Source organism: Capsicum annuum, chromosome 3 (assembly GCF_002878395.1).
Source record: "Capsicum annuum cultivar UCD-10X-F1 chromosome 3, UCD10Xv1.1, whole genome shotgun sequence".
NCBI lineage: Eukaryota > Viridiplantae > Streptophyta > Magnoliopsida > Solanales > Solanaceae > Capsicum > Capsicum annuum.
Window position 1 is genome coordinate 60,098,785 of NC_061113.1, and position 72,089 is coordinate 60,170,873.

A 72,089-nucleotide genomic window follows, 5' to 3' on the forward strand; every position below is an offset into this window, starting at 1 on the left:
AAGCATAAATATATTTCTAAGATAATCTGTAATCTGAAAAACTGAGATCTGTATAAATGAATAACCAAAAATTTGTATGTGTTGGTCAAACAAACCTAAGCTAAGATATACTAAAAATTGGATGAAATTTTGGGAGGTATTATGTAACTAACATGTCCCAATCTAAGTGAATTGGGGTCCAACCTGTAACCCCGTTTGAAAGGGTGTTAGTAATGTGCCACAGGTACTAATACTGACTGTGTGGATCAACTAATCTGATGTCTCAAAGGACCAGGTTGTCAAGCCTAAACTGATGGGTGACCCCTGAGAGAAAGTCAAGCCTAGGTGACCCCTTATATCTTACGTTGGCTGTGTAGTTTTGGAATATAGGGACCGTTAATAAGCAATGATTTTAACACTCATTAGCACTATTCATTCATGCACATTACCCTATTTTGAATGAATAAAATGATACATAATTCTAATTAAATGCACTAATATCCCCTATTTGCAGGCATAGAGTTGATGAAATCAAAAGATGTGGAAAGGATCTTAAAATGATCAAAAGAAAGAAAGAAAATGCAGATGAAGACTTGGAGCAAAGGGCCTCAGGTACCATGGTCATAGTCTGCTGACCGTGAATGCGGCAGTCAAGCAAAAGTTAGTAAATTACGATTGCATAGCCACGATCGCGGTCAAACTGGTACGATCGCGGTTCAGCGGGATTATGCCCAGGGGCAGATTTGTATAATTACAGAGACGAATTCCAAACCATATATAGGAAAAAACCCTTTCATCTTGGAACATTGCTTACCTCATAAGATATTTTGAATTGAAAGCTTGAAACCCTAGTTGGGCAAGTGTGTAACTAATTTTGGAGGCATGATTTCTTAGCATTTTTATGAAGAATGAATTCTTTGGATAATCCTTATGGTATATCTCTCTTTACTTTCTTCATAAATAGCTAAGTAATTTAGTCGTGGGATTATGTTGAACTAGAGTGTAATTTATGGGTGGATATTGTTATGTTTGCGTAATTGTTAGTTGTCTAGTAAGGATTTCACCATTACTTGAGCTTATGAGTTGGAATTTGATGGGTGAAAGCCCCAAATCTCCAAATGGGTTTGATGGGTGAAAAACCCAAACTCTAGAAAACCTTCATCATCCTCAAAAGAGGGATGAAGGTAAATATAAGGTAACCCATAATATCCTTGAAAGAGGGTTATAAGGGAACAAAGCAATGGTGAACAATTAAGCCTATGGTTTTCTCCCTTTTACAATCTTAGAAATAAGTGTATTAGGAATGTAAATCATGTTAAGATCATCATCCTAGAAATAGGGATGCTTGATTGAGGTTTTGGATGATTACGAATTTCATACTTGTTAGGTGCTCAAAAGAGCCAATGGGTGAAATCATTGTGGTTTTATCAAAAGATTAACCACAATGACTTTTGACCTAGCCTATCCTTTAGTTAACAACTAAATTTCATGCTAAACCATCATTAACCCACAAAATTTTACCTTTAGGTAGACATAATCCCAAGATTTCCCCTAACATTGTTGCTTAAAATGAAAGTGTCATCTCTTGATCATTTGCTAAAGATTGTACAACAAGTTTCCAAATAAATCCACCCATTTTATTTTACATGGCATTTTTGTTAGCATTTTGGGTAACCTCATAGTAATTTGAGCACCCATAGGGTTTGAAGTCTATAATTCGCTCCTTGAGATTCGACCCCAATTCAAATTGGGTTACTTGACAATGACCACCTCACCCCTCAATTATGGAAGTGAGTTGAGCATTATCAAAATGGCATCATTTCTGGGGAGTGAAATATAGATTTCGCTTGTGTGGTGTTATTCTTACTTGGAAATACTCAGAGTAGCGTACTTTATTCTAGTTGTTGTTTTTGGATATTTTATAGGTAATCCTAGCATGAACAGAATTATGAGTAAAGGCACTCTTTACGCAGAGTCATTTGATGTTCCCCTTTATGGGGAGAGCCAACTAAATAAAAGGGGTCATACGAGTAAAACCGTATCCCACCTTACGATGGGAATGGGACATTGCATATGACTAGTATCATCCTTCATATGTTACAAGTAAAGGGTCTATATGGGGGTCAAGCTCATGAGGACCATTCAATATTTCTCATATCACTCAAGAGTCTATTCGACTCTGTCTCTTTCCATTCTCACTAATGGGCGAAGCATTGTTGTGGTTCTGTACACTCCTTACAGCTTCACTCACTTCATGGAACAAGCTCAAAAAGGTGTTTTTAGATCAATATTCCCCTTCATCCAAGGTGTGTCACCCGAGAGATAAAATCATAAACTTTAGACAAAGGAACGGGGAGCTGCTTCATGAAGCATGGGAGAGATTTCATAGAAAGTTGGCCAAATACCCAAACCATGAGATTCTAGGGAAGGCACTTCTCCAAATATTCTACCAGGCACTAGATCATTTGAACCAAACGGTGGTAAATAATGCGTCGGAAGGTTCTCTCTTAAACTTCCTCATCCATGCGGCTACAAAATTATTGAGAGAGGTAACTAAACACAATCGGGAACATCATACCCAAGACATCAATATTTATAATAGCTCTTCATCCAAGCCCATGGTTAGTAGAGAACAAAGAAAGCAGGATGAGGTTCAAGAGCAAATGATGGCAAAGATCTTGATCCAACTTGAGCTCCTAACAAAGTATGTCATGGGTGCACCCATGAAAATAGCAAACCCCGTAACACCAAGATCCTATTATGAAGATAAAGAAGCTAGGAGAATGAAAGAAGAAATTTGGTACCTAGCTAACCACTCGGGAGGTTCTCATCTGGCCTATCATAGGAACATGAGTATTGCCATATTTTGCCTCACCACAATCGAGATTCTAATAAAGAGTCAAGCTCCATTGATGCCGACAGAGGTAGAATGGGGGATATCCTTGCAAGAATTTTGAACAGAGTTGAAGAAACGGACAAAATGGTCCTTGAATTAAAAGAGGACTTTATTTCACACTCTAAAACTATGGTCTCCCATTCGGCTTCTATCAAAGAATTGGAGATCCAAATGGGACAAATCTTCACACGACTGAATGTTATACCGAGGGAAAATCCCACTAGTGACAAAATTACTAACCCCCAAACAAAGATTAAATCTTCGTAATACATGCTGGGAGTAAAAAAGAAAAGGAAGAGCACTTGACAGAGGACTTGGGAGGAAAAATACCCAACACTTAGTCGAAAGAGAGGTTGTACCAAAGTCTAATTGACAAAGAGAAGAAAGAGGTGAAAAGCATTGTTGAAAGGTTAATTGATAAAGAGGAGTTTGATAAGTGGGGACCTGTGGACCTTTCTTGACAAATTGATGCATGCCAACGTCGTGCCACGACGATAACTAAGCCATTGTGTGGGAGGCAACCCACAAATACCACAAGGATGGCTCGTATTCTTTTTATTATATTTTTATAGTATTGATGTTAGTTTTTGCATTTGAATAACTCATTCATGTGTGACACTATGGAATGCTTTGCATAAGCTTAGAAAGAGAGAAGTGTACAAACTTGAGTTAAAACCGATCAAAGGATAAATAGGCACTAAGTAAGTAGAAAATCTAGACATGGGAAAATAGGGGAGCAAAAATTCCCTCAGTTAACGTGACTGCGGTCCCCAAGCGCGATCGCGGTTACTTGTCTGTCCGCTATCGCGGTCAGTCAGTCGCGATCTAGTTGATTCACTGACTACCTCCCTAATTTTCTCACACTCTCGCTCAAGTTTTTACATGCAGGAATGGCCTGATCTCAAGGTAAATGGTGATGGTGCAGAGTCTGAAAATGATAGCAGTCTTTGATGGAGTTTCAAAGAGCATCCTTATCTCTTTGTTATCCTTGATTATTTACGCATTTAGGACACTGCTACCTTTTTCGTTGGGGGTGTTTTCTTATTCATTCGATTTGGGCTTATATTATTGATATTTCTGCATACTCTTTTTCTCTTTTAGATGATCCTTATTTTTATTCGGGTTGTAATATTCGAACACTCTTACGGTGCCCACACTTGCATGAATTAAGTACCTTGTTCTTAAGTTGTTACTTTATTTTAATTCTAATGGGCGAATCATGATTGGGTTTTAACCATGGATGTAAGGAAAGTCTGAGTACCTGTGGCATCAAGGCTATAAGATGCAGGGGAAGTCTGAGTACAAGTAGGATTAAAAATTTAGGATCCCACTTATTCCCATTGGTGAAGCCTAAGTAACCATATGGGTGGTTCGCTCGTACTAAATCTCATAATGTGAGACTACAGCTTGGGTTGTTTCCATGATTAGCAAATTATTCATGGTATGGATACTAAAGCAAACAACCCTCTCCGTCCAAAAATTTTCCAAAATTCAAAGGCATGGACATGAGCAACCTTGTGAAAATCTTTCTCTCTTTTTAGGACTCCAGAAATTGACTTCAAGAAATTAGTAAGCACTCCATTTTTTTCTCTAGAGGGTAGAAGAATTGAATCCCCTTCACAACATTTGCATGCCATGTGTATGAGCTTGATTATCTACATCTCATGTGCACTTGTATCATCTAGAACTTGCCCCATTAGTCTTTCAAAAATAAATTTTGATTATGCTTGGTTGGTAAAATAATCATAGGCCATCCTATGATTTTGGAAGCCCTCTTTAGCCAAATAAGCCTACCAATACATAGGAGTTACCCCTAGTCACTCTCTTTGAGCCTTTGGACTTTTCTTTGGAAAACACTTTATAAGTCGTGACCCTTCTAATCATCCTTCCTTGAACCCTATCCTTCTTGAACTTAAGAATATAAATTAAGGTTAAAAGCCTAAGTTGGGGGGTGGTGGAAAGAGAAAGAAAGTGTAATTGAGCCACAAAGTCATAAGAAAGTGCCTACGAGCTTAAACAAGTAAGCTTTTTGTTTTGAAGAAAGAGAAGGTCCACCAAAAGAAAGAAATACATAACAGTTAAATGCTCACATCAAAAGTAAAAAAAAGGTGAAAAAAATATGGGTAAAGTAAAAAGGGAAAACGCAGGCTAATTTGTAAAAGAAAGAAGTGGCCCAATAGCAATGCATGAAAAGATTTTGTGTAGAAGTTCAACGAGGGTTTAGGCTTATCATCCTAAGATAATATCCTACCCTGCCCTAAAACTCGTTTTACAAGCTCAAAAAGTCCATTGTGATTCCCAACCAAGTGTGGTCATATAGTAGTAATAGAAAATAGGGGAAAGCCTATGGAATGGTACTTGTTAACACAAAGAATCTGTTGAGAGAGTAAGTGTTTGCACTTAAAATTCCTCTGTGCATGATTGGTAACTAGGTGTGTGAATTTCTTTCTTTTTGTGAGAAGGTATGTGAACTAGTGGAGGTGGATAATTTTGGCATCTTCCGCACAATAAGACAAACGGAGGTAAAATATAATTGTAGTAAATACATGAGCCATTTCTAGAGTGTTAGTAGGTGCTACTTGGTTTCTCCTCAAAGTCCATTGCATTTTTTGTTATTCTAGTTTATGATGAGGGATGTTATGGAAATCCTCTGGTCCATGTGTGAAAAGCTTTTTATGGTAGCAATTAAGTTGGAATCTTCTTGATCATTGGGAGCTAAATTGGGGCATATATGGAGAATGTATCATGGTAAAGGGTGGTGGCGCTTGAGGACAAGCAAGGTCTTAAGTTGGGGGTGTTGATGAGCAATGATGTTATCACTCATTCTCACTAATCATTCGGGCACATTACCCTGTTCTGAATGAATAAAATGAGACATAATTGTAATTAAATGCACTAATATCCCCTATTTACAAGCATAGAGTTGATGAAATCAAAAGATGTGGAAAGGAGCTTAAAATGATCAAAAAAAGCTGAAAATGCAGATGAAGACTTGGAGCAAAGGGCCTCAGATACCTCGATCGCGGTCTGCTGACCGTGATCGCAGCAATCAAGCAAAAGTCAGTAAATTGTGGTCGCATAGCTGCGATTGTAGTTCAGCGGGATTATGCCCAGGGCAGATTTGTAAAATTACAGAGACGAATTCCAAACCATATATAGGCAAAAGCCCTTTATTCTTGGAATATTTCTTACCTCATAAGATATTTTGAATTGAAAGCTTGAAACCCTAATTGGGCAAGTGTGTAACAAATTTTGGAGGCTTGATTTCTTAGTATTTTTATGAAGAATGAATGCTTTGAATAATCCTTATAGTATATCTCTCTTTACTTTCTTCATGAGTAGCTAAGTAATTTAGTCTTGCGATTATGTTGAACTAGAGTGTAATTTGTGGGTGGGTATTGTTGTGTTTGCATAATTGTCAGTTGTCGAGTAAGGATTTCACCATTGCTTGAGCTTATGAGTTAGAATTTAATAAGTAAAAGTCCCAAATCTCCAAATGGGTTTGATGGGTGTAAACCCCAAACTCTAGAAACCCTTTATCATCCTCAAAAGAGGGATGAAGGTGAATATGAGGTAACCCATAACATCCTTGAAAGAGGGCTATAGGGGGACAAGGCAACGGTAGAAAATTAAGCCCGTGGTTTTCTCCCTTTTGCAATCTTAGAAATAAGTGTATTAGGAGTGTAAATCATGTCAAGAGCATCATCCTAGAAATAGGGATGCTTAATTGAGGTTTTGGGTGATTACGAATTTCACACTTGTTAAGTGCTCGAAAGAGCCAATGGGTGAAATCGTTGTGGTTTAATCGAAAGATTAACCACAATGACCTTCGACCTAGACTATCCTTTAGTTAACAACTAAATTTCATGCTAAACCATCATTAACCCACATATTTTTACCTTTAGGTAGGCATAATCCCAGGATTTCCCCCAACATTATTGCTTAAAACTAAAGTGTCATTTCTTGATCTTTTGCTAAAGATTGTACAAAAAGGTTTAAACAAGTCCCCTCATTTTATTTTACATGTTGTTTTTGTTAGCATTTCAGGTAACCTCGTAGTAATTTGTGTACCCATATGGTTTGAAGTCTATAATTCACTCCTTGAGATTCGACCCCAATTCAAATTGGGTTACTTAACAACGATCGCGCCTCACCCCTCAATTATGGGAGTGATTTAAGCGCTATCAACCACCACTAATGACTCTGCCTAACTGACGGGGAAGACGTCATCCCTACATTCGCTCGGTGCTAAATCCTACTCCCAATTGAAATGGCACTGGTACTGAACTGAACTAAGGTTAATTGAACATTATTTATGATAGTGCTCATCATGATCATATCAACTGAATAAATAGGAATATTCATGGCTTAACTGAATCATTAATTGAAAATCTAAAATCATGTAGAACACGTACGTATCGGGTGTTCATAACCCACCAGCACTAAATGATCATAAAATATGACATTTAAGCTTAAAACTGTAGTATGGAATCATAGTTCAACCCAAGACATAGACATTTCACCAAACATGTGGAGAGCATGGACTTGAACATGAAGATATTCTAAACATGAGAAATCGACAACATGAAATTCACTTTAATAAGACATGGGAAACTAAGATTTAAAGCATGAGTAAGTCAATTATTTCATGGGATCATACATGGGCTGAATTAAATTTAAATAACGAAGGAAAACATGAATTAAACTCATCTTGAACATGTAAAATACCATAATAATAATAGAAAAATCTATACTTTAGTTTAAAAAAAAAAAGTTTTTTGGGCTCCATGGGTGAAAAAGACCCATGGATGAGCACCCCACATACCTTAATTGAACGAGTTCTTAAAGAGACTTGAAATTGGAACTTGAACCCTTGAATTCTTGAGGAATAAAGCTTGAATCTTGGGGCTTGGATGATGAACTTGTAAAAGAAACCCTATTCTTGATGTTTACTCGAAGATTCTTGAACTTGGAAGCTTAAACTCTTGATTTCTTAGGGAAAAAGTTTGAATTTTAGTCTTGGGGAGGAAGAGGGTTTTAAGGGTTTGATGATGAAAAGTGGGCAAATAATGTCCTTTTGGTGTTTTAATCAATCACTTGGGTGCTTAGGGGTAAAGGAAAATGACTAAAACGTCCTTTGGGCTTGTATCTACGGATGCAGGAAAACATTACACCGTATCACAGAGCTAGATGAGGTAACTTAGTCCCGCGTTGCGGTGCAATCGCGACAGCTTACTGGTTCTGACAAAAATGATCATAACTTTTTACTCGGGTATCGGATTAAGGCAAAACTGGTATCGTTGGAAAGCTAATTCAATTATCTATAATTTGGTGGGTCTAAAAAATTCCTCATATAAAAAAGTTATACACATTCAAATTTGACCCTTGTAGAATCGAATACTATATTTCGGCTGAATCAAAGTCTCTTAGCTCAACCTTGCTTTGAGTGATGCCTATGAAGATTTTTCACCTCATAAGCACTTCACACACTAGGATAAAGATAATGAAACATGTATTCAAACATAAATCAAAGGATCAGAGTTTACACATGTAAAAATGACGGTTCAATTTCTAGCTCAGGAATGTGAGGTGTTACATTATCGTAGAACAAAGTGAAAGTAACTTTTTTTTGTTTTTTTTTTTGTTTCCCAAGGTATCCCCCAGCCCGACAGGCCAAGGACTAATCCTCCGCGGATCTGAGCTCCATTTAAGGGTTTACCGCTGGCCAATTGGTTACTGCATGCATAAGGCGGGAATCGAACCCCCGACACTTTAGCGACCTAGTGAGCTAACCACTAGGTCAACCAAGCTTAGTTAAAGTGAAAGTAACTTTGATAAAACTTATCCATGAGTTAAATAACTATCTTTGACCCCAAAAGAAAAAGTTAACCATATAAAAAATAATAGTTTAAGTTTTATGCACCGTTAGTGTAAAAAAAATAAATTTCCCACTTGGTGGGAATTCACTGGGTTTGTTGTTATTGTTGTCGTAGTGTATAAATTTTTTTAATAATATCAGGTAAATTAAAGAATTCTCACAATAACTTCAATATTAAATTTAGGAATCAAAGATATCAAAAATCGGTAGAGTCCTAATTGTACTCTAATCAAATTTGTTATTTCCTTTTTCGACCTAAATTAACTTTATTTCATTTTTTAATGTTCAAATTAAATTCTGTTATTTTCATAATTCTATCTCAAACAAGATTGGCAATATCATTTAATTATCGGAAATGGGCCCAAAATACCCTTCAAGTATTGAGATTGGTTCAAAAATACCCTCAGTTAACCTATTCGACCAGAAATACCCTTCAAGTATTGAAATTTATTTAGAAATACCTCTCCATCCACCTTTATGGCTCAAAAATACATTTGCAACTAACAATTTTTCTAAATAATAATTAAAAATTTGGAAAAAGTCAGAAATACCCTTAAAGTATTGAAATTGGTTCAAAAATACCCCTCCATCCACCCTTATGGCTCAAAAATACCTTTGCAACTAATAATTTTTTTAAATCATAATTAAAAATTTGGAAAAGAGTCAAAAATACCTTTCAAATATTGAAATTGGTTCAAAGATACCCTTCCATCTACCTTTGGCTAAAAAATACCCTTACAACTAACGGTTTTTTTAAAATCATAATTAAAAATTTTATTAAATGCATGACACTTTTCTATTTGTCGAAACTAACTAATTAAAATGTTAATCGCAATCCGGACTCAACTAAAACTACCTGATCCAAATCCTATAAAATCAATCATAATTTTGATCGGTGAATGGTGTGAAGTGTGTGGTGTGAAGTGATCTCGACAGGGAATGCACATGCCAGCGGTGGCAAGACAATTTGATGTATATAAATAAAATAGTGACAACTATTTACGAAAGAATGTAGTATTTTTTTCGTAAAATAAAATGGAGGAAGTAACAAGATAGTGTTGCCTAAGACGTGCCAGAACCAAGACAGCTCAATTAGTTTTGCTAGATAACACAGAAAAATATACATCACAAAGAAATATCAAACTAACATTATAATTAGGGAATAAAATTCTTCACAACATTACATTGGACTGACAGATTCTAAGTCAACAAAGTTCCTGCATTTGATAGAAAAAATGACTCATACTATCGAAAAGTTTTAGTTCGGGCAAATTTTATACGGTTTGAATCAGGTAGTTTGAGTTGGGTTCGGATTGGATTTAACATTTTAATAGTTTAGTTTCAACAAATAGAAAGTTGTCACGTATTTAATGAAATTTTTAATCTTGATTTTTTAAAAAAAAAATCGTTAGTTGCAAAGGTATTTTTGAGTCATAAAGGTAGATGGAGGGTATTTTTTAACCAATTTCTATACTTAAAGGATATTTCTAACCCCTTTTTTGAATTTTCATTATGATTTTAAAAAATCGTTAGTTGCAAAGGTATTTTTGAGTCATAAAGATGGATGGAGGGATATTTTTGAATCAATTTCAATACTTGAAGAGTATTCGTGGCCCAATAAGTTAACGGAGGGTACTTTTGAACCAATTTTAATAGTTTAAAGGTATTTCTGACCATTTTCCGTTTTCTTTTCCGTTTAATTATCTATCTATATCAAATATTTTGAACCTTGCGAGAAGATACTAATTCCTCAATGACCCTACAATTATTGAGAGTGTTTTTAGCTTAATTAAGAATTAGCACAACTATGTAACTTTTATTTTTATAAACTACTGTATAAACAAACTTCAGGATTTTTTTCTTTTAATTTGAAAAGATTCTAAAATCACAAATATCATATAAAAATTTACATCAAAATCTTAAATTATATTAAGTGTTTCAATTACATTAAAGTAATGAGAAACATATGAGGCTGGAAACAAAGCCAAGTAAATAAACATGAAAGGAGGGTTTAGACTTTGGAGGAGAGACAGGAACGGATTCAGAATTTTCAGTGAGGGATTCAATAGTACATATACGGATTAGTTGAAGAGGGTTCAACCTCTACTATTTATACATAAAAAAAATTATCATGTAAAAATAGTATAATTTTTTGATGAAGAGTGTTCGGATGAACCCCTGGCCCCTATGTAGATTTGCCACTGAGGAGAGATCTGAGTTAGAAGATTTAGAGGGATATGGTGCAATAGTGCTTTTTCTTTTAATAAACTTTTTAGAAAAAGAAAAAAAAAAGTTAAAAATATGATAATTTGCAAGAGCAGATAAATTTATATGATGATGTAAATTTTTTTATGTGCACATAATTTAAGCTCAAAAATTAAGGTATAATATATTAACTTGTCCTTTAACTTATTCTTAATTCATATATATAATCTTCAACTTTAAATATTTTATGTGACATAATACATATAAAACACAAATTAATCATGTAAGAAATTGAAACTACATATAACATATATATCTACTTATTTAATTTTATATAAATTTAAATATCTACTTATATATAACTAAAATTAAAGAACACAAATATAAGTTTGAAGGCTCATTTATATATGCCTCTAAACTCCTCAAGATTAGTACGTTTTTAAGAAGCGAAATATGTGATGGGAAAAAGTTAGGCCGGGAAGTACAGTATAGAGCGGTAGCGGTGGTAAGGAGAGGGACCGCCGCGACCTCTAAGGGCATCACGAATTCGAAAGATGAGATGTGGGGGCTATCTTTTTCAATAATGACATCGCTGATTACGTGGCAACCTGGGGTTGCAGGCTTTGCTTCTCCTGAATTGGTTACTGCCAAAAACCAAAAAAGCAACTCACTCTCTGCCAAACAGGGGCGGCGCCGCGGCCATTTTTTCCCAATTCTCCGCAACCACTTTCGCCACCACTCACTCACTCACTAACTCAGCCAAACAGCTTTCTTCTGTTGCCAATTTTATCCAAACGAAACGAAGTTGTACCGATTTATACCTGAATTTTGCAACATGCCGCCGGAAGAAACTGTTTCTAAGTCGCCTCTTGACAAACCGCTGCACCAACTTACGGACGACGACATTTCTCAGCTCACTCGCGAAGATTGCCGCCGTTATCTTAAAGATAAAGGTGCATCTCTCTCACACACACAGAAAGACTTTTTCTCTCTCTTTGTATATGCTTGAACGTTAAAAAAACCCGGAGCTGCGAAAATCGAGAATAGAATATTTATCTTTTTGAAGATTATTATGCATAAAACTAGCACACACGTGAGGACGATTATGCGTGCGTCTTCTAAAGATGTGTCCGTGCAGGGATGAGAAGGCCGTCATGGAATAAATCACAGGCGATTCAGCAGGTGATTTCACTGAAGGCGCTACTTGAGACGCCGCCGGATACCGACACCGGCCAGCGGAAAAGGCTTCACATTCCTCGCCCAGACACTAGTCTACAGCGTGTGCGTTTCGATTTCATCTACTGATATTTTCTCTTGTCATGGTTATTTGATGAATATGATACCTCTATCGCTTAATTTCATAGTGTGAATGTAACTTTCCATGTTTAAGCGCTTAATTATTGAATAAAATGAACTAATGTAGGTCCAGAAAGGAACAAATACTGATGCAGGATTTTCTGAATCGGTTGAAGAAATTGTACCGTATGGAAGAAAGCATCCAAATAAACCTGATCTTTCTGGTGATAAAGCTGCAGGTTCTGTTGCAGTTGTCAATAACTTAGCTCCTTCTAGGTGAATAATCGTGTCCTCCACTGGTTTATGCAATTTATTAAACCTTTTATATGCTGAACTGATGGCTGCTCTTTTTTTTTTAAATTTAATCTTTAACCTCTCGCTATAAGCTAACCTTTTTGCTCCCACTTGAACCCACAACCTTAGGGTTGGAGGTGGCCGATTCTTTACTTTATGTTACAAATAAATAAGGTGCTCGTCTTTGACACACTTTGTTCCCATTGAATAATAGTTTGACTCTGCTGCTCCATGAAGTACCGGCCGGCTCTTCCCTTCAAAAGTACATTAAAAAGATTCTAATATTCATTAAGTGGTTAATATGGAGTTTTCGCTTATTTGTGTGTCCTTGAATTGGTTGGGTGAAGGATGTGCAAGAATTGTGGTTAATGTTTTGACAAGCAAGTAAATGTTAATGCTTTTTACATTTAGTCTCAATTGAGAGCTTCGGTCTTTCATTTCACTTTGAAGAGTTGTTCCTATTTTGTTGGTGATGTCCCAAATTCCACTACCACTTGCTAGATCCCATAGGAGCACTGCACTTGTTGCTCCTATAGAGCTTGTTGTATTGAGTACATTATATACAATTGGAAAATGTTGATGAGCATGGACTGAGTGCTACAAGTATTTTAAGAACAAATGTTTTATCATCAGCAGTTATGCTTTATCAATTGCCGTAGAAAAACCGTTAGGCTTCTCGAATCAGCTTAAAATATGACTTAAATGGTTTCACTAGCTATCATGTGAGAACTTAGAAGATGGCATCCTAAGGGAAGTTGTGATTCTGTGCAGTGATTTGGACGGCGAAAGGTGAGAAGAGGCGACAAGGCCCCGCCTTGCCACGCGGCGAGGCGATCGCTTTTTGAAAGTGCGGCGACAATTAATACAAAAAAATTAAAATATGCTTATATAAATGATCAAAATTTCAATAGCACTAATACATTAGGAAATATTCAACAACAACAACAACAACATAGCCAGTATATTCCCACCAAGTGGGGTCTGGGGAGGGTAAGTGTATGCAGTCCATACCACAACCTCAACTGTGAGATAAAGAGGTTTTCGATAGACCCCTGGCTCAAAATAAAGCAAGATAAGATAAGGAATAGTAATAGAACAAGATACAATTGAAATTAACATATTCAATAATACTAAAAGCAAGATACTCCAAGTATACACTAAAACATACAACATCCTAACTCAGACGAACCTTCTACCCTAATTCGCCTCCTCACAACTTTTTGTCCAGGGTCATGTCCTCGGTAAGCTGAAGCTGCTCCATGTCATGTTTAATCACCTCCCTCCAATATTTCGTCGGTCTACCTCTACCTCGCTTGAAATCATCCCTAGCCAACCTCTCACACCTCCGCACTGAGGCATCCGTGCTCCTCTGCATCACATGACCGAACCATCTCAACCTCGCTTCCCTCATTTTGGCTTCCACCGAAGCCACTCCCACCTTATCTCAAATAACCTCATTTCTAATCCTATCTTTTCTAGTACACCCACACATCCATCGAAGCATTCTCATCTCCGCCACCTTCATCTTCTGGATGTGGGTCTTCTTAATAGGCCAACACTGCGCCCCATACAACAAAGCCGGTCTAACCACCACTCAGTAGAACTTGCCTTTAAGTTTGGGAGGTACCTTTTTGTCACACAAGATACCGGAGACGAGCCTCCACTTCATTCGCCCTACTGATAGAATGAGTGTCAATCTCTCCGTTCTCCTGAATCATCGATGCCAGATACTTGAAACTATCTCGTACTGATAGAATGAGTGTCAAACTTAACAACCACATCGGACTCATGAGAAATATTAGGAAATATTTCAAGTCAAAAATTAAAAATAGATAGTAGATGGATGCTAAAATTTACAGTAATGGTGTAATACAATGTGCAGAAAAGGAAAGAAGAGAAAAAGAGGAAGAAATAGAAGAAGAAAAACAGAGGAAGAAGAGGAAAAAAATAAGAAATCAGTACCAGACTAAATAAGAAATCAGTACCAGACTACCAGTTGAGTTGCTGGTGTAAGAAGAAGAAGAAAGAAGAAGAAAAATAAGAGAAACTGCCGAAGTACTTACCAGTTGCCAGAGTAGCTGCCGCCAGTCGCCGAAATCACAATCGCAGTTGTGACTTGCCTTAGGTCGCAATCGCAGTCGCCAAGCAAGTAAGACAGTTGAACAAAAATAGGACAATAAGCCCTAAAATTACCTTTTTTATCCCTAAAACCCTAATTCTTTAAAAAAAAAAAAAAAAAGAGGCGGCGCCATTGTCGCCTTGCGTCGCCATGTCGCCAACCTCGCCTAGGCATCGCCTTTTGTAGGTCGCAGCGCCACAAAGGCTGGTGGGGACCATGCCTCGCCTCGCCATTCGCCATTGGCGACATGGCGAGCGCCATTGATAACACCGTTTCTGCGAGTGTGTGAGCCTTTACGGACTGAGATTTCCAGAAATTCCATTATAGTTAGTTCAAGTGCTAATTGTTTTTTCTTGGGGAGTCCAGAACCAGAGACTCAGGAAACACACCAGCAGGTCAATTGACAATCTTCTATTGTGGAAAGGTGAATGTGTACGATGATGTTCCTGCTGGAAAGGTACCTTAAGCTTGATCTACATCAGAAGTACGACAATTTCAGTATTGACGACTAAATTTGTTCTTGGTGTGGCCACTGGTGTTTTGTTTAGGCACAAGCAATCATGCATCTTGCTGCAAGCCCACTCTTTGTGCCTTCAGAAACTCCGTTGGATGCTGCCAGAGCAGCTCGACATTCCGAATGCGATTTGCAGGCTGCAAATGTTAAGCTGGGTCCAGATTCTCGTATGGTGCTCATGCCGACCATGCAAACAGGTTCATTCTTGTTTCTTTGCTGGCTTACCCCGGAGATTGAAGAATGTGAACACATTAGTCCATGATCTGGGGTATTTGATGGTATGTGCATAAAGTTGAATAGAAAAAATAGGCGTAACCTGTAATGTGCTTGATGAAAATGCTGATAAAGTTGACTAGCCCCACCCTCCCCCTCTTGCCAAATCCATATGTGAGTTTGATTCTGTCTAGGTTATGGCTTTCCATGAAAAGTAACTTTCCATGAATCTCGATGAGGTGTGTCCTTGTGTTACAGAACATACTAATTTGAATATTTTACAGGGAAAATGAGTGAAGTGACTCGCCTGCATTTGGAGGAAAGCAACACCTTCTATGAAGACAATTCGGGCAAGTTCTTTTGTTTCCTTTTGTTGTTTCTGATTCTCTTCTCCCCAACCCCAAGAACTCCCAAAAATGTGAGGAAAATTTCTCGGTGTACCTTGCTGAAACTGGGGGAATATTAGGCTCCTCTGTTTAGTTTAATTGAGCAATGTGATGGATGCTTTTATTTACCCAGGGTTGTGTGAGGCCATGACTTTCTTTCTCCATGTTAGCTGACCTCTAGCTGTCATCAAAACTTTATCGTTTACAGTATGGTACCTGAAAACTGGAGGGAAAGATAAGACAGTCATTCCTTAACTTATTAAAAAATTACTAGCCGTTGTCATTCAGGAGTCAAGACTTCCCATCCTGACCATATTTTACAGCTATATGAAAGAGATTTTAAAATTCCAAATCCAAGTACCCACATATTGAAATGATGGTGCTTGAAAACCAGAGGAACACCTAAAGGTGTGAGTTAGCAGTCAGTGAAATGGGTAAAAACTTTGAATACTGGGGTTCAAATCCAGCAGAGTAAAAAAAGAAGTGCTAGATGATTTCTTTTCATCTACATAAGCTTTGGTGGGCACTGGATGGAATGGTCGAGGTGTGTGCAAGCTGGCCCGAACACTTTCATTATCAAAAAATAAAAGATAAAGAGGAAAAGATAAGAAGTTGGTGCATTGATATTATCCCACTAATGTGTTGAAGTTCTTCCATAAACCAGGTTTTGCAAACAATAATTAGATTTCCTAATTTTTTAAAGTTAGTTGTGGCAACGTAAGTAGGTTATAACTTTATGTTTAATTTAATAGAAATAGAAATAGAAAAGACAATTTACTGACAAGTGTAATGTCCACTATTACTTCTTATCATGTTTATCTAAAAATATTGATAATTAATTTATTTTTGAAGAATAAAATTGAACACCTAAAAATATAATTCATGACTGTAATGTTGGGCCCGTTGACAGGCCTTTTCATATCTAGTCAAAAAAATAAGTTTAGCTGGTGCTTAGATATTATACCACTAAAGGGTTGAAGTACTTCCATAAACCAGGTTTTGCCACTAAATTGAATGGCATTCCAGAGTCTGCAGACAGGTAAATTTAATAGTCCTTTCTCCCTATGTAGCTCGAACACACCAAAAATGATGCGGCACTCGTATCTAATTCTCCAAAAGAAAGTACTTTTGGAGAATTTGATACACGCACCCGTCGACACTATTTAAAAATATGAGCAACATAGATTTCTCCTGCTAACCACCTGTTTCAGGCCTTCAATTAATGCTACTCTTTATTTCTTCATCAATGCATTATAATAGATAAATGCCTTTAACCTTATCCAAAAAAAAATGATAAATGCCTTTAATAAATGCAAAACTTGAAGTAGGTAATGCTTATATGATGATTAAAAGAACTTGTTGAAGTCAAAGCAATCAGGCATCTTATTTTACTTCTCCATGAATTTCATTCTTATCTATCTCTTCCTCTCATGCCTCCAAAATCAATCATGCAGCAGCAGTGGAAGGCAACACAAGCAGGAAAGCATCAGTGCAAAGATATATTGAGAAACGGAAAGACAGGTACTGCAATAACTATACTGCTCAATATCAAATTGGTAATAAGAAACAAGAACAGTTGTACTCCTTTTTATTTCTTTTCAGTATCTCACGTCTCTGTTAGGTGAAGGTTGAAGAGCAAGAGAAAGATGGGAATGTCTTCATCTGCTAGCTTGGACATCTATTTGAACCATCGAACCGGAAATCATACCTCAAATGAGCTGTCAAGTAGGAGCAACACTTGTTCCCCGCCCACAATTAGATTATCTGCTGCACCTGCTCCTAGTGGTTCAGTGGATAAGATTCACCAAATGGATGCCAATTCTTCTGCTTTTCTCAATGACAAAGGTGAATTTTTTCTTTCACCATATTATATATAGTAATTCTCTAATTTCAACTTTCAAGGAACATTCTTGTTTTTGCCTCCCTAATTAGTTCATTTGAGATTTTGCCTCTCTAATATTAGTCCAGTCGAGTTTTAATCTATCAAAACTGCGGACTTTCCAAGGTTGGTCAATACGTTAATCATTAATGTTTTAAACCCTGAAATACTTCTTCTTGTTGTTTTTATTGTGCAATCTGGTTGCTAACATAAACTCTGTGTCACAACCTCTAATCTGCTCTTTCTAAGTTTGTACATCCATCTTGACAATGTTAGTCGCAAAACTGGATGAGATTCCTTCATTGAAAAAATGAAATTGCATGAGATTCCTCTGAATGAATGTGATGAAAAAATGAAATTGCATGAGATTCCTCTGAATGAATGCGATGTTGAGCGAAAGCTATTGCTGTTTGAGCAAACCAACCTCAGATGGAAGTCTTGGGGACCTTGCAATATGCCAAGTGCTTGTAAAATTGGCAATTAGTTATAAATATAGATATAGACCGATCACCAAAATAACGTAACTGAACAGATAGTTATCAATGGCCCTAATGAGTATATTTTATCATTGTTTGTGTAGGAATCCTATCATTCTTATCAATTAAATTTGTTCTTTGACATCACTATCATTCTTATCAATTAAATTTGTTCTTTGCCAGATGTCGTACATCACTAGTATTAGTATTTTTGTCACTACTATATTTTTTGTTTTTTGCTTATTTTCCTTTTTTATTGTTGCTTCTAACCTTCTCATAGTTTACGAATTTCGAGCTCTATCCAACCTCATAATCTAATATATAAGGAAAAAAGAAATACGTTGCTAGCTCTGGAAAGTGGTGTCTTGCACTATATGATATTTTTAAAGTGGTCAAAGTTTATAACACATTCTTTTTGCTGTTCAGATGGTAAAGAGTGAAAACTGGATGGCGAGGAACACTCATGCTTTCTAATTTGTTTTCATGCTCCAGAAAGTCTAGGAGGTGACATCTGTTCCAGCCTCTGCATGGTTGAATGACGAGGAAACAGGTAGGTTGTTCCTTGTGAATTTGTGTCCAGAGGCACTTTGTATTTAGGCTGTCGTCATTCCTTTGTTAAATTAAGAGAGTTAGTCAGGAATAGTCCTCTTCTTGCCATGTAACGTTTTTCGCTTTCAGAATCTTTTTGAAAGCCAATCCTAAGAGTCCCACTTTAGTGTAGAATTTTAGGCAGTTGCATTTTTACTTTTGCTGGAACTGGTTCCAAGGAGCTAATGTGGAACACTATTGTAATTAGTCTCGGCTTTCCGCTCTAACAAGACATGATTTTGGCTGAACAGTGGAAGTACATGGGTTACCAAGACAAATTCTTGTTTTATGTGGACTGATTCTTGGGAAAAATTTAAATTTGAGACTTGGTAAAAAGGTTTAAGTTTGGTTAGTATTAAGTTTGTCAAAAGACGCCACACTATCAATGCATGATTTCAATTATTCATGTTGCAGTAAGCCTAAATTGTTAAGACAAATGTATTAACGCCCATGAGGAATACTTGGGTCCATCCTGGACGTGTTTCACTGCAGGAGGAAAATGTTGGTATACTTCGAGACCGCAATTCCTGTAGGCATGTGGAAGAACGTTTAATGTGTCTGATCTCACCTTATTGATATAAGATATACTCTATATATAAAGAACTGCCTATCTTTTCTGTTATCGTAGCTAACTTTCTCATTTTACTCGGATCCGGTTGGTTGAGGTTTCACCAACTATTGAATCCTCTTTCGTTGAGGAGTGGGAGCAACTAAGAAGTATCTCTTTGCCACATAAAAAGAATGCAAAAAAGAGAAAACATATTTGTGTACAAGTACAGTACATTCTGCAGCCGTTGGAAATTCTTTATATTTCAATTTATATAAGTTGAATCCTCTCTTTATACATCCATCCGTGTTAATTCTGGAATTGTAGCTTAATACAACGAGATTTGTACTTCTTTTATTCAAATTAGTTGAGTTAAATAAGAAATAATTACTCAATAGGTTTCTTTTGGATAACTACATTATCTTAGCAAATATATGCTCCTAATTACTCTATTTAGCCTAAGTTTCAATCAATCATAATTCATAGCTTCTTCTTGCCTATTAATTATTCCTAATTATAATTTATAGTCTCTAATGTATTTTCTCTCTTTTTCTATTTTCTTTTATTCTCCTTTTTTTTCCTTTTTCAATTTTTTTCTTTATTTTTTTTTCCCTTTTTTGGTTGTTTTCTCTTTCTTTTTTCACTTTTTTTTTCGTTTTTTTCATTTTCTTTTTTTTTTTCCTTTTCATCTTCCTCCTCATTGTTTTTTTGTATTTTTTCTCTATTTTATGTTACGCTCATTTTTTTGTATTTTCTTTTTTTTTTTTTTGCTTTTCATTTGTGCAAACTAGCAAACACAAATACAAATGTGAATTATAAATACAATTACAAATGTGAACTGTAACATACAAATACAAGTGCAAACTATAAAATATAAATATAAATGCGAACTATAACATACAAATACAAGTGCGAACTATAAAATAAAAATTCAAATGCGAACTATAACATGTAAATACAAGTGTGAATTATCATTTGTATTTTTTAATTATTGAAAATGAACGATTAATTTTCTTTATATAAATACTTGTTTGTATTTATTAATACGAGTTGTATTTATTGATACAAATAAATACAATTCAAATTTCTATACAACTACATATTGTATTTTTATTTATAAAATCATTTGTTTGTAATTGTATTTGCATCAAGTGATATTTGTTTATTTACTAATATGAATGATAATTTTGATATACAAATACAAAATGGTACATTTGTTTCAAATGATACATTACATATTTATATATTTAGAATCAAGAAAATACAATTAATGCATTTACTTGTTTGTATACAAATACAAATGATAAATTGTACATAGTCACGGCTAAATAGAATATGCAATCAACTTACAAATACAAAATAATTTTTTAAAAATAAAAAGGTATCAATGAAAATAGAATACAAATACAAGTATAATCCAAGTATAATCTAAATATACAAATATAATAAAATCATAATATAAACATAATCCAATATAATATGCAGTCAATTATAAAATACAAGTACAAAACAATTCTTTAAAATACAAGTGCGAATTATATAAAATATAAATGATGGTGCAAACTAACAAATACAAGTGCGAACTATAAAATATAAATACAAGCGCGAACTTTAAAATATAAATACAAATACAATTGTATTAATAAATATAAAAATATAAATGACGGTGTGACTATAAATACGATACACAATTGTGGTATTTACGTTATTATTCATGACTTGTACTCGACTAAAAATATTTTTTAAAAATACATAAAATATAATATAAAATAAAATAAAATAAATGATAAAGAAAATAAGTAAAAAAAAAAACAAAAAAAATTAAAGAAGAAAAGAAAAGAAGAAAGAGAAATAGAAGTTAGAGATTAAAGAGATGGAAAAAGAAAAAAAATAGGAAAAAAAAAAAGAGGAAGGAAAAAGCAGGAAAACACGAGAATGAAAAAAAATGAAAAAAATAATGATAGTGTTTTTGGCGAGACTAAATATGTAGTGTATTTATGTTTTTACGAATACAGACTACTAGGTAAAAGTGAATACATCGTCTGAAAATTGAATACAGCGGTTATAAATGATAATTATGTAAAATACGGCTATGGAAGAGAGGTTTTATAGCAAAGTTTCACTATTTCTGAAAGATCCCCATTTCTTTTTTATAAATTACAGCAGATTTTTTTTTTATAAATTAATATTATTTAAAGCGGTAGATTCTTTTTTCATGAATTAATATTATTTAAAGCAGTAGATTCATTTTTCATAAATTAATAATATTTAAATTAGTAGATTCTTTCTCCAAATCAAACTCAAGTCAACTGAAAATTATTATCTTCATGATTTTAAGAATTTCAAAATAAAACTTTATTTTTTTTCTTTCTCTCTTGTATCTTTACCCTTTTTTCTTCTTCTTTTTCTAATTAATTTGTTTCATCTTCTTTTTTATTTTATCATTTTTTTTCTATTTTGATTCTTTTTCTTTTTCTTTTCACTTTTTTCTCTCTTTTGTTTTTTCCTTTTTTGTTTTTTTTTCTTTTTTCTTTTCTTATTTTTTCTCTTTTTTCGTATTTTTCTTTTTCTTTTCCAATTTTTGTTTTTTATCTTTTTTTTTCTATTTTTTTTATTTCTTTTTTTATCACTTTTATTTTTACTCTTCTATTTCTCTTTCTTTTTTTTCTTTTTCTCTTCTTTTTTTGTTTTTTTCTTTTTCGTTTTTTTCTTGTTCTATTTTTTTTTATTATTATTTTTCCACTCTTTTGTCTCTAACTTGTATTTTTTTTCTTTCTCATTTTCTTTTGGGTTCTATTTTATGTTTTTTTGAATTTTTAAAAAATATGGCTACGTCGAGCACAAGTTATGGATGATAATGAAAACATCACAGTCATTTATTGTATTTGTATTTGAATCATTATGTATATTTTATATTTGTTGATTCAATTGTATTCATATTTTATAATTAGCACTTGTATTTTATAGTTTTCTCTTGTATTTATATTTTATAGTTCGGACTATCGTTTATATTTTATATAATTCGCACTTGTGTTTGAAAGGATTGTTTTATATTTGTATTTTATTGTTGGTTGCATATGTATTTTTATTTTGTGATTTTATTTTATTTGTATTTTTAATTTAATTTTATTTTCATCGATACACTTGTATTTTTAAAAATTATATTTTAAAATGCTATTTTGTATTTATACGAAAAATCAGGAAGAGATATGATCGGAAAGAAAACCATCAACTCATGCAGTGCTTGTGGATTTAAGGATCACAATAGGCGTTCATGTAGGAAATATCGTAAATGATATATTTCAAAATATTTGTTGTGATGTGATTAATTCTTCAATGACAATTATGTTTCATGTATTAAAATACGTTACAATTACATTTTCAGTATTTGCAACTTTGATTGAAAAAATATAAATAAAGTTATCTATATTTATTTAAGAGTACAGTTATATATATATACTAGTTTAACCGCACGTGCCTCGCACATGTAACATTTGACTATTTAAAATTAAATAACTTTGCCTATTGCGATGATTTTTAATAAAGTGTAAAAGTTTAAATCACTTTTCAAAAATCTTTCACGCTTTAATATAATAATATAAACATATGTATTTTACCACCAAAAGTTTCAAGTGGTTAATGAATCATCACTTTTGCATTTGCCATATAGTACCTCTTTCCCTTGTTGCCATATGTTAAGGAGACTCGTCAATTTGAACCATATTTGTGTTACGATTATTATTATTTTTCTTATAATTAAAATCATTCCTTATTTTTAAAGTCTTATCTTTACAAAATAATTGATTACGTTCTTATTACGTACTTAAAACTTTTAAAAATTTGGTACTTTTTAAATTTTTCTTATTCTAACGATTTTGCAATTATTTCTAGATTTTTCAAATCTTCTTAAAATTAAATTTAGAATTTTTAAACTAATGAAAAAAGTATTAGTTTTCATTAATTTTGATGATTTCTAATAAGGAAAGGTTTTACCATAAATATATTTAATTTATTTTCAACTCTTAAATTAAGAAAAAATAGTGAAATTCTGATGACTTCTAATAAGGAAATGTATTATCATAAATATATTTAATTGATTTTTAACTCTCAAATATTAGGAAAAATAGTGAAAATACGATTTTGTCTAAAGCAAAGATTTTTAATGAAGGACAAAAAGTTCAAACAACATTTCTAAGGCCTTTCACACTTTTAATATATTATAAATTATAGATATAGACACATGTACAATTAAAAATACATATAAATAAAAATATAAAATAATGTCCAACTATAAAAAATAAATTTGCATTTATATATACAACTATATAAACATGTCCTCAATTATTAATACATATATAATTAAATTACATGTATAAAAATATGTACAGTTACCTGAACGTATTTGTTATTAGTTTTTTGAAATACATATAAATACAAATATATAATTGTTCAACCAAATAATATAATGTAGAACCTGCATATAAAACTGCATAATCACATATTAATACATATGTAATTACACATACAACTATTTGAAACAGGATAAATACTCAACATAGTACTAAAATGAAAATCTTTCATTCAATTTGACTAAGTATCAATCTTCAAATTACAATAAAATAACTATCAAATTCAATTTACTTTTGACATGAAACATGAAAGTAAGATGTGAAACTTAACAACTACTCAACTACATCACTGCCAACCTACAATTAAATGTTATCATACACAAAATAGAAAAAAAATCATCAAACTTCAAGGACTTCTGCATTGTCTGTTCTGATTTTCCTAACAGGCCTCATTGGTGGTTCTTGCCATGAATATATACAAAAAAATATCTATACAATAAAAAAAAATATAAATATCTATATCACATATATATATTTAAAAATATACAAAATGCATAGACATACAGATCTGCATATATATTTACAGTACAAAAAATACATATATATCTGTATACGTATTTACAGAAATACATATCTGATCCATATGTATATAAACATACATATGACATAAATCTCTATAGCAAAAGGACAACTATATACATATACATATAGATAATCAAAAAATACATAATTCATACCGTAAATAGTAAAAAGTACAAATAAATACATATGTTACCTCTAGAATGACATAGAATAGTTTAAAGATAAATCTAACACTGTACAAAAATACATATGGATATGCATTTGTATATATAAAATACAAATAGATACACATGCCCCAAAAAAATTACATACAATTAGATTTTTGTGTGTGTGTGTGTGTATATATATATATATATATATATACACACACACACACACAAAAAAATGAGTACCCATTATTTAATAAATACATATACAAATACTTCTTCGTCTTTATATTCTTCAAAATCATATTCAAAAGAGTTTCAACATCAGGACTTGAAATTTTTCTTGATTCTCCGATTTTTTTAAAAGAAATTTCTTATATCTTTATATTTTTGGGCTTTTGATTTCTTCAATCCTTTTTGTTTTATTATTTCAGCCATCTTCTCTGGATCATTACGGTGCGTCGACCCTCATTGATTTCTTCAACTGTTCTGCCATTAGAGCAAACCTCCACAATCATACAACAAAAAAAATAAAAAAAATTACAAGAAAAATGATGAACAAAAAAATACAAAATATATAGAATTTGGGGAAGAGATAAAATACAATAACTATAAAATTAATAGTTAACTTATTTTGTGGAGCACGTTCTTTATCCATTAAGGTGAAAAAATGTGAGGAAAAAAACATAAATTAAAATAAAAATATGAAGAATAAGCGCTATTTGAGAAAAAATAAAAAGGTACAGTAAAATAGGAAAGAGAATTAGTGTTAGAGTGAAAATAAGAGAAGTTACTCTTTGGTAGCATGTAAACATGTATGTATTGAGTGGTCCCATAAAAAAATATTATTTTTTCTATAAAATATAATTTTATGAAAGTGTTGCTATTTATCATAAGAATGATCTTAAGTTTGTCACTTTTTGTGATTTTTCTAATTTTAATTTATCAAGGGCTATTACATTCTCTCTATGTTCCTGTGCCATAGTTTCAAACTTCGAAAGTCATACCATCTAATTTTTATTGTTAATTTGGATATGGTTTCTTTAAATTTTTTAAAATAAAATTTATATATTTGAAAACTACGTAAAAATTACTATATGTCCTACGAATTGAAAATTCAAAATATTTATAAGATATATCAAAATTAAGGTTAAAGATAGACTTGTTTGAATCTCAAAATCCAAAAACTGCAACATAATTTTGTTGAGCTTCGGCTAAAAGGGCCATTTTAAAATTGAACTACTACTATTTTTTGTTTTGGCAAACAAAAATAACCTTTTTTATTTTCCAGGGCAGTTATAAGTGGTACCTTGTTTATTTTGATGTCATACTATTATTTTACATAGGCTTGTTTGAATCTTGAAATTTAAAAATTGCCACATAATTTTGTTGAGCTTCGGCTAAAAGGACCATTTTAAAATTGAACTACTACCATTTTTCATTTTGGCAAACAAAAATATTTACCTTTTTTATTTTCCAGGGCAGTTATAAGTGGTACCTTGTTTACTTTGATGTCATACTATTGTTTTACATATGCTTTAAAGGTGTTAATGAGAGGGTTCCATTCCTTCACTTTTAATTAAAAATCTGTCTTTGAAGTTTGAAAATAGAAAACTTGGCTATATCCCTGTTATTAATTGGGGCAGAAGGAATCAAACGGATTAAAATTATATATATATATATATATATATATATATATATATATATATATATACTAAATGATTAAATAAAAAAGTGTAATTCCATATATTTCCAAAACAATTAGTCGTCATTTTTCATTAGATAGATTATAGAGAAGATTACCTTCTTTGAGCATGCGAATGATTATCAGCCTGCATTCATCAATTAAAGGATTATATAGGAGATTGCCTTATTTAAGCATGCAAATGATTTTCATGGAGTCGATGTTAATTTCAATTGAAACAAAGTTGTCAAGTTCCAACATTTTGAGTCCTTCAGTTAGAGCAAGTAGCTCCATGTGATTGTTGGTGGTGAGATGGTAGCTTTTGTAAAATTCCATAACCTGTTCACCCTTATTATTTTCAACTACTCCATCAATACCACCCCTTTGGGGTTTACCAACGCAAGCTCCAACGATGTTGAGTTTGAAGGAGCCTAAGGGTGGTGAGATCCATTTAAGGTTTAGGGTGGTCTTTGAAATCCTATCATAATAAGGACTTAGGATACTGAACTCAATGGCCTCGGAGTAGGCTTGTTTGAAGCTAGGGTAATCCCTTTTTATTATTGAACGAGTTATTATTTTTGTTCTTCCAAATAGTCCAAAGGAAAAAAATGAAAAAGAGTTTTCCGAGAGATAATGGTATCAAAGGATTTGTCCTTAAGGAATTTCCAAGTGATGCTCTAATTAGTAGGATGGAGCATGTTGTGTGTGATAGTGGTGTTCCCTTTGTGATGCTGAAGGATATATGTATAGAATTGAAGGTTGCTAGGGCATTTATGGAAAATATGGTTGATGTCTTCACAGGAATAATTAGAAAAAGGCACATACTTTTGAGATATTTATGCCTCTGTTGGCAAGGTTAGAGTTGGTAGGGAGGCTTTTATGTTGGATAAGCCAAATGAAAAACTTAATCTTGTTTGGGGTAGGGTTTTTCGAAATCCAACTAAAGGAGTTTGGATGGTTGTTGGTTAAGCTATTGGAGATGTGGGAGCAGGAACTTTTATAGCTAAAAAGTTCATTGCGATTGAGGTTCCAAATGAGAGTATCCTGGTGGGGGCTTTGGCTATGAAGAAATGTGTTGTTCATGGTTTGGATGATGGAGTTTGGAATTTCAAAGGAAGATTTGTGAAATCCCAAGAATTATTGGTTCGGAGCTGGGAAAATTTTAGTCTTTCCATCTCAACAATGAGGGACCATGAATGATCTGACTTAGAGGGGGGAGTGGGCAAGCCATTTGTCTCTCCAAAAATTTACTATATCTCCTTTATGGACTATCCATTGGTAAGCATCTTTACAAACTTATCTTCTTCTTAAAATTGCTTTCGAAGTTCTAAAGGAAAGGTTATGGATATTGGAGGCTTTGTTACCATATTTAGAGTGGAGCACATTAGCCTAAAGGGAGTATAGATTTGAGCGAAATTTTTATGTAAGATAGCATGCAAAGCAATGTTCTTGAGGCTGACTTTTTGCATGTTGAGGCCCCATTCCTTTTTAGGATTAGTGATGGTGTCCCAGCTTAGTAGGTATATTTTTTTCCCGATATCATTGGTACCCCAAATGAAATTCCTTTGAATTCTATCAATGAGCTTGAGAGTTTTGCTACAAAGAAAGTGTATAACATAACATGGTTTGGCATACTACTCAAGGAAGCTTTAGTCAAAGAGCATCTGCCAATCATGTTGGGGAATTTTTTCTTCCAATTAGCTAACTTGAAATTTAATATTATCAAGGATAAATTGAAAATTGTTGTTAACAAGTTTTTGGTGAAATATAGGAAAACCCAAGTATTTTCTAAAGTTAGATTTTGCAGGGATGGAGAGAAGATTGGCAAAAGTGTTCTTATTCTCTTTATTACAGTTTTGGGAGAAGATAACTTTGGATTTTTTGGTGTTAATTTTTTTTTACTAGAGTGGAGTCTAAAGCTGGAAAGGTTACCCGACTCGACCGGGGCCTTATCATAATGGGCATCCCAAGTCTAACCAAGATCGGGGACTACCCCCAATACCCAACCCAACCGTCCAGCGGATACCCTGATTCGGATGAATTCTGAACATAGAACAAGATAGAGTATAACTATCTAAATCCAGACTCTGGGATAGGTCTATAACCGTGACCGACCCAAACGAGTCTAACCATCCCCAAACCAACCGATAGCCATAACCAAACCATAAACCAAAACCAAAAACAATAACCAAACCAAGTTTCATTACATAACATAAAAGAATGGAACAATAAGAAATTTAGTCCAATAATGTCATCCCTAATGCCAATGCCACTACTAAGGCTGACACCACTACCGATCCCGCCCATACCAACCCATAGAAATTCTACAAAAGCCTCTAACCAAAAGAAAACCAATATCCGGTTGAGACATGCCCCCAACCATAGCAAAAAAAAAATATCCATAAATAAATCAAAGTGTGTAAGAACATCCATGAACATAAAATGGAGCCTTTCGAAAAGATGGAAGCTCACCACTTCAATCCTAAGAGTTGATCTCGAAATTCGATCACTATGTAGGAGGAGTAGAATAATGGATTCCTAAATCGCATGGGAATACAGCCACCCAAAGATGGGTTAGCGGGTGAACTCTAGCATGAACTCAGGATAAGGATAAAATAATTCCAGTAAAACCAAGTAAACCAACCATATACATACAAACCATACATATGTATATATATATATATAACCATACCGAGAAAGAAAACCAGGTTTAATATGCATTAAAAATAATTAACCTGGGTATGTGTAGCTTAACCGTCTAAAACCATTCATGGGAGATATGGGTCCAGTTTAACCCCCTGAACGAGCCCCGATGCGTGTAGCCGCACAAACCGGAGATACCATAAGAGTAGGAGATTCCCAAGTACCCTCACCCTCCATGATACATATGTACAGTGTACATAGAGGATTCCCGTATACCTTATAGTATCATATATGGTCGCCATGACCAACCCCTCATGTCGGCAAACATGAGTTTCTAGTGTTTGTTCATTGAACTCCCACCTTCATGGTTAGCTATCACACCCCGTCATTATTTCCCAATTAAAACTATTTTCAACCATCCAATCCATTATTCCATTTATTATTAACCAAGGCTATTAATAGTGGTATCGTCATACCGACTATAATTTACAAGTATTGTCCTTAGCCAAACCTTAAGAGGTTAAGAGATTCCCGTGTACCCATTTACCAAGTTAACTTGGGGAAGTCCCATGTACCCCACAAGTGTTCCATTATTATGTTTGGTTAGGGGATCCTTTGTACCCCGTAAGTATTCATTATTATGTTTGCTTGGGGGATTCCATTGTACCCCATAAGGATGTTTATTGAACCAAACCATCCTATTTAACCATTTAAACCATTTAGGGTTCCATTGCCAAGTTCAAACCATGCAATAGTTCCATTAAAAATCCAATAATATAGTAAAAGCATTATCATAGGCATTTTATGAAACATGTTGGGGACATAGTATTTCCAAAACCAAATACCATGTAACCATTCCCCTGCAACCAATTATCCAAAACCACCATTAAAGCATGCAAAAGCATAATTAAAACATAGTAAAACCATAACCAAGCCATTATAACCAAAACCCCAACACATATTTGAAAACCCCAAAATCATACAATAATCAAACCATGAAAACATTGTATAAAACCATGCCTTTAGTTGGGACTAACAACGAGGGAAGAGTAAATGCCTTAAATTGAGTAGATGATGGACAGAAATCACCAACACAAGTCCCAAATTAATCCTTAAGATAACACCCTAGATTTCTTTGCCCAAGAACTTTAGAGAAGATTAACGAGTGTTTTCTAAGTGTTAATGAATAGAATAATAGGGAAAATAACCTCCCATGTGTGTTAAAAGTCATGGGGCCTTATTAGGTTAAGTGGAGAAATATATAGATTGCCCTTACTTAAACTGAATAAAATTCCTGTCAGAGGGATACGACTAACCATACCAGTCGTACCCTCTAATATGAGTGGTACCCATCACTCGTACTCTAGGCCTCCCTCTTGGACCCAACACTATCCAACGTACGACTTATCCAAACCAAGTCGTACCTAAAGCATACGACCCGTACCTCTGGCAGAATAAAATCACTAGAGGTTGAAACATTTTCCGCCATACGAGTCCATGGTATGACTCATACCCTAGCTTACGGCTCATGGTGAGCCATTCGTACTTGGATATAAGTTAGTCTACCAAGTTTAAGATTAAGTAAAGGAAAGTCCCAAACCAAATGATCCGTATCCAACCATACTACTCATACCAACCCAAATCGTACCCACTCCAGAACCCAATCCAACCCACCAACTAACACTGGTCAACATACGACCAAGGCATACCACTCGTACCCTAGTATAAGACTGGTACCCAACAATTGTATGTTATCCAGAACCTAGACATCCAAAAAAATTTCTAAGAGTACCAAACCCAGGGTGTTTCAGTCTCCCCCACTAGGAACATTTGTCCCTGAAAGATGAACAAGGTAGGTACAAGCATGATTTACACCACCTTAGACGCCTCTACTCTTATCTTTAACAAAGATGCAAAGAAATCCAGTAGAGTTATTTGCATTATCAAATATCAATCCAACCTTTAACCAAGTTAGAAAATAAAGATGCAAAGATATTAATCTTTCTTTTAACAAAGTTTGAAAACTAAAGTATGTTGAAGAAAACATACCTTTCGTACGAATACCAAGAGCAAAAAACAGAGTGGATATTTGGACTTCATGTCCTCCTCTACTGCCCATGTAGCCTCTTTTACCTTATGGTTACGCTGTAGAACCTTAATTGAGGCTACATATTTGGTCCATAATTGATAAACCTGCCTATCCAAGATCTTAATTGGGACCTCTTCATAAGATAGAGAATTTGAGATACCCAATCCCTCCAAGGAAACAATCAAAGAAGGATCACCAATGTACTTACTCAACATGGAAACATGGAATACCAGATGAATGGAGCTCAAACCCGAAGGCAACTCCAATTCATAAACCACATTACCAACCCTCCATAAAATCGCATGGGGATTAATAAACTAGGGACTAAACTTCCCCTCTTTACCAAACCGCATTGCTCCCTTCATAGGAGATACCTTTAGGAATACCTTATCCCCAACCTCAAACTCCAAGTCTCTATGCCTTACATCCGCATAGGACTTTTGGCGACTTTAGACAGCCTTAAGCCTATCCTGAATCACCTTCATTTTTTCCATAGCCTGGTAAACCAAATCTAGACCAAACATATTCGACTCTCTAAGCTCGAACCAACCAATAGGAGATCTATACCTCCTACCATACAACACCTTAAAAGAGGCCATCCCAATACTAGAATGGTAACTATTATTATAAGCAAACTCTACAAGAGGTAGATCCTCAACCCAATTACCACCATAGTCAATCAAACATGTCCGAAGCATATCTTCTAATGTCTAAATAGTCCTTTTTGCTTGCCCATTCGTCCACAGATGAAAAGCAGTACTCAGAATCACCTTAGTACCCAATCTCTTCTGAAAAAACCGCCAAAAGTGAGATAAAAATCGTGTACCATGATCAAAGATAATTGAAACAGGTACCTTATGCAGCTTTACTATCTTATGAAGATACACCTTTACATAGTCCTCTGTTGAAAAGTTAGTCCACACTGGCAAGAAGTGAGCGGACTTTGTCATCCTATGCACGATGACCCAAATTGAATAAATTGATTTCGAGATCGAAGAAGACCAGTAATGAAATCTATATTGATCACCTCTTATTTTCATTTGGGTAACTTAAATTCTTGATACAACCCACCAAGCCTCATTTTCTCAACTTTGACTTGTTGGCACACCATGAACTTGGCTATAAAGTTAGACACATCCCTCTTCATACCATTCCACCTATACACTCTCCTTGAGATCATGATACATTTTAGTAAAATCAGGATGAAAAACATAGCACAATTCATATGCCTCATCCAATACCCTTTCACGTAACCTATCTACGTTGGGAACACATAACCTTCTTTGGTACCTCAAGGTACCATCACCACTGATCTCAAAGACCATCACCTTTTTCCCACCAACATCACTCTTGATTTTCATCAAGATAAGATCTAGTATTTATTTCTCCTTGATTTCTGCCCAAGAGATGATCAAACCACTTTCTGTACTAATACACCACCATCTTCAAAGTATAGAAGAAGGATTCCAAGATTAGCCAATCAGTGAATATCCTTCACCAATTCCTGCTTCTCATTTTCCACATGAGCCAAACTCCCTATGGATAACCTGCTAAGAGTATTAGCAACCACATTAGTTTTACCTGGGTGGTAGTGAATACACATATCATAGTCCTTAAGAAGATCCAACCATTTTCTCTGCCTGAGATTTAGATCTTTTTGAGTGAACACATACTGTAGACTCTTATGATCAGAAAAGATTTCTACATGCACTCCATATAAATAATGCTGCCAGATTTCCAAAGCAAAAACCATCACTAAAAGCTCCAAATCATGAGTAGGATAATTCCTATCATATTCTTTCAACTGCTTGGAAGCATAGGCAATCACATTCCCATGCTGGATCAAAATATAGCCAAGTCCCCTCATTACCTTCAGGCAATGTCAAAACTAGAGCCGAAGTTAGCTTATCCTTAAGTTTTTTAAAACTCTCTTCACACTCTTCTGGCCAAGAAAACTTTGCCTTCTTCTGAGTCAACTTAGTCAATGAGAAAGTAGAAGAAAACCCCTCCATAAACCTTCTATAATACCCAGCCAAACCCAAGAAGCTCTGAATATCGATTGGAGTCATGGGTCTAGGCCACATTTTAACCACAACCACCTTTTGAGGATCCACCATGATCCCCTCACTAGAAATAATATGACCAAGAAAAGTTACATCGTTCAACCAAAACTTACACTTGGAGAACTTGGAATACAATTGTTGTTCCTTCAAGGTCTGCAACACCACACGGAGAAGATTAGCATAATCTGCCTCACTCTTAGAATACACTAGGATGTCATCAATGAACACAATAACAAAAAAATCTAGAAACTACCTGAAAACCCTATTCATCAAATCCATAAATATTGCTAGGGCATTAGTCAACCCAAATGACATCACTAAGAACTCAAAGTGCCCATACGGAGTTCGGAAAGCCATCTTAGGGATATACTCCTCCCTAATCTTAAGCCGATGATACCTAGACCAAAGATCTATCTTAGAAAAGAACTTGGCACTTTGCAATTGATCAAACAAGTCATTTATCCTTGGAAGAGGATACTTGTTCTTAATCATTACCTTATTCAACTACCTATAGTCAATGGACATCCAAAGGGAACCATTCTTCGTGCATACAAATAATACCAGTGCACCACACGGGGATACAATAGAATGAATAAACAACTTATCTAGAAGATACTTAAGTTGCTATTTGAGTGCCCTCAACTCAGTAGGAGCCATTATATAAGGAGGAATATATATTGGACGAGTGTCCGGAACCAAATCAATACCAAACTCAATCTCCCTATTCATAGGAACACCAGGAAAATCGTCTGAAAAAGACCTCAAGAAACCATTTACCTCCAAAACTTAGTGTAAAGAAAAACCTTTTAAGTTGGAATCTTTAACCTAGATCAAATAATAGAGACACCTTTTGGAGATTAATCTCTGAGCTTTAAGATAAGAAATAAACTTTCCCCAAGGAGCTAGGGAACCACCCGCCCACTCAATAATTGGTTCACCAGGGAACCTAAAGACAACCTTACATGTCCGATAATCTAAGGACACATAACAAGAGTGGAATCAATCCATCTCTTGAATAACATCAAAATCCATCATATCCTGCTCAAACAAATACACCAAAGTCTGTCTACTACCAACAGATACCACACACCTCTTATATACCCTTTTTAGTAATAATAGAGTCACCTATTGGGGTAGAAATAGAAAAAAGATCTGAAATAACCTCAAAATCAAAACCAAAACATATAGCCACATATGAGGTCACATAAAAGAGTATGGACTCTATATCAATCCAGAAATACACATCATGATAAAAGAGCTATAACGTACCAGTCACGACATCAGAAGATTCCTCAGACTCCTGTTGAGAAACAAAAGCATATAATATATTCTGACCTGCACCGGCACCAGAAGCAGGAGCAAATGTTGAATAAGCACCACTAGGTGTAAGAACAGAAGATGAAGCAACCAGAGCTTTGACCACTCCCAAAGCACCCTTACCAACCAGACAGTTCTAGAGCATATGGCCTGGATGAACACATTTAAAAAATTTATCCTTCCTTTCATCATAAAATCTCTAATAAATACGACCACAAAACCAATAAAAAGGGCATGAAGAAGCTGATTATGCCCTGCTCACATGAGATTGGGCACCCTATACCCAAAAATTATCACCAACCTACTGTCGCCTATCACCTGAAGGCTTTGGGTAAAGGACTCTACCAAAAGAGAAGGAACCAGAATTCCCTTACTTCTTCTTTGGCCACTTACCACCATCCTGACTACCTTGTTTTTGCCCACCACCTTATTCAAAAGACCTAAACTTCTTACTCTGCCTTTCCCAAACTCCGCCAGTTTTCTCTTTTCTTTCTATACCTATTGCATATGAACCACCAATCTCGACATATCCATATCCTTGATCAGTAACACAATCTTGCTTTCAAGGATCAAATCCCGAAATAGCCCAGAAGTAAACTTTCATCTTTGCTCTTATATCAGCCACTATATCTAGAGCATACCTTGATAGCTAATGAAACTTCAAGGAATATTCCTTGACATACATTCCTCCCTGCTTAATATTCAAAAACTCCTTCATCTTCGCTTCTCTCAGCTCCTTAGGAAAAAAGCAATCCAAAAAAGCATTACAAAAGGCCTCCCATAAGGACAACTCCTCAACATCATCTCTATCCCTAGTCTACTCCGTGCACCATTGGTACGCAACATCCTTGAGCTTATAAGATGCAAAATTTACCCTTTCTATATTTATGGCCTGCATCACCCTAAAGATTTTCTCTATTTTATCCAAAAAAGCCTGTGGATCCGCCTCTACTTTCACACTAGTAAAAGTAGGAGAATTCATATTCATAAATTAGTCAACCTTTATGGTCTCAACAGATGAAACAACAGATGCATCCCGCTCAACCTGAGCAGCAACCAAATAAACAATAGAATGAATCGATTGAAGAAATTCCGCATTCATTATCTCACCCTGAAGAGGACTAGCAGTAACTAAGGGAACTCCAGAACAATCAGGGCGTACCCCATCAACATCATCCCAAGTTGGGATATAAGAATTTCTTTGTATCCTAGATCATCGAGGAATGTTCTGTAAAGCGAATAAACAAGGATTAGAGAAAATTCCAGGACTTAGACTCCAAGCTAGAAAATAAAATACCAAGAAAGTAAAGCATTCCTAAATGTATTGTAGACTTTCTCTTATGAGTGTGGCGTACTACACACTCCTAAAAGAGACTCTACTAGACATGACTTTGTGGACTCTTAATTGATCATGAACATAAATATCTGATACCAACTTGACATGATCCGATCAGGGGGCCTTGTTGTAGTGGGCATCCTAAGTTCAACCAAGATCGGGGACCACTCTTAATACCCAACCCAACCGTCCAGTGCATACCTTTATTCGAATGAATTTCGAACATAAAACAAGAGAGCGTATAACTATCCAAATCCAGACTCTAGGATATTCTATAATCGTGACCGACCCAAACGAGTCCAACCATTCCCAAACCAACCGATAGCCATAACTAAACCGTAAACCAAAACCAAAAACACTAGCCAAACCATGTTCTATTACATAACATAAAAAGATGGAACAGTAAGAAATTTAGTCTAATGATGTCAGCCCCAATGCCAATGCCAATACTAAGACTGACACCACTACTGATCCCGCTTATACTAACCCATAAAAGTTCCAAAAAGCCTCTAACCAAAAGAAAGACAATATCCAGTTGGGATATGCCCCCAACCAGAGCCAATACCAATATCCATAGATCAACCAAAGTGTGTAAGAATATCTATAAACATGAAATGAAACCTTCTGAAAAGATAAAAGTTCACCACTTTAATCCCAAGAGTTGATCCTAAAATCCAATAACTATGTAGGATGAGTAGAACGATCGGTTCCTACATCGCGTAGGGATACAGCCGCTCGAAGATGGGTTAGCAAGTGAATGCTAGCATGAACTCAGGATAAGGATAAAATAATGCAAACCAGTAAAACCAAGTAAACCAAATATATGTGTACAAACCATACATATATATAACCATGTCGGGAAAGAGAATAACCTGGGTATATATAGCTTAACCATCTAAAACCACCCACGAGCTATATGGGTATAGTATAACCCCCTTAACGAGCCCAGATATATTTAGCCGCTTGAACTGGAGATGCCATAAGAGTAGGAGATTCCTAAGTACCCTCACCCTTCATGATACATATTTACAGTGTACTTAGAAGATTATTGTGTACCTCATAGTATCATATATGGTCGCCATGACCAACCCCTCATGTCGGCAAACATGAGTTTCTAGTGTTCGTTCATTGAACTCCTACCTTCACGGTTAGCTATCATACCCCATTATTATTTCCCAATTAAAACTATTTTCAACCAACGAATCCATTATTCTATTTATTATTAACTAAGTCTATTAACAGTGGTATCGTCATACCGACTATAACTTGCAAGTATTATCCTTAGCCAAAACTTAAGAGGTTAAGGGATTCCCATGTACCCATTTACTAAGTTAACTTGGGAGAGTCCCATGTACCTCACAAGTGTTCCATAATTATGTTTGATGTTTATTAAACTAAACCATTCTATTTAACCATTCCAAACCATAAAACCCATTTAGGGCTCCATTACCAAGTTCAAACCATGCAATAGTTCCATTAAAAATCAAATAACATAGTAAAAACATAATCATAGGTATTTTTATCAAATATGTTGGGGGCATAGTATTTCTAAAACCAAAAACCATGTAACCATTCTGATGCAACTAATTATCCAAAACCACCATTAAAGCTTACAAAAGCATAATTAAAATATGGAAAACCATATCCAATCCATTATAACCAAAATCCCAACACATATTTGAAAACCCCAAAATTATACAATAATCAAACCATGAAAATATTGTATAAAACTATGCCTTTAGTTGAAACTAACAATGATAGAAGAGTACATGCCTTAAATTGAGTAGATGATGGAGAGAAATCACTAACACAAGCTCCAAATTAATTTTTAAGATGAAACCCTAGCTTCTTTTGCCCAAGAACTTTAGTAAAGTTAGAGAGTATTTTCTAAGTATTAATGAATAGAATAATAGGGAAAATAACCTCCTAAGTATGTTAAAATCTAGGGTGCCTTATTAGGTTGTGGAAAAATATCCAGATTACCTCACTTAAACTGCATAAAATTCCCATCAGGGGGTACGACTAACCATACCAATCATACCCTTTAATACGAGTGGTACCCACCATTCGTACCCTAGGACTCTCTTTTGTACCCAACACTATCCAAGGTATTACTTATCCAAATCAAGTCATACCCAAAGCATACAACCCGTACCCCTTGCAAACTAAAATCATAAGAGGTTTAAATGTTGTCCACCATACGAGTCCATGGTATGACTCGTACCCTAGCTTATAGATCATGGTGATCCACTCATACTCAGATCTAAGTTAGTCTACTAATTCTAATATTAAGTAAAGAAAAGACCTAAACCAAATGACCTATATCCTACCATATAACTCATACCATCCTACCCACTCCAGAACCCAATCCAACCCATTAACCAACACTGGTCTACATACGACCAAGGCATACCACTCATACCCTAGTATACGACTTGTACCGATCGGTATTATATTGTCTAAAACCCATAAATCCAAAAACATTTCTAAGGGTCCCAAACCCAGGGTGTTCATGTTGGTATTGCTATTTTCCCTATTATCTTTGGCAAATTAATTAAGGCCATCTACAAAGAATAGATGGAAATGTTAGGTCCTTTTCTAAAGATGGACATTAGAGACTAGTGAAAGATGTCAACCTTATAGCTAATTCTTTTGAAGAGAAGTTCAATATAGAGGATAAATAATGATATAGAGAGATATGGGATCCTCTTGTCTTATGCATATCAAAGGTTATAAGAAATTGGTCTTACTACCATTGACAAGAACATAAATGGTAGAGAGTATATGCAAGATATGTTGAGGTTGGTTAAGACAGCTGGGAAATTGAAAAAATACAGGGTTTGCCTAATAAAAAACCATTCCATCATATCAAAGTTTTTTCCAAAGTCAATCTTAAGGATTATGCTATCTTTTTCCCTTTTCATTTTGGAAAGGTTACTAATGAACGCTGGATAATGATAGCATTATCAGCAAGTTTTTTAGGAATAAAGCTAGCCTAGTTGGGACCAATGACATTATTGAGATGGTTTTTAATTCTGCAGGGAATAATCTTTTTGATGATCTTGTATTGGGTGTTGTAGAGACTTATGAGTCTAAAGCTCCTAAAATTACAAGCATTTTTGCATTTTAAAGTGAGACATAAATAGTTAGAGTTGACTCTACTATCCATTGTGTAGTTGGAGAAAGTGTTAGTGTTGAATTTGATGAAAGTAGAGCTGAAATCCTAATTTTTTAGAACATAATAGGCATGAGGGCCTGGAGATTTTATGGGTTGAAAAGAAAAAACAACTCTTTTAACTTCATCCGCAATCGAGATGACATTATAACAGTGTGGTCATTACTGTTTATGGAACTATGAGCAAAGGGATTCAACCGGTACTTGATGGGGGATTAAGTGTGCTTAGAGGTTAAGAGGTTATTATAGAAAAAGTGAATGGATGCCTTTGATATCTTTTTGGTCATAGACTCAATCTTCATGATTATTGAGGGAAATGATTCTGTTTCTTCTCCTTCTATCGATAGTAAAGGTGTGAAAAAACTAAGTACTATAATCCTCATTTATTTTCCCGTTTATTCTGAATTTTAGCTTCCAAAATTCCTACTCTTGTTTAAGTATAGCATTGTAACCCATGAAGAGGGTTCTGTCAAGATTTTGAAGAAAGGTGCTAGTGGGGTAAATGGTTGATTTTGAATACCAATTAGCCTAACAACGATGTGATTTTTTTATGAAAGACATCGGCAAAAACCTTCTTATTCCATATAGTGATAATATCTTCAAAAGTATCGATAGAATCATGAAGGTTATTTCTCTCATTAAAAGAGTTGTTGTCTATGTTAGAGAACTTAGAGTAGGAGAACCACATGGTTTACACCCTGAATGGTTTTTTGATAGTAGGGAGTCTTCTCATCATGCTAATACAGAATGGGTAATGGAAAAAATGAGTTCCATAGAGGTGGGTGATAGTAGCCTCAGGGGAAAGGTATATCCAATGGTCATTAGCTAGATATCTATCAATTCTTTCCAGAATAAGGCTTTGTCTATTCCTATACCTTTTATTAGTCTAGGTATATTTACTCCTTTTAAACCCAAGATTAATAAGCTTGCAATGATTAATACAATTCCAAAAAAAAGCTTTATTGTTTTAATGTTATTACCACCAAATTATTCAGAGGCTCTAAGAATCTCATTAAAGTTTCCTCCTACTATCCATCTACTATTATCAGGATTAATAAGAGTATCAGTTATAGAAGTGAGTTGGTCCTACAAAAGTATTCTATTATTTAGATTTCTGCTTGCATAGATAGCACTAAATTCTAGAAGGAGAAGGTGTTACTAACCTTAATAAAGACATAGATAGCTTGTTGAGAGATGAAGATGTCAGAGATCTTAATAGAGTTATCATTTCACTTGATGATAATTTATCCAGAGTTACCAGTTGCATTAGTTTGGAATTTATTATAGAAACCCAACTTATCAATAAGTGAATTATGGTCACTCATTCTAATTTCAAGTAAGTCAAGAAGAACAGGCTGGTAGATGCCTATCATAGCCTTACAATGCCTTCTAATTTCAATGTTATTAGCCCTCATAGCATTCCATATTAAGTAATTCAGCATCAGGGGTTTCTTGATTCTTAGGGGTTCTCTTATAACTTTCTTTCCATTTCTCTATGGGGTAGTTGTCTCTGTTAATTTTATTTTTTTTTTGGGGGGGGGGGGGTTTCTCCTTGAAAGAGGTTTTATCTTTTCTACAAAGAACTTCTCTATCATAACGCTTGGGATATTGATGGATAATTCTTATTTTTGGAGATCTATGGATAAAAGAACTATTACCATTTCTTGAATGAGTTTTTTGAATTATAGTGTCAAAACCTTATCCAAGGTTGTTGTATTTGTCTTGGGAATCCTTAGGTTTGCAAGTATATCTTCCATTTCCTTCTTATTTGCTCTTAAAAACTGCATTATATTTTCTCATTCTATCATTTTTAGGGCGAGAGAAGGTTGGGGAGTTATAAGAGAAATTTCTTAGAGTGGAGGTGTAAGGTTTTCCCCATTGATCTTCATAAAAATTAGGCCTTTTAGAAGGAGTTCCTGGTTTGGAGGTAAGAAGAAGGGGAGGGATAGAGTCACTTGGTTCATGGTCTCAATGAGCCTTTGAGGTGTTAAATTTTTCTGGTTTTGTTTGCTGAAGAGTTGCAAGAGAGTTATAAGGCTTGTGTTCTAACCAAATTTTTCTAGTCCTTGGTTGGCAATCTCAATGGCTACTAAATCTAGGTAAGAAAGATTTTGGATTTGAACTCTGTGTCAGCATCCCTCTATCTTGAAGTGCGGTGGTATTGTTAGACTCATCAGTCCCATTTTCAGACATGATGATAGGATGTGATTGGGTGGTAGTGGTTTTGATCTCAGAGTCAGTACAACAAGGTTTGAGCTTAAGGGTAAAGTTGCCACTTATTTTGAGTTATTTAAGAATACGCAAAATAAAATGGTGGACAATTGAAGTGGAGTTTAGACTAGTTTCACTAGTTAAGCTCCTTCCTGAGATGGTGCCATTTAATGTTGATTTGATATGAGTGACTACTTCCATCCTATCAGTTGTGTCAGAAGTGTATTTCCAACAGATATTTCCTTGAGAAAAGTTAGAGATGTTTGGATGCTAGAGGGACTATTTCTTGGGAGCTGAGAAGCATCTAAATTCTTTTTGCTTCCTCCTTATATGGAATTAGGAATGGGGTTAGAAATATTCTCTTTAGTGTAGAACTGACTCTGGTGTTGGATTGGAGAGGAGATTTGAGATTGTCTACAAATTTAAATGATTGGCCTAATGTTTCTTAGTTGTAATTAAATAAAGGGCCAAGTCTAACTTTATTATTATCATAGGATTTAGGTCTTTTTCTTTTTGTTTTTTATATTGGCCCATCAAATAGGCTGATTTTTCACTATCTTACCATGGGGTTCATTGAACGATTGTAAGAGAAGTGATGGGTTTCCAAGAACTTACCTGAGTTTGCATAAAAAAATTTTAACTTGATGATCAATTAGCCTTACTTGTTTCAGGAGGCATGTTATTTTCTTCCTCCGAGTGAAAGAAACTGTTTTACATTTTCTTCTTCTTCTTCTTCTTTTATTGGTACCTTTTCCTGTGTAGGATTTGTGATTGGAGGTGTGTTATGCATTTATGGTATGACCTAATCTACTATAGTTTGTGCATAATATCCCTTTCCCTTTATAGCAGATAGGTTGTGTATGACTGTCGATTGTAATGGACGCTCTTAATGGACTTTTAAAAGGTACTTGAACACATATTTTGGCATACCTTACTCTTAGAGAGGAGAAGGTATAAGAGTTGATTTTGATTAATTTTCTTAATCTTTCCAAGGATAGTATGTGGAGGAAATACTGTCTTCTGTAGGTACGAAGTTAGGTTCCCAATTTTGGACTGGTAGAGAGATGTCAGTAATGAACCAGGTGTCCCATACCGTATAGAAATTGAGTCCTAGATTTATGAGATGCAAAGTTTATTTCATTTTTCATATATCCATCTATTTGATCTTGAGGTATTGATGGTTCAGGTTTTTTCCAAAGACCTTGACAATTACAGAGAATTTCCAGAGTTCATGGAGCCTTTGTTTTTCCTCTAAGGATAGTAAAATTAAGTATGATTTGAGGTTCGATTAAAAATTAGTTTTCTTCTATGAACAATCGTGATTGAAGAAAAAGAACGTTTGGGTTGTGTCGCTTATGACTTTCTTGTAAAAGAATTTTAAAGAAGGGTTGTCTGTCATTAAGCATGTGTTTGGATCGGGTTGCTCAGGTGGAATCAAATGGAATTGGGTTGTGTTGGGTAGAGAAGGTGGGTCATACCTCCGATAGGTGGGTAGTAGGTTTGAGTATTTCAGAGGGAGGTTGGTCTTTCTCTATCCATTCAATTCTTATTTCATGTCCTTCAAATTTGGGTGTACACAGTATACACTTAAACTATCATAAAGTTGAACAAGCAGACAAATATATCTTACGTGATAATACTATCACGAGATTTGTCACGTAGGACACATGTGTCTGCTTGTTCAATTTTATGCTAATTTAAGTGTCTATTTGTGCATATCCAAAGTTAAAAGGTATAGATAATGTCAGTTGAGGTGAAATTTAAAAGCACATTTATGTATTATACCAAGTAAAAATAAAACAAGCATGGTCGGCTCAACCATAAAGACACTAAAACAATGGCTTGATGTCACGACCCGATTTACGAGTCATATTGGCACCTACTAAATCTCACTAGTAGGTAAGCCAAAACCATAATTCGAAGCTAATGCAATGGGTTAATTTAGTGGAAAATGCCCAGTATAGGTGAATTTCAAGAACATAATATGTATATATATATATATAAACTAAGTGTTATAAATAGATGAAAATAGTCATTACAAGATACCATTTCACGACCTAGTAGAACCAGTATAAGAGCATCTAATGGTAATAATACAACTCCAAATGTTTAGAATAGTCAACAACATCTGTCTCAAAATAAAAGACTGAATATAAAGATAGAGGATAATGGGAGGCTCAAACTCCAAGAGCTCACCCTGTCTCCGAAAATCAATCACCGTATGAACATCGATCAATGGCGATAATTAATACTCGGATTTGCATCAAAAAAGTACAGAAGTATAGTATGAGTACCAAAATAATGGGTACTGAGTAGGCATCATCATCGACTAAGTTAAATCATGATATAAGTATGATAAAATGCAAGATAATATAACTAAGTCAAGGTACAGAAATGAACCTGAACCATCTCCATTACCGCTTCACATAATGAGTAATTAACCAGAATAATAACATAAATAACATAATATCACATGAACAATCACAAACTACAAAATTGGCTCTCATATGCCAATTGGTGTAGAAAAGTAAAAAAAAAAACTCATCACAGACTCTCACACGCCTGGAGAGCACACTCAAGGATAAAATAAAGCACTCAACCAACATTATAACTACCTTTTATTGTCACTTAACCATCATTCCACAATTTACCAATACTTCACAATATACCCTCTTTCCATAATGTTACCATCATTTAACAACTATTCACCAATTATCTGCTAATCTCTCTTTATTAGATAACCATCATTTATCAACTAGTCATTTTACCACTAGAGTCCATTTATGTCATGCCACATTATAATCATTTCCTCATTTTCCAACTTATACAAATTACTACTTTTAATCCCATACCCCGATATCGTTAATCATAAGAATTATATTATCATAGCATAATATGCATACCCGAACTTGAACCAATAAATAATTAATAGCCAGACTCAAACCGGTAAATACATCATTAGCCAGACTTGAACTATTAAATAAGTTATAGTATCATAATCATCCTCTGGACTCGAACCTGGTATATATATTAATAGTCAACATCATAATCATCTTCCGAACTTGAACCAGATATATATATCATAGGTAGTATCATCAATGGCATAAATAATAGCAAAATCAATAAGCGTCAACCCTCACTTAACCAATATAACCATTATGCATCAAAATTTCTTAATATTACCACAATACCCATTTCCAAGGGTCTAATAAGCATAAATGGTTTTATCAAAGCTAGCATGTATCATAGCCTAAAGCGGGTTAAGAGTCTACTTCTAATCCTCAAGTTTCATTTTAGGAAATTTCTACCATAACTAGGTTTAAGGTATTTAATATCCACTTTTAGATGTCAACAAGCCTCAATTAGCCCTAAGATAGGAAATTCACCTAAATATAAGCAGCTAGGTCAATTATGCGTAATTTGATTAATCTAAGGCATTCTCATGCTAAATATGAGGAATGAAGTCCAATTCACGTAAGGCATAAGGAGACAAGCTAAGTGTTTAACTCTACAGTTTCAATATGACCTAAACGGTCCAACTATCCCAAGTCTTGTATTTCATCAATCCAACACCTAAAATCCATCCCAAATCTAACACAATATCATAAGAAAACTATGAAATATCTCAATTTGATAAGGGATAAACCTAGCCTACCTCGATACTGAAGAAAGCTCAACGAACCGCTAAACCACCATTTTTTCCTTCCGAGAAGCCACCTCAAGATGTCAAGCTATCAAAAACACATTCTACTCATCAATATAACAATATCGGTACTCATATTTCATCATTGTGCTTTGGGTCTAAAAATCACCTCAAGTTCCCCATGTGGGTCCCTCTTATGAAAATCGTGTTTCCAAAACCAACCCATATTTATACGAGCTTAAGAAATCATTACCCCCAACATGGGTGAAAACCAATCTAATTTGGGGCTAAAATCAAGCCCTAAAGCTTTTGAAATTTTGAGCAATAAATCAAAAAACTTCACCAAGAAAAGGGTGACCTTAAATTGAAAGATAATAGCAAAAATAGATATTACTCGATCTTCACAATCACCAGTAAGCTTCAATTTTAAAGTCTCATATTATTTAGGGTTCTTAGCTCTCAAAAGAGTGATGAAGAATGGCCAACATCGTGGAAAATGGGTCATTTTATACCTAGTTAAGGTCCTCAGCAATCGCTATCGCGACCTACTGCCTCGCAATTCCACTATTTTGGGGATGCACAGGTAAGTTGAGATCGTGACCCATGCCATGTGATTGCACCACCGCAATCGCGGCCTTTCCTCATAATAGCAGCTGCACTAGAAGACAACTTCTTCCAAGTTTTCGTCAAGCTATCGAGATTTATTTAAAATCTTGTATACATAAATAAACTATGTAACTCAACTAAATTTGATGTTTCGGACTCAATGGAACACTCGAAATTCCCATTTGAGGTCATTTTGCCCAAATATAGGTCCCACACCCATATTATATTTTCTCAACTTTTCGATCAATACGTCAAAATGAGCCCGGGTGCCTCGATACCTGAACCAAAGGTCTACCTAGCCTAAAATCAATATTCCAAAATTGTTAGTGAAGTTAGAATTTGCATACGAGATCGTTTTACTGAAGTTTTTGCCCGGTGGCCATTTGGAACCAACAAAGACTTCTAAACAGGAAATTGGCTCTAAAAACCAAACTACTACCTGGTAACCGAACTGTTAGACCCCACAAGTCATGAATTACTTGATACATCTATAGAAAAGCTCTAACGACGAAAATAAGCAAAAATATGAAAAATGACTTGAAGGGTCATTACACTTGAGGCCCATTTTTTCTAAAAATATATTCTATATTATTATTATTATTATTATTATTATTATAGTTGTTGCTATTATTATTATTATTATTATTAAATTTCAAGAGAAATTTTGAAAAAAAAAATGCTTTTGAGGGCCCATTTTCAATAGTTACTAAAAAGTAAAGTTAGTTGTTTAGATTTTTCTTTTCTTCAAAACTATTAAATCATGCTAGAAGACAACTCACAACAGTAGTGTACTCACACACATATTTAACGATAATATCTATATCATTCTAACTTTTTTATTCATTGACAACGGAATGCGCATATGTCGCACGAAATACACATAAAATGCATGTACGTCGCACATGATGTATGTGTAGCACACGAGATACATATGTGATACATAAAAAAGCTAATTTATTGAATATATATATTGATGTTGTTTTTAGCATTTTAATATTATTATTATTATTTAATATTATTATGCATATTTTTTGGACGTTAAGTAGCATAATGGTGCATTTCATGCAAGTTGTTACTTCTGTTACATATTTTGTTGTAAAGCCATCAGTTGAAAATGTTAGGCAGCATATATGTTGCTGCTTCACATTCTTCACTAATGGCATTATATGCCAGTTGTTGTTACATCGCAATAGGAGCTGCTATTGAATCTGGTGAAGTAAGGGCTAGGCTGAGGTCATTTAAGTTACATTTTTATTCTTTGCCTTAAAGTGGAGATCGTGCATGGTAGTTACTTGAGGTGTTTTGACCATTGAAAAGTAGTGGATGAATTTGGCCACTATTTTTCTTAAAATTCATTTAACCTCTAAGTCTTTATTCCTCTATTATTCTATACTTTATGACTTGTAACTCTTGTAATTCTTGTAACTCTTGTAACTTCTATATCATTTATCTACGACATTTATCTTCCTATTCATTACATGAAATATTTCTTCACCTATAAATAGAGGTGATGTTCATAGTTTTGGGAAATACAAGATAATATAGAGTTCACAAAAGTTAGTAAAAAAGAGAGTTTATTAGTTGAAGGGAGATCTTCTTCTTGTGGAGCTTTGAACGTAACTCTTGTCCAGAGTTGTTGAGTTGTTCTTTGTGAGAAGGCTATTGTATCCTGGAGGGGACAAGTCAAAAAGATTACTTTTGGACCGATAAAACAATTTGTTGCAGTGGCCTTGAATCTCCTTAAAGAGAGCGAGATATCCGCGCTTCAGCCGAAGACGAAGAAGAAGATAATTTTTATTTTCTTCATTTATAATTTTTAGTTGTAATATTATTGTAATTCAACCAACAATTTTAAGGAGATTCAATAACAACGACTGAAAAATTCATGGAAGTCAAGATGGGAGATCTCAACAAGTCATTTCGGTTCAACGGTACTCACTTTAAGAGGTGGAAGGGTAAAGTGTTTTTCTACTTAAATCTTCTTAACGTTTCTTATGTGTTAACTGAGAAGAATCTAAACAAAGTAGATAACTCCTCCATGATCGACGATGAACTTATATCTCTTCAAGAGAATGTTGAAAATTACGATGGTGACTCCTACAAGTGTCAGTATTTTTTACTTAATTGTCTATTTGATAATTTTTATGATTATTATGATAGAACTTACTCTAGTGCAAGGAAAATTTGGAAAGCCTTGCAGAGTAAGTATGACACTGAGGAGGCGGGAGAGAAAAAATATGCGGCTAGCAGATTTTTTCGTTATCAAATAGTGGACAACAAGTCAATGGTAGACCAAACTCAGGACTTTATAATGATTGTTGGAGAGCTGAGGTCCGAGGAAGTCAAAATTGGAGATAATATTATTGTTTGTGGCATAATTGATTAACTTCCACCTTTGTGGAAGAAATTTCAAAAAACTATGTGCCACAAGCAAAAAAATACTTCTCTTAAGACTTTGACAGTGAGAATCCGCATGGAAGAAGAAACAAGTGGCCAAGATGCACTTTTACAAACAGAAGAAAACAACATCACACCGAAGGTAAATTTAACTTCTTCAAATAATGCTGCCCCTAAAAATAGTATAAAGCCTAAGAAGAAAAAATTCAAGAAAAAGATAGTAGATATCCCAAGGACAATAATGGTGGAAATAATCATGCAAAAAATCAACACGTACAAGAAAAAGAACCGTGTTTTGTCTGTGGCAAGAGTGGGCATATTGCCTAATTTTATAAATTTTGAAAACATGGGCCTACACCTCAGGCAAATGTTATCGAAGAATTATTTTTGGCGATGATAACAAACATAAACATGGTGGAGAATGTTGATTGATGGTGGGAAGACGCTGTTGCAAACCGTCATGTATGTTATAACAAAGACTGGTTTAAAAATTATACTAATTTTTAGGAGCCAAAAATCATCATGCTTGAATATTCACATACAACTCAAGTTCTTGCCATGGGAGATGTCGAGTGGAGGTTCACTTCTGAAAGGATACTAATTTTAAAAGGTGTACTTTATACTTCTTCAATGAGAAAAAAATTAATGTCTAGTTTTCTTCTTAATAACGTAGGTTTCAAACAGATTATTGAATCTAACCAATAAGTAATTGTGAAAAATAATGTTTTTGTGGAAAAAGGGTATGCTTGTGATGGTATTTTCAAGTTGAATGTTGAAATAAATAAAACATCTGCTTCTATTTACATGTTTTCTTCTACTAATTTCTGGCATGCTCGGTTGTGTCATATAAATGATCGTTATGTGAGAATCATGAGTAGTTTAAGATTAATTTCAATGGTCAAAAAGAATTTTGAAAAATGTGAAGCTTATAGTAAAGTTAAAATCACAAAAATGCCTCATTTTCAAGTTGAAGGAAAAACTGATTTATTAGAATTAGTTCATGTTGATATTTGTGAACTTAGAGGAACTTTAACTTGTGCAGAAAATAGATATTTTATCACTTTCATTGATGATTTTTCTAAGTTTACATATGTTCACTTAATGAAAAATAAAAGTGATTCTTTTGAGAACTTTAAACTTTTCTCCATGAAGTTGAAAATAAGTTTGGTAGAAAAATAAAAAGAATAAGAAGTGATAGAGGCCGTGAATATGAGTCACATGAGTTTAGTTCTTTTGTTAGATCATTGGATATAATTCATGAAACTATTCCTCCTTATTCGCCCGCATCTAACTGTGTAGCGGAAAGGAAAAATAGAACGTTGGTTGACTTAACTAATGCCATGTTAATCGAGTCTTGTGGACCTTTAAGTTTTTGGGGTGAAGCTTTTTTGACTCCTTGTTATGTGTTAAATTGTGTGCCTCATAAAAAGAACAAATTAACACCTTTTGAGATGTGGAAAGGTCATAAGCCAAATTTAGGATATCTAAGAATTTGGGATTGCTTAGTCTATGTAAGGTTAATGGCTCCTAAAACCTCTAAGTTGGGTAAAAAAGTTACTACTTGTGCTTTTCTTGGTTATGCTTTAAATAGTACAACCTATAGATTTTTTAATCATCAAGATAATGTGATAATAGAATCTGGTGTTGCTATTTGTCATGAAAATATTTTTTTTTTTATTCTAAAAATAGTGGAGGTGTAAGGACTAAAGAAAATATCTTGTCACTACCTAGTTCTTCTACTTCTACTTTTAAAAAAAATAATGATTTTGAGTTAAAGAAGAAGTAAACGAGGTAGAGTAGAAAAAGATCTTGATCCTGATTATTATATTTTTAACGTTAGAGATGACCCTCTTACTTTAAAAGATGCTTTGTTTTCACATGATTATTTTCTAAAAAGAGACTATAAATGATGAAATGAAATCACTAATTTCCAATAAAACTTGGAAGCTAGTTGATTTACCTTCAGGTTTTAAAACAATTGAATGTAAATGGGTCTTACATAAAGAGTTAAAACCGGATGGATCTGTTGATAATTACAAAGCTAGGCTAGTGGCTAAAGGTTTTAAACCACTAGAAGGCCTAGAATTTTTTGATACTTTTTCTCCGGTAACTAGAATTACATCCATTAAACTTTTAGTTGCTATTGGAGTAATTTTTTATTTACAAATTCATCAAATAGATGTAAAAACTATTTTTTAAAACAGAGACCTAAATGAAAAAATTTACATGGAATAACCCGAGTGTTTTGTTGAGGCTGTCCAATAAAACAAAATGTGTAAACTTAATAAATCTCTGTATGGCTTGGAATAGGCACCAAAGCAGTGACATGAAAAGTTTGATTCTTGCGTAATAGATAATGAATTTAAAACAAATGAGTGTGATAAGTGTATATATCATAAGTCTTGAAATAATTAACATATTATTTTTCTATATGATGCTGATTTATTGATCTTTGACTCTAACATGAATGTTATTGGAGAAACTAAAAATATTCTTAGAAGTCATTTTGATATGAAAGAACTTGGTGAGGCAAATTTTATTCTAGGAATAAAAATTACTTGAACATGTGATGGAATTTTTCTTGACCAATCACATTATGTTGAGAAACTATTGAAAAAATATAATTTCCTTGATTGCAAGTATGTTGTAACTCCATTTGATTCTAGTGTTCACTTGTTTCCTGTTGAAAGTGAAAATGATGTTGTAAATCAAAAGAAATATGCTAGCATAATAGGAAGTTTGAGATATTTGACTGATTACACTAGGCCTGATATTGCATATGCAATAGGAGTACTTTGCAGGTTTACTAGCAATCCAGGTAATGAACATTGGCATGTTGTAACGAGAGTAATGAGATATTTAATTGGAACAAAAACTTGTGGTTTGTCCTATAAAAAATATCCTACTGTACTTGAAAGTTTTTATTATGCGGATTGAAACACTTTGTCAGGTGATTCCTTATCTACTACTGATTATACTTTTACTTTGGGTGGTGGTGCTATTTGTTGGAAGTCTAAAAAACAAACAATAATTACTAACTCTACCATGGGGGCTAAACTAATTGTTTTAGCTTCAACTAGTGAGGAAGCGATTTGGTTGAGATACTTGTTATTTCAAATACCTTATTTTGAAAAACTAATTCCTCCTATTTTAATTCATTGTGATAGCACCGCTACAATTGGTTGAGTTCAAAATCGTTATTACAATGGTAAATCCATACCTATAAGGAGAAAATACAGTAATGTGAGATCATATTTGACAAATGGTACCATTAATGTTGATTATGTCAAATCTTATGATAATCTTACAGATCTATTGACTAAGGTCGTAGCAAGAGAAAAGGTTCGGAGCATATCGAGGGGGATGGGATTGAAGCTTATTGAATCTTGAGTCATATGTGAGAAAACCTAACCTGAGGACTAGAGATCTTATGACCAGGTTCAATGGAAAAAATGAATCACATGATGACTTCTTGTGAAAAATGCACTATTTTTTATCCCTCCTTATGGTGTGAGTGCATTTACCTGTAATGATTTGTGAGGATGAGTTTAAAAAACTCTTAATGAAAATATGTAGCCCATATGAGTGGGGTGCTAAAATTACTGGAGCACTCTCGACAGATTTCATCTATGTGAATGTAGAGGCAGGCCGTTTCTTATGAGAATTAGGCTCATTCTCAAAGACACTCATGAAATAGGAATGGCACAAGGTCATAACATGCCGGCTATAAAGTTCATGTCAACACCTTGACTATTATGTGTAAGCAGTAACTTTTTATTTCCCCTAAACAGTCATAGTTCAAGTCTGAGACCACTATGACTCAAGAGTAAAAATTATTGTTTTACTAAGTGGAGGTTTAATAAAGAGCACACTTTCATTATATATGGTAATCTTCCTTTAACTAGTAAACTCTCTTATATTAATATTAAAATGAGTGGAGGATTGATGTTATTTTTCCCATTTTAATATTATTACTATTTAATATTATTATGTATGTCTATTGGACGTTAAGTAGCATAATGGTGCATTTCATGCAAGTTATTGCTTCTGTTGCATATTTTGTGGTAAAGTCATCAGTTGAAAACGTTAGGCAGCATATATGTTAGCTGCTCCACATTCTTCACTAATGGCATTATATGCCAATTGTTGTTATGGGTCATTTAAGTTACATTTTTTATTCTTTGCCTTAAAGTGGAGATCGTGCATGGTTGTTACTTGAGGTGTTTTGACCATTGAAAAGTAGTTGCTGAATTTGGCCACTATTTTTTTTAAAATTCATGTAACCTCTAAGTCTTTATTCTTCCATTATCCTACACTTTATGACTTGTAATGCTTGTAATTTTTGTAACTCTCGTAACTTCTACACCATTCATCTACCATATTTATCTTCCTATTCATTGCATGAAATATTTCTTTACCTATAAATAGAGGTGGTCTTGCATGATTTTGGAAAATACAAGATAATATAGAGTTCACAAAAGTTAGTAAAAAAGAGAGTTTATTAGTTGAAGGGAGATCTTCTTTTTGTGGGGCTTTGAATGCAACTCTTGTCCAGAGTTACGTTGTAGAATGTTGTTGTATCATGAAGGGGATAAGTCAAGAAGATTACTGTTGGACTGGTAAAACAATTTGCTGCAGTGGGTTTGAATCTCCTTAAAGAGATTGAGATATCCGCGCTTCAGCCGAAGACGGAGAAGAAGATAATTTTTATTTTCTTCATTTGTAATATTCAGTTGTAATATTATTGTAATTTCACCAACATATACTTAAAACATCTTATTAAAAATTGGCTTTAGGCCATCAAATTCGTTGAGCCGCCTCTAGGGGTGGGCTCACCTTGTAGCAAGGTGTGTCGTCCAACACTGCTTCATCGAGAATATTAATCGATACATACATAAAATCTGGAAAAAAGAAAATAAATTTGTATATATAAATATATAATGACACGAACTTAGCACAAAGCCTTCTGTGGTCTATTGGTTGGGCACCTCTCCCATGAGGCTCACAACTGGAGATTGAACTTCATTGTGAGCGAAGCTTTGTTTTTGTATTTTTGTTTTCTTGTTTTTTGTTGGTTTTTGTAAGCATTAATTGGTAAAACATAGCATGCCATGCTAAATTAAAATCGTCATGCTAGAAAAGTTAACTATTCTTCTCTCTAGTTCGTTCATCGATTTTCTATGTTAAATGTCCACATTACTTATAAAAATTTCTGCATACATTACTGGCCGCCCCGGAAAACAAGATGCATGGCTCTTTTTCTTTGAGGAAGTAAGGTGTGTTTCCACAAATCCAAACAGCGGTTTTGGTTCACAAAGAAAAAAGTAGAGTTGTTATAAAACAATGCTGATATTATTATTATTTTCATGAAGGGGATTTGGTCACAAATCACAATCAGAGCAAATAAATGGTGCAACAATTACATACATTCAAGTATTGCAGGTGGCAGCAAGTGCCTGTCGTTGTTGTCTTTTTCCTACAATTATTGCATTTCATTTCCATGTTGCAAGTCAAATGACAGATCATTATCTCGTCTTAATACTTATCCTTAGCTACCCATAAAACCTCAGTTTGCTTAAGAATATTTATATAATCTTAGGCATTTTGACAATATTTGGTAAAAAAGTTTAAGCTGAGAAAAAAGTACTAGTTTTAGTTGTATTTAATATGAATTTCACTTGATTTTTTTAAAAAAATTGTAAAATAATTTGTTTATTTCATTTGAGATATACTTCAAATGAGTTTTAAAATAATTGGTCAGTATTTCAAATACATGTATACAGTATTATTAACGGACAGATTATGTTACCGATAAGCAGAGGCTGATCTAACATGTAATATATGAGTTCACGTGAGTTTAGTAGTTTTTTTTTTAGATCTGGTACCTATATTAAAAAATTTATTAGAATAACAACAACAACATACCCACCAAAGTATTCTCACATAATGAGATCTGAGGATGGTAGAGTGTACACAATTCGTAATACTACAACAGAGAAGGGGTAGAGAAGTTGTTCCAATAAAGCCCTCAGCTCAAGAAAAAACAGAATCTAGGAAAAAGATGTAAAAGGGTACAAGAGACAATAAGGAGTAACACAACACCATAGTAACTGAATAATACTATCACATAATAATATTACAAGCAAACTACTTGAAGAAACATATATCAATAAGAATTCAAGAGCAAAAAATATAAGTGTAGTATTACGATTACTAATAAGGAATTTATTAAATGTTTATAAATATTTAATTTTAAGCCCAATTATTATTATTATTATTATTAATAATAATATGAGATCAAGAATAGTTTAATGCGTAAATTTTAAATTATGAATCCGCCTCTCCCATAATAAGAATACCATCATGTCCAATTTTACAAGTTTAGTCAATTGGCAAGATCATCCCATGGATTCGCTATACCAAATCTGGTTTCCTTTTGAAACCAAATCCAAATTAAGCTCCACACAAGAAAGAGATAGATTAATTAGAATCTATCTTTGTTGTTTAAATAATATAAAATATTTTAACTATCATTTATTCGAAAAATAAAGAAATAGGATATTTTCATGTGGCTGGTGGGTGGTAGATGTGTTAATTGCAATGACATATACAAGAGTAACGTTTTTACCAAACAATAATATTCTCACTATTTTGAAAACAAAATTAGGATAAGGAATAAAGAGTGGAAAAACAGATATTTAAATATCAATAGGTTTTTACCTAATGACCACTATGATATTAGTCCATAATATGCTTAAATCCACATATATCAAACTCACAAAATTGTAAATAACTTAAAAGCCCAGTATAATTATTTCTATCAAATTTTGCAATGCTTCTATTTATAAGAGTATAATATGAAATATCAAATAATATCATGAGTGTGACTATTAACTATTTTGAGGATTATTGTAACAAACAATTATGAAAATAATGAAAATAAAGACCATTAAATTTTACATAAAAAAAATAATTAATTGACATATTTATTCTTGTACAACTAAAAAGGGAGAGAGAAGTCAGAAAATTGTAGGATAAAAAAAGTCATAATCAAAAATTATAATAAAGATAGAAATTCCAAAATACTCAAGATACTTATGTGTAGATTTTAGTGTTATTTAATGAAAAAAGGGTCAAAAATATCCCTTTATTTTATAAAATTAGTTAAATTCATCCTTCGTCATACTATGTAGCCATATATACCCTTGCTATTAACAAAGTTGTCATCTTTACCCCGCCTATGATAGATACAGGAGCAGAAGCTAATTTATGTAGATATAATTGCTTACCAGAAAGTAAATGGGATAAATTAAAAACACCACTAATAGTTAAAGGATTTAATAATGAAGGAAGCTTAATTACTTATAAAGCTAGGAATGTAAAAATACAAGTATGGGATAAGATATTAACAATAGAAGAAATTTATAATTATGAATTAACATCAAAAGATATACTTTTAGGAATTCCATTCTTAGATAAATTTGCGGATATCTGACGTATGAAATAGATTTATTAGGTATCTAATGAATCTATTTGTCTTTGTGCGTGGATATTTTTTAAATTTTGTTTCAATATCTTTTAATGATTTACTTTTTTCGTAAGATATATTCATTAATTTGTTTATTATTTTATCCTGTAGTAATTGCAGAGTTACAAATTTCTGTATAATAATTTATCCTAACTGTACTGTAATGTATATCTAATTGTAGATTTTCAATGTTATTTATTATCTTGTGTTGTTCTTCTTGTAGTGAGTTTTTTAAATTATATAAACTATCACATGTACTTTTTTCTAAATTTTCTAAGGTTTTTTCTATCCATATTAATTTTTCTTTTAGATTTTCCATTATTTTCCTAATTCGGCTTCTATAATTAATTTCATTATTTAGATTTTCTTGATTTTCTCTAGTTTTTCTAATATATTCTAACATCTCTTAATCTGTACAATATCTTTCTGGGTAAATTTCTTCGTATAACTGTTCTAGCCAATTTATGGTTTCAATTTCATAGTCTATTACTTTTTCTAATATTATTTTCTTAATATCTATTATTTCTATATCTTTAAGTATATATAAGATTAAAACTTTAAGATAATCTAGATAATCTATCTTTTAAAATTGGTTTTATTATAATATTTTGTAGTTGTTTGTTTTAGCCTTAGTAGTTCTTGCATATTTTTATTAAGAAATTCTATGTATTTTATATCTTTAGTTTCCATGTATTTGTCTATATTTATTTTTATCTGTCTTTCTAGTAACTGTATGTTTCTTATATCTTTTTCTAAAATTTCTATGTAATTTATCATGGTAAGTATTTGTAAGAGTAATTAGGTAGGTATGGTATATAATTTATTCTAGTCATGTAATATTTACCAAATGCTTTTTCTAATATGATTTTTCTTATATCTACTACTTTTATATCTCTAAGTACATACAAAATAAGTATTTTAAATTTATCTACCATCACATCAGATAAATAATTATTCATTTGACATAAAATTGCTTTTTTCAAAATATTCTCTTCAACCATGTACATAACAAAATATGGTCATCTTAGCTTACTATATACTAGATTATTCTTAAATAATATGTTCTTCGGTCACTATTAACATGGTAATCCGGATACTTTTTCCCTTAAACAGCGCCTCTACTCTGGTTACTCCCCGTCACGGCTTCTTGCCTCATTGGTTTCACCTTTAGGATGGCATAGTTCTTAGGGATCTTTCTCCGTTTCCACTTTGTTAATAAACTTCTTAACATATTATTCTTCGAATAATTCTACTATAAAGTAACTAATATGAATTTATTTTATCATATCATGATTGTTGGGAATTATGAATTTAGCTATTCATAATCATAAATAAATATACCTGTTCGGGTAGTTTTGATATTTCTGAAGTTTGTTCCTCCATAGCTTTTTTCATTGAAATATGTCTGTTTTTTAATTAACTAAGTAAAATATTTGTTGTGGAATGGAGAGAGTATTTGCTTCAACGCATGAAGGCTTGCTTTTGCAATGCCTTAGGCTTCCTTATTTATAGAACAAAATCTACAATCAATCTTTACACGTTTTAAAATGCTAAAAGCTAACAAAAAGGAGGCTACGCCTTTAAATTTTTCTACAAACCTACAAGCCTAAAAATCTACAATTATTACATCTTTTACGTAAAGTCTAAAGACTTTGTACAATAATTTAATATCTTGTCTCTGTGGATTTTGTCGTATCTGCTATATCTCCATTATTGCCTCTTATCCTATCTTTCCAGCTGGCATTTTGTCTTCTTTTATTCTAGATGTACTTCTGGAATAATGTTATCTTCTCCATTACATCCTGAACATTGGTGATCTGGATATTTGTGTCCAATTATTTTACAATATCTTATCAGTAGTCCGTCTGAAATAAATCCTTTTTTAATTGCTCTTGCGGTAGATTTTTTTCTGGGTTGAGTAATGTCATTATCCATTGTCTGACATCTTCCATATCTGCTTGTCGTAGCTCTTTTGAATTAGAGTAAATCATTTGATGATCTCTCGAATAATAGCTCCATATTGGGTTTCCATTAGTATAATTATTTGCTAGTTCTTGGATAATCGTAGCTAGTCCAATAAGTCGTTTGTTTGCGTAGAAGTCGGGTATCTCAATTCTGGGTATCTCCGGTTGTTGTGTAATATCTTCTGGTATGATCATATCTCTAGTTAGTCCTATCTTTACAACTTGTATAACTGGTTTTATTTCTTCATATAGTATCTCTGCCGGTGCAGTATAACACTTTATGTAAAATAAATTTCCTTTCGTTATCCTTTTATAGGTGGTGAATATCTTGTATAATTCTTCCATAGCTGTTAATTCTTCTCCGTCTTGGGGATATATGGTGTTTAATAGTCCATAGTCAAAACAGGTTTTTACTAGGCTTGGGTTAGTTTTGGGTAGTGCAATTAGTTTGTTATATCCTTGTAATTTTTGGGTTATATAGTTGGTGTTTGGTTCTTTTATGTTTGTAGCTGTGGGGCTATGGTTTAGAAAAGTTTGTACTCTGTATATATTTTCTATGTATTTCTGGGCGGTGTAGTTGTAAACTTTTTTATCTTGGTTTAGGCTATCTCGGTATGTGCTAACTTGTGGGGGTATGAACAAGTGGTCTTTTTGTGTTTTTGGTGTAAATGGTTTTTCAAATATTTTATTCATATTCATATTCTGGTATCTTGGTCGATTAACTCCTTTGCTTGTACCTGCAGAAGTAGATTGATAAATGTTATGGGTTTTATGGAGTGTCCCAACGTCTCGTTCTAGCTCTGAAACTTTAATATCTTCCGATCGACATAGCTCTGCACACTGCTGAGTTAGCTGATTTGTAGCTATAGACTTCAGTTTATCTTCATTAGTCTTTAGCTTTTCTATCTCATTACCCATACTGTCCACTTTCATTGAAAGCGTAGTTAGGGTGTTAAGTATTTTTTCTAGAGTATCTTCTTCTATTATTTCAGTCTGTGTAGCTTTGTCTTGATATGTAATCTGCAATAATATTTTTGTTAGTACTGATCACTTCAATTGTAAATGTGAAATTTAATATATTCAAGACTAGTCTCCGAATCTCTTTTGTTGTAACTGAATTTTGTATTTTCTTTGTTAACCACCAGCGTACCTGTGTATTATCTGTTCGTACAATAAATTTGTTATATACAATATATGGCTCAAATGCTAACAAACATTTATATAATGAACATAACTCTTTCCTATTTATTTCCCATTTTATTTCTGTCTCATTGAACGTACCTGAGTAGTATCTACAATGGTGTTCTATTTTTTCTGCTTCATATCGATATTTAAGTACTCCTCCGTAACTATATTCACTAGCATCTGCTTCTACTATATATATAAATTTTCTATTTTCATCTGGAAATTGTAATTTTGGTAATTCTTTACAAAGTAATTTTATTTTTTGAACTTGTTTTTTATCTTCCTCATTATAGTTATATTCTACATCCTTTTTTAATTTTTTCTATAGTGGTTTTAAAGTTTCTGCTAATTTTGGAATATATTCTCTTACTTGGTTTACTAATCCTAAGAATGATTGTAATTTCTTCTTTGTATCTAATTCTTCTTTCGAATTTATTATTTTTTGTACTAAATGTTGTTGCATTTTTACTCCACTTTTATCTATTTGTATTCCTAAAAATTCTATCTGATTTTTCATAATTTCAGCTTGCTTTTCGCTTAGACTTATTCCCGATTTTTCTATTATATCTGTAAACTGTTCTAATAATTTTAAATGTTCTTCTTTAGTTTTTGTATATAATAATATATCATCTATGTATACTATACAATTAGATAATTTTTTAAAATAATTATCCATAAAATGTTGATATCTACCTGGTGCATTTTTATATCCAAATGGTAATACGTTCCATTCATAAAATCCTTGTGGTACCGTAAATGCGGTTAATTCTTTAAATTCTTCTTCTAGCTTTAGGTGGTAAAATCCTGATTTACAATCGAATTTGCTAAAATAATTATATCCTTGTATTTGTCTTATTTTTAATATCTTATTTGGTATTGGATAATTATATGTTATAATTTTTGCATTTAAATTTCTATAATCAATTACCATCCTACTTTTTCCTCTTTTTTGTTCACTATGTTTATTTACTATAAATGCTGGACTATTATGTTTACTATTACTTTTTTGTATATATTGTTTTTCTAATAATTCATCTATGTGCATTTTAAATTCTTTTAAATCGTCAAAATTATATGTTAATGGTTTTTGGGTTATTATGCTATTTTTATCTATTAATTTAATTTTTATAGTAGTTTTATGTTTTTCCCATCCTTTTAATGGATCTTCACTATATAATTGTTCTAATTTTTTCTGAATTATTTTTATTTTATTTATTGAAAATATAGTTATTTCTGTTTTATTTATCGAAAATACTACTAGTTCTATTATATCTTTAGTATTTTTTATATTTTCTAACTTTTGTGTAATTTTTTCACTTCCTTTTATCCAATCAGTTTTCTTTCTTATTTTATTATTAACTCTTTTTGCTCTTACTTTCTGTTTACATGGTGTTGTAAACCACCAGTCTGTTTTGGTTATTATATGTGGGTATAATTTATCTAAGAATGGCATTCCTAAAAGTATATCTTTTGATGTTAATTCATAAATATAAATTTCTTCTATTGTTAATATCTTATCCCATACTTGTATTTTTACATTCCTAGCTTTATAAGTAATTAAGCTTCCTCCATTATTAAATCCTTTAACTATTATTGGTGTTTTTAATTTATCCCATTTACTTTCTGGTAAGCAATTATATCTACATAAATTAGCTTCTACTCCTATCATAGGCGTATAATATCTACTGTAATATCCCTCTACTACTATCTTCATTAATACATATATCTTCATTTCATGTTAAGGCTCTTTTTAAGAATAACTTTTATTTGTTATATGTTAAGGTTAATTGTGTATGTTCTATATTATATGGTTTTACTTGTTCTAACCATTTTATCCCTAATATTATATCTGCTTTTTGCATTTCTTCTTTTACTTCGAATTCTATTTTTATTTTTCTAACTCCTATTATTATTTCTTTTTCTGCTATATTTTTATTATTTATTAAACTTCTAGGTAGATCTGGGCACATATCATTATCAGTCTTTATTTCTTCATTTTTTACTAGATATTTTGCTATATAATTTTCTTCTTGTCCTGTATTCAAGAGTATTAGATATTCTTTTTCATTTATTTTTCCTGTTATGTAATATTTGTTTAAATTACTTATTGAATTCGTTTCATAACTTGTTCTTTTTTATGAGCTTGATGATTCTGGTTTTTCATCAGCTATTCTTTTCGTTGTACTTATTCTATCATTTACTATTTTTAAATTTTCTTCTGTATCTATGTCTCTATAGCTATAATCATTATAATCTATTGTTTTTACAATTTGTTCGAATGGGTTTTCTATTCGTATTTTGTTAATCTTATTTTTTCCTGTTATTTTATGTTTTGTTGTTAATACATATAGATTTTTGCATCTTGCTGTAAATATTTTACTTCCTGGGGTTAATTCTATTCCTGATATTTTCCAATATAATACGAGTGATTTATCTATATTTCTATTTGTTACTGCTACTGAATAATTTGCACTTATTATAAATTTAAATTTTTGATATATTAGATTTCCTTTTACGGCAGTTATTATGCTTTTTTCTATAAGTTTTATAATTCTATCATCTGCTAAATATAATTCTATTGGTGTATCTATTCCTTCTCTAAAACATGCTTTTATTAGTATCTCTGTACCTCCAAGGTGTACATATTTTATTGGATCTCCTTTACTTTTTATATCATTTATCTCTTTATTAATTATTCTTTTTGTTACTAGTGGTATACTAGCTTTGCCTTTTGCATATCTGCTGTCTATTACATGTTCTTTTTGGCATACTACATAATATTCGTCCTTTTTCCTAGTAAAAATATTTTTTATTGTTGGTATTTTAAATATTTTTTCTACACTTAAATCTAATTCTTTTCCTTTTATTTCATCAAATATGTTACTGTCAAATATTATTTTTTGTTCCGTTCATTCATCATTTAAATATTCTTCCTTTGTTATTATTTTTATATCTTCTTCAGTCATTTGATTCATCTATTTCACTATCTATTTCATTATCTGTTTCGTTTTCTGAAATTTCATATATACTATCCTCACTTTCTAATTCATAATCTATATAATCTATCTGCATATATTCTGTATTATCTATTTTTATTTCTGATATTTATTTATTTTTTGGATTTTTAGGTAATTTGCAATCTCTAGCTAAATGGCCTATCTTTCCACAATTATAACAAGTACATTCTTTTATAGATTTCTTCTTTCAATACGGTCTTTTATATTTATAATTTTTTACATAATATCTTTTTCTTGGTTTCTTATATTTATATTTTGATTTTTTATATTTCTTATATTTCTTATGTCTTTTTCTTTTCTTATAATATCTTTCTTCACATCCAAATTGGGGTGCTATTTTATTTTTGCACCATGCTAAATTTCTTATTAATGTTTTTTCCATTTTTAATTCTTCTCTATATTTTTCACATAGGTTTCTATACCATTGTTGTAAAAATTTTATTCTTGCTCCTAACGTATCTACTATTTTTGCTTCTTCCCAACTTTTTATTATTTTTGAACTAAATGGCTTGGGTAATTTATTAAACTATAATTTTTTTATCTCTTTACTTTCTTCTATACTATATGCTCCTTTGTAATAATATTCTTTAAATGCGCAAGTATATTCATCTATATAACACATATTACATATTGCTAATTTTAACATTAAATTCCTATTTGTATTTTTTTCTTCATCTTGTTCTTCTTCTATTGTTGTCGTACTACCAAATTCATCTTTTATAGCTGTTTCATTTTTTTTTTTAATAATTCTATAGGGGTTAGTTTAGTTGTTGTTGATGATGTTCCTTCTATAGGTTTATTAGTTCTTAATACTTTTTTGCTATTTTCAGTTAAATTTGAAAACCATAGTTTTACTGATCCTATTAGTGTTCTTTCTATATATTCTGGTGCATCTGTTATATTTATATTATTATCTAATAATTGTTTTGTCATATATCCTATCCATAATTGTATTGTTTTTTCTATATCTATTACACAGTCTAGGTCTAAAAAGTTATAATTTTTATTAATTATTTGTTTTGGTGTCCATTTGCCATATTCATTATATTTTTTAAACTTGCTTTTATAATATATAGGTTTTCTTATCTCTGTTGTTTTAGGTATTATATTTTCATCTTCTTTTTTATCAAGAGTATTTATTTCTGTGTGGGTACTTTCTAAGTTTTCTTCATTAATTTCTTTTTGTTTTTCATTGATTTCTAAATTTTTGTATTTGTTAATATTTCTGTATATGTTTCACTATCTTCGGAATCATAATTATCTGTCTCTATCTCTTCAACATCTATATTATTTATTTCTAATTCTTTGTTTTTTATTTCCAATTTTTCCTTAAATTGATTTATTTCGTTCAGTAATTTCTGTTCTCTATCTTTTTCTTCTTTTTCTTTTTGTCTTTGTTCATACAGCTCTTTTAACATTTGTAGTTCTTTTTCTAATTCAGCAATCCTACTATTTTTAGTTTCTTCTATTTTTCGTATTTCTTCCATAGTTTGTTGTTTTATTTTTTCTATTTCCTTTTTCCTATCTATCTCTTCATTTTCTTTTTCTATTCTTACCATTGTTGTTAATTTATCTTCTAATTTTAATTCTTCTTTTTCTAACATTAGATATAAATGTTCACCTATTTTCTTATATCTTCTTCCTAGATTAGAAAATACTATTTTTATTTTTGATCCTTCGTGGTTTTCATATATTTTTCATCTATTATAAATTCTTCTTTGTTCATTTTATTGTGAATAGTTCATGTTGATATATATATTCTAAACTATCTATTTGTGATTCTAATTTTGATATTTCATCTTTTTATGTATTTATTGAATTTTTACTAACTCCGGCAAATATATTATAATGTAGTCTTTTTATTCTTATTTTTAATTCTTTATGTTTTTCAGAAATAATTTGTTTTAACTCTTTGTATTGTTGTACTTTAATCATTTTGAATTATATTTATAATATCTTGGCGGATATCTAAATCTAATTTTATCATAATTAGGTGGTATGTGTTTCATTCTTCTAGATTTTAAATGGATTATTAATTTTGATTCAATACTAGATATTAATGTAATTAAGTAGGCTAATCTTTGTGGGTTTTCTTTTGTTTTATTTAGACTTATATATTCTGAATAATTACTAATTAAAGATTCTTTAATTTTTCTAAAAGCTTCTCTATTTTTAAATGGTCTTCGCATAATTAATTTAATAATTTATAGGTAAATTCTAATAACTCTAACATATATATTCTAATAACTCTATCATATATCTCACTTTCGTATTTTTTGGATTACTGAGCTACCCTGCTTTTGTTGGTTTTCTTCATCCTGCCTCGGCATTGAACTAACTGAATGTATTTGTGATAGAGAAATCATTCATGGAAAATTCGAGCGTAACAAATTTCATCCACAAATTCTCAATCCAATTATACTGCCATAATTAGTGGTCTAATTGGCTTGAGCAGGGAATAAACTCGAAGATTGTGATGAACCATGTTAAGTCCTTAGTTTTGATGATTGAAAAATTATCCGTTGGGACCTGGTTCCTGAAGATATTATGATTACGAGACTGCAACTATGTAGGGACCTGGTTGATCACGCTTACGTCATTTTCAGTGACTAGCTGTACAACTGGACGAAAGTACAGAAAGTTGGTGGAAAGGTTGTGCACTTTCTGTCTCGATCAATAAGATTCATCCAAGGTTTTCTTATCTCACAACAAAAATACATTTGAAGCTCTTAGAACCAAAGCCTTACTCGCAACAAGAGACCTTCTTGGTCATAAGTTGTGTTTCATGTTCTTGTTGTAATTGAGTCTTTGTCTTGTGGTTGTAAATATTGCCTACTGTAGTTGTCAATTATTAGTAGGAGCTTTGTTCTAGTTCATGTGGTCAATGGTGTCATCTAGAGTTAGGTGACATTTAAGCTAAAGTTAGCTTGTTGATTTAGTTAAAGATAGTTGGGCCTTAATCCAGTAAAGTTATTGCATATTTCTCATTATAATAGAGTTATTACTAGGAGAAGACGGATTAGGAGTCTTAATCCTTGAGGTTATGGAGTCTGTATTCAAGGTTGGTTGAATATTAGAGGAGCTTTGAAAATCCTAGAGTTAGGTCATGGTTTTTCTTCCTTGATCAAGGAGTTTCCACATTAAAATTATTGTGTTTCTTGTTTATTTACTTTGTGTGTTGTATCGTTAGTTTTCTTGTTGCATACGTCTGTTTGGGACCAAGTCCTAAAGTAAGAGGGCAACTCATCTATATCTTTATTTGATATCAGTGCAAGGTCTTCCTAAAAGGTTAACAAGTAGGAAGGATCTTTAACATGGCTGCCCTTCCAAATCTTGAAGAAGGCCAATCTACCACTCAACCACCCGGATTCAATAGGCAATACTATAGGTGGTGGAAAACTCAAATGCATGATTTTATCATGGCAGATGATTGTGAGTTGTGGGATTTGATTAAAGATGGTCCATTTGTTCCTACAAAGCCAGTAAAAGTTAGTAAAGTTACTTCAAATATTCTTAAGACTAGAAAAGAATATGATGATGCTGACCTGAAGATTGAAAAAATTATAAAGATAAGAAGCTATTGGTTTGCAGTATTGGCCCTAATGAGTACAAAATGATTTCTACCTGTGACACTGTTAAAGAAATTTGGGGCACATGAGGGAACTAGTCAGATCTAGGAATCTAAGGTGGACATGCTGACAACATAATATGAAGCCTTCAGTATGAAAAAAGGTGAGATAGTCCGAGAAATGCACACCAGATTTACTGCAATAATCAATGACCTTAACTATTTGGGTGAGGACATACGACCATCAAAACAGGTTCGTAAGATTCTGAGTATTTTACCAAAGTCATGGGAAAGCAAAGTTGATGCCATTACTGATGCCAGGGATCTACAAACCATGACTATGGATGAGCTGATAGGAAATATCAAGACCTATGAGATAAAGAAACAACAAGACAAGTCTAAAAACAAACATAAGAAGGAGAAAAAGTACTAAAGGCTACAAAGGAGGATACCAGTGTTCAGGATGAGAAAACAACTTACATCACCAAATGGTTCCTCAAAGTCATGAGAAGAACAGGGGTACTTCCTAGAAGAGGAGCATCCAGCAGATACAAAAAAGATGGCAAAGCAAATGACACCTACCACAAGTGTAGGAAGCTGGGTTATATATCAAAGACTATCATTTACATAAGGTAGAATACAAAGAAATTATTAAGTGGGCTGGTAAAAGAGAGAAAAAGAAGGTTCGGGTCCCAGATAAATGAAGTAGAAGGATTTAAGCTGGTAGAGTGGTGAAATAGGTTCTTACTATGTAGGGTGACTCTTCTAATGATTCAGATAAATTTGATAAACAAGAAGATGTCTCCATGATGGTGGTAGAAGATGATGTCCAAGTCTATGACTCCCTTTTTGTCTTGATGGCTAAGTCAGACGATGATGAAGAAGATAGACTAACTCTCCTGGATATCAAAGAGAACCTAAAAAATTATTCTCTTAAAGAATTAAAGTCTCTTGCTACTGTGCTTATAGATATTATTTATGAACTCACTAAAATAAGGAATGTCTGAATAAAAATCTTGATAAAGGTGAAGAAAAAAAGGTTGAATTAACCGTGCAAATGTTTGAACTTCATAAAATTGGCAAGTCAGTCTCCCTTGAAAATAATATTTTAAATGAAAAACTTAGTGAAATGTCTAAGTTTAACTCAAAAGAGAAGAGTGAAGGAAGCAAAATTCAATTTGAGTTAGAAGAAAAATTGGCAAAGGTAAACGCAGATCTAACTGCCTCACTTGAGATGAGTTCAGAACTTTAGAAGGACCTGGTTCGGGTCAAGGCTGAGCTTGAAAAGGCTCTTAAATAGACTACATCATCTTAAGTTCTGACAAACCTCACCAGTCAAGGATCAAACAGCAAAAGAGGCTTCGGTTACCACAGTGCTAATACAGCCTACAATTCATATAGCAAATATGTCTCTGTCAAAGTGTTATGACCCAAAAACAAAGGGTCATGATGGCACTTGCCACCACAAGCCTTGACAAGTAAGCCTGTCACACAAACTGATACAACAAGGAAAATAATAACAATAACCCAAAGTAAGGCTTCTAGAACAAACCCTAACCACACAATATAATAAAAGCGAAATAACATAACCAAAGATATCATACCATAATCCCAAAACCTAGTGTCACAGTGTAACAACATCACTAGTGCAACTCGAGATCAAAATACATAAGATATCCAAAATAGGAACAACTCTGTCTCGGAATGCAAAAATAAATACATGATCTAAATAAAGAAAAGTAGTAGTCAACTTCGGAAGCAAGAATCCAACAGCTACCTCGAATAGCTTCAAAGTATCGCTCAAATTTAACCACCGTAAGGTGCACTCGAACCTGAATATGCATTGAAAAGGCACAGTAGGGGTGAGTACAGACCACTTATACTTAGTAGATAGTATAAGCCGACTGAGCAAAGCAGAAAATAAAGCATCAGAATACATACTCAAGGCACGTCACCTACAATAAAAAAATATCCCAAACGGTGGCTCACACTATCTCCACTAACAGTTCTATAACATTCACATACACTATAAAAATACGAAAGAGAAGTACAAGTATATAGGTATCACACATACAAATACAAAGAAATAAATACACTTAGACAGATATCACATCAATAAAAATAATACATCCTAGAAATGTACAAAGTAAATACATATCCAATGGAGATGATGATGATATTACTAATGATGATGATGATGATAATGCCCGAGGTTGTCGCTTAACCTCCGTATACACCTATAGAGCTAAAGTTTTTTTATGTAGGACCCATGGGGGGTTTGTCAACCCACATATAACTAATATCCAATACCAATATTGATAACTCCTCTCTAAAACATCCTTCGATTGAAGATTTTAAGATTTCACATTTTCTGTTAAAAAAATCCAGTGTGTCCAATATTTCAACGCTGGTACAAATGTTTTATGAATGCATATGATATGAGGATGTAATGCTCACAAACAACTAGAATGAGAGTTTCTATATTCAATCAATACCAACCAAGTGAGCCGATAATCCACTCAATATTTCCAACCATCCATGGAATCCAACATGAACCATATGCCAAAAAGATGAAAATACACTAAAATATACCATTGATACCAGATTAGAATTTTTTATTAGAAAAGATACAACTAATTTTATATACACATGGCCAACAATATCATATACGATCCCACGTGGTCACCCATAGTAATTAATATTCCAAAACTACCAAATATCATCAATATATAGGCCCCACACGAGCCCAACACAATAACATATCCATTTTCATAATTAGTTCTCACAACCTTAACATGATTTGTAGCAATACTACCCAACTCAGTCTAAAGAAATTTAAGTCATAACCTACCTCAAATGTCCAGAAACCAGTCTAGAAGCCTTCAATCCAAAGCTTTACTCCTCACGAACGGACTTAGAATCAACTAAAACATAGAAATATAGAATCTATGCATCAAAATTAAACCAACAATATTCATATTGCCTATTTTAGAGTTTGGGTCAAAATGTACCCTCAAAATGGATTTTCAGAAAAGAATGGTAAAATCATAATTTTATTTTAATATGTTCCCCATATTCTTAGGAGTTTGCAACCGAAAATCCAAGCAAAAATGTGTTAAAAATGAGGTCCATATTAAAGAAAAACCATGTTCAAGTTTTACGAGCAAAATTCCCTAAAATTTATTTTAAAGATCAAGAATTGATGTTATCTTGAAGGTGAAATCAAAAGAAAAGTGATAATTATGAGATTAGAAACTCACCCAAGTAAAAATGAATTGAAATCGGGGTTTAAATTGAAGAATTATAATTTTTAGGATTTACGGGCCAAAATTCCAATTTCTACCTTTTAATCCGTGTTTAAACAAGAATTACATGATAAAGTTTGGAGAAAGTACTTGAAATAGGTGTTTAGGATGTTACCCAAGCAAAAGTGGAAGAAATTGCTCAAAATTATGAAATCCTAAACTCCAAGTCTCAAAAATGGTGAAAATGGTAAATACGTGGTATATATATGGTCCAGGCATCATATTCGCGGCCAAATGTCACGTATGCAGTACCTGGACTGATGGCAAGTATTGTGGTCGTAATTCTGTCACCATTTATGCTAGGGTTACGAATGCGATGTTGATGTCGCGTATGTGACATTTTGGGATACATTGCCGACTCGCGAAAGCGATATTTGGCTCGCGTAAGCGAGTGCACCAACTGAGACTTGGAAAAATTCCAAGTTTTCGTGGATCCCTCAGGATTCATCCTAAATCTTGTGAATGCAAACAAAATATGCTACCCTATCAAATTCAACATTCCAGACTCAGTGGTGATATTAGATTTTTGAAAAAATATCATTTTCACAAAGTTGACCCCCAAAATCCAATTTCACAACTTTCCGAACTGTGGGTCAAAATGAGATTTAAAAGTCATAAAACCAAACCAACCATGTTACCATCCTAAAATTGAAGTTCTAAATCTACTAGCGTAGTCCATTTTGCCATCCGACGCACAAATTAATGAATGTTAACCAAAGTCAACTATAATGTTTTTCAATCCACCAAAAATCATAATATCACATAAATCACACCAAAATACACTAGTAACCATGCCAATTATCTTCACACCTCGGTAATATCACAAAGCAACCATGGGGAGGGTAAAATGGTCAAATCACACAAAAATAAATATTTCATATAAATCATTAAAACTCAAGTCTTTACATCTTCCACCACTAAAAATCTAGTTCGTCCTAAAACTAAAAGCATTGGAAAAGACCTAAATCATCACAAAATTGGAATAAAAACTACACATATCATACTCGAACTCCTAAGTAGCCTCATCTACAGGTCGATGCTTCCATTAGACCTTAACCACCAGAATAACTCTAGAATACAACTGCTTGACATCTCTAGATAAGATGGAGACAGGCTCCTCAATAAAAGACAACCTTTCGTCTAACTAAAATGAATCCCAATGAATGACATGAGGCTCATTCAGAATGTAATGACGAAGTATGGAAACGTGAAAAATTGGATAAACAGTTGATAAAGATGGGGGTAAATCCAACTCATAAGCCACATCACCAATGGTCTGAACAACCTCAAATAGCTAATATACCTGGGGCTAAGCTTTATCCTCTTCCCAAACCTCATCACCCTTTATGGGTAAAACTCGAAGGAAAACACGATCACCAATACTAAATCTCAAGGCACGAAGTCTACGATATGTATAGCACTGCTGCCTACTCTGAGCTACTCAAAATCTATCATGAATGATCCAAACTTTATCTAAAGACTCATGAAGCAAGTCTGTGCCTCGAGGCCTAACCTCAAAAACTTCAAACCAACCAATTAGAGATCGACAATGCCTACCATACAAGGCCTTAAAAGAAGACATATCAATACTGGAATGGTAGTTGTTATTATACGCAAACTCTGTCGAAGATAGATTTATAATGTCTAAGATACACCTTCAATCTGAAGATTATGCAATCATTGTCAAATAGATTAACCTAATAATTATTAGGGAAAATCCCAAGGGAATACGTGGAATTGTGGGTCTTAGCTGTTGTAATCAATGGGCAAAACTGGAAAAGTAAATGAGGGATTTGAGTAGCAATATCGAACTAGTAGCTAATATCAATTTTGGATGTAATCAATCATCGGTGAACACTAGGATTTTGTTCCCTCTGGCTTTTCAGCTTCATAGGCTTATCTTGCTTTGTTGAACCAACTCGATACCTTGTATGCAGAATTTGATAAGTTATGTACCATTAACCGTCTTTTTGACTAACTAACAGATTTCACCTTTTATCTTTTGAGTCTCAGGATGTCGCCTTACTAACCCTTATCCTAGATCTCGATTAAATATTACCTTTTGAGTCTCTAGTTATTAGATGACAGCTAACCATCTTACGCAGATAATACCTAATAGCGTGGATCGACAGTTAAACTTTAAATTACTGTTGTAATTATCTTTTCCTAGTCAATACTCCTCTTTTGGAGTAAGTAGAAATAATCTAGGTGGGATCCTAATGTTTGCAACCACTAAGATAACTATTAAAGTAAAGATAATATAATGCATGCATGGATATCGATTCAGAATAACAATAGCACTTCCCCTACTTCGTCAATCTATCAGGGTTTCCACAACCCTAGCTAAGGCTTTTTAACTGCTCATGCTTGTGAAATAATCAACAACATTCATGATTGAAAGAATAAGATGAAATCACAATAATCACAACTGAAAACCCCAAAACTTTAATTGAATTAATCAACCGAAATAAATACAAGAGAATTTCAAGACTAAAATTAAATCTCGAAATCAAAATATGTTTGTAAGTATCAAGAGTGAGTAACTGCTACTAAAAATACATAAAGGATATTTATAGTACATGAGGAAACCCAAAAATCAAAGCCCGGATGAAAAAGGACAAAAAAGGGTCGATTGCCACTTACCTGTGTCTACATGCGGCCTGTCCTTGGGCGAATGTGCCACATGTGGCCTGACCCTGGGCACATGTAGACACATATAAGTTCCAAAAAAAAATTCTGCATCTTTTGCTCTCGTGATTTTGGACTTCTGACACTTACCCTACCCATATGCGGTCCATTGTTCTACATGCGGTCCGCATGTTGACATGGGTAAGTGCCGGAAGTTCTTTTTCAGCTTTTTCACTCTCTGGGTCTTCAATTATGGTACTTACCTTAGTCTTATACAGACCACATGCGCTACATGTGGTCCATATGTAGACACAGGTAAGTGTCAGGCCTTCCAATACTTGCAACCAAACTTTAAATCTTCAACTTTCATCACATGCCTTGGACACGTACATCCAAAAAGTGTCATGAATACCCAAAATTGATCAAGTAAGTTTCCAAAAACTCCATTTTTCATCATTTTTTATAAACTTAGCATCCAAAACCTAGTTTCCTTCAAAACATACCCAAAACAAATCAAATCTAACAAAACAACCTAAGAAACTTGCATATTTTCATTGTTTTAAGCATCAAAAGGGCTATATTTCTATAGCACATCAACAACCTCAATTTAGAATGTTTGCATGTCCTCAGGAAACAACATACAACAAAATAAAACACGACGCTTAACTAGGAGAATCTAGGCTATCGAAGGCAGTCAATCAACACTTTAAGCTCAAACCACAATACCCTCTCCTATCTCAAATTTTTAAAACCAACTATGTATAAACATAAAACACAACAATGTGACACAATGGGATCAAGGTATGGTATTACAGTAGCAATAGACGACTATGCATATGTATATGTTACATTACCCAAACACGTAAACAGCTAGCAATATGACTCATGTGCCCTCACAACAAAGAAGTTCCACTCACTCATATGAAATAATGCATTTCAATGCAGGGATAGTTAAGAGACACACACACAAAAGAGAAGTTTCAATCAATGTGCATCAAATACCATAGGCTTGCCTTTATTTTCTTTACCTTAGCATTCAGACAATCAAGTTATGATCACTATAGGACTTTTCTATTTTTGTAATGTAGGCTTAGGGGGCAGGTATGGTACATATGAACATATCAAGTGACTAGCCCGCTTGGTACTACACTACTTGTGGGGCCCACTCATTAACCATCTTTCTTTTTATTTCACTCTTATTTCTCCCTTTTTTTTATTCTTTATTGCACATTCAGGTTGGGTGTGGTCTTTTGTTCTTTCTTTTTCACTTATTCACAATATTTTTTTTCTTTTCTTTTATTTTCTTTTGTTGCCATACCTAGCCTTACTAACTTTCTCTTTTATTTTACCCCTCTACATACCCACTTTACATCACACACTCTT

At 33.2% G+C, this 72,089-nt stretch overlaps 1 protein-coding gene across 8 annotated transcripts; it reads left to right on the plus strand.

The window, feature by feature from the left end:
* Nucleotides 1-11,365: 11,365 nt before the first annotated feature.
* LOC107863801 (protein TIFY 4B) lies at nt 11,366-19,078 on the plus strand. Of its 8 annotated transcripts, none has more exons than XM_016709945.2 (9): nt 11,366-11,911; nt 12,097-12,239; nt 12,382-12,530; nt 15,034-15,124; nt 15,216-15,378; nt 15,679-15,744; nt 16,777-16,819; nt 17,238-17,301; nt 17,408-17,550. In XM_016709945.2, the coding sequence occupies exons 1-8, from the start codon at nt 11,794-11,796 to the stop codon at nt 17,284-17,286; spliced, it is 822 nt and encodes a 273-aa protein (XP_016565431.2). In that variant the 5' UTR covers nt 11,366-11,793; the 3' UTR covers nt 17,287-17,301; nt 17,408-17,550. The 8 variants fall into 8 exon arrangements, with proteins under 8 accessions (XP_016565431.2, XP_016565430.2, XP_047263958.1 ...); XM_016709944.2 differs by having other exon boundaries at nt 17,235-17,301; nt 17,402-17,544; XM_047408002.1 differs by having other exon boundaries at nt 17,402-17,544.
* The last annotated feature ends 53,011 nt before the right edge of the window (nt 19,079-72,089 follow it).

What these genes read in the sequence shown, in the direction of transcription:
- LOC107863801 (XM_016709941.2), top strand. Translation starts at nt 11,794, where the DNA reads ATGCCGCCGGAAGAAACTGTTTCTAAGTCGCCTCTTGACAAACCGCTG. An exon ending in CATGCCGACCATGCAAACAG is followed by an intron (nt 15,379 to 15,678) that starts GTTCATTCTTGT and finishes AATATTTTACAG; the next exon opens with GGAAAATGAGTGAAGTGACT. An exon ending in ATTGAGAAACGGAAAGACAG is followed by an intron (nt 17,302 to 17,407) that starts GTACTGCAATAA and finishes TGTTAGGTGAAG; the next exon opens with GTTGAAGAGCAAGAGAAAGA.